Below are 54,266 nucleotides of genomic sequence, written 5' to 3' on the forward strand. Positions count from 1 at the left end.
GTTTATAAATTAGCTGTGTACCGAGGCAACTCTGTTGTTTTATGGAGGACTGTGTGTTTCCCCTTGTTTCCAGTCTTTATGCTAAGCTAAGCTAACCGTCTTATTGGTGGTATCGATCTTCATATTTAAGTCAAGAAAGCGATATCAATATAAATCTTGACTGCAACTTCAAATAAATCTTTCAAACAGTCCCGGTTATTCTCAAGAAGAAAATGTGCAATACATCCACGTCTAAAGGTTTTAGAGACTTTGAGAGGGACATAACTGAAAGGGTTAAGTCCTTCATACCCTCCAGTTCTTCAAGGATCCTTTTCTGTTTATTACTTTGTGGTTTTCGGCTTCAGATATTTTTGGATATTTCTATTTATTAATGTATTTATCAATTCCATGTGTAGTTTTAACCGTACGGCGGCCCACGTCCTCTCCTTCTTCTCCTGTTTATTAGTGTGTATTTGTTGACCTCTGTAGCGAGCGGCGGCATACAGTTCCTCCTGCAGTGATAAATAAAGTTTGTATATGAAAGTCTGATCTTAAGAGCTGAGGCTCCCCCTGCTGGTCAGATGGGTTCAGTGTCTCTGCATGGAAACATAATGTACGAGCTTCATGGGACACTGTGAGCTTGTTGTTCCCACACAGAGGAGATGGTGTGTGTGTGTGTGTGTGTGTGTGTGTGTGTGTGTGTGTGACTGAGACAAACTAAACTACAGTGTGTGTGTTCACTGATGTGTTTTAATAGTCTTTTATGGCTCAGACACACACACACACACACTACCTGTTAGTAGATACATTCACTGTGGTCTGTGTGGGATTTGTTGACAATAATCCTGTTTATCCACATTTTATTAATTCATTGAATATATATATTTTTAGAATATTACGTTTTATAATTAATATTAAGTTTTTTTTAGAATATTCTTTTAAGTATGTATGTGTGTGTTGTGTGAGCTACAAATGCAAAAATACTTTCAGTGGAGAGTCTTGTGTTTATTATGATCTAAAGTAGATTTCAAAAAGAAAATCATTTTAGGGGGTTTGAACTTATCTAATAAGTACTCAGATCTTTTACCACAGTGTAGAAATACTCTGTTACAAGTAAAAGTCCTGCATTCCAAGTCTTACTTAAGTAAAATACATAAATATTAGCAGCAAATTGTACATAAAGTATCAAAAGTAAAAGTACTCATTGTGCAAAATGGCTCCATTCAAAGTGTCCCATTTATTACGTCTTATTATCCTGATTTATTAAGTCTAAGAAGCATCTGAATGTGTTGTTTTGAATTGTTTATTTGTGTACAGAATGTATATGTGTGTATGTATATACTGTATACTGGTAAATGTCACATCAACAAGCAGACTAATCCAACAACTTCACACAGGTCTGTCTAACCTGAAGAGTTTTTATGTGAGAAAAGTTTCCAGCTGCCAACATTCCTCTGCTGGACTCCTCCCAGAATGCATCAGGGCCACCGATACAGAATGACCCGTCCAGCTAAAACAGATGCAAGTATTTTAGTAGGAGGCTGCGAGTCCTCTGCTGGCAGGCGCTTAATGCAATATGTGCCCGTAAGATGAAGTCACAAACATTGCAACTGTAGTCGACTCCCACTCGCCGGGCAGCACAGACGGGGCATTATGTGGACGAGTACCAGCTGGTACCACGGGCTCCTCATCCTCCTCGGGACTTCATTTGTTGCTGCCTCTGAAATCAGGACATGGAACTGAAATGGAAGAGCAAACCTGTGAACGTTCTCCTCGGATGCATCTTCGCCGTCTGCTTTTGTACAGTCTGTCCGGCCCAAAGACGTGAGTACAGCTCTGATTTCTGTCGCTGGCGAGGGCGGGAAGGGATGTGGACGTCGATGAAGCTGCAGAGTGACAGTGAGAGAGACAGCTGATGTTTCCTTTTCTGCCTTTAAAGTAGTGGTTCCCAAACCTTCGTGGCTAATCCTGGAGCTGTGTTTACTTATGAAAAGAGTGATTTCTCCAGTATTTCACAAGAAAAAAGCAGAAATTAGACAAGAATTAACATAACTTTGTTATCCCTTTTATCATCTGGTGACCCCCCCCTCAGATTTTGGGACACATTGGGGGTTCCTGACCCCCAGGTTGGGAACCACTGCTTTAAAGGACAGAAAATACAGAATATAGTTTCAAAGTTCATTTATGTCTTTGGGGTCAGTTTCAGAGTGCAGAGCGTCAGCAGCACAACATACGACATATCACACAACACATAACATCAGAGCTCGATATAAACCCTCAAGATTTGATTGGGAACCAGGTTTAAATCAGGTTTTGGTGCGGAAACAAGATATAACGAGTTAATCAGTGAGCTAGCTGTTTCCCCCTGTTTCCAGTCTTTATGCTAAGCTAGGTTAACAGGCTTCTTGTGGTAACTATTCCTTTAAGTATAAGACCAAGTAAGGCAGCTTGTGCATCGTTACACACAGTAATGTGGGGGTTTATATATCGGGCTCACATGGTGCAGATTCCTGAGTTGAGTTATATTTAATTAAACTTCCACAAACGAATTGACACACAGAAAAACAGGTCGTTTTATTCCACTATAGGAGAACAGGTTGGACTCTACACACTTGTAGCAGCGTGGGGGGGGGCGGTGCATCAGTACACCTTTTGGCATGACATAGTAAGAAAAGCACAGGCGACATTGATAATATCAGAAATGGCTGCATTCCATTTAGTTGAGGTAGTTCCAGGGTCCTGGTTTTTGTGTTGCTTATTGGAACGCTTCATGGAACTGAGCCATGATTAACGCAACCGTGGAAGTACGTGACTTAGTTTAGTTTCACAGTGTAATGTCTGAATTTTACGGCATAAGACATTACACACGTCTATTTTATATATATATTCAAAGTACTACTAATACCACACTGTGAAAATACTCTGTTACAAGTAAAAGTATGAAACGTGAAAGTACTCATGCAGTAAAAGGTCCCCTGTGACTGCTCTCCTATTATTAGATGATTATTCCTCATCATTAACGTAAAAGCAGGATTTTACTGTTGGAGTTGGTCGAGGTGGAGCTCATCTTGAACTATTTTGGATCATTCAGCTGATTATTTCCTCCATTAATCGATCGATTGTTTGGTTTGTAAACATTCTGCCGTCACGACCCAGAGCCCAAAGTGACGCCTTCACAACGCTCCACATTATTAACATTAGATCACAATTATTAATCTTAAAGGATCAAAATAGTACAATATAATCCGTTAACTGACTGCTCACTTCAGTTGTACATTTTTGTATATTTTGTGTGCAAAAATCTTAATTAGTAAAGTAACAAGTAACTAAAGCTGTCAGATAAATGCAGTGAAGTAAAAAGTACAATATTTCCCTCTGAGATGTAGAAGAGTAGAAGTATAATGAAAAGAAAATACTCAAGTACCTCAGATTTGTGCTTAAGTACAGTACTTGGTACTTGCTTATACTCCACTACTGGTTTCCAAATAAGCAGCAAAAGCTAAACTACAACTAATCACGTCTGCGTGTTCTGTACGTCTTGTATCTCTTGGGTTGCTTCAGTTTTTCTTCATCACATTCGATGAAGATCTCATCAGCTTCGTGTTGCAGGTCTGACCCTCACCTCTGTCCTCTCTCAGTTTGCACGGTTCCTCCGGGTCCCGTCACGGTCCCCGAAAACAACACGGCCGAAGTCCAGGTGGTAAAAATCAGCTCCGGCGGCGATGTGACGCTGACGGTCACCGTGAACCCTGAAGATCTGTTCTACCTGAAGGGGAACGCCCTGATGGCAAAGAAAGGGCTGGACTACGAGGTGATTAGAGCCACATGAGGACCCCTTAACTACGAGATGTGTTCTGAGTGGGACATTTTATTATTATTATGAATAATATAATAACCGGCCCATTTGATCTGTGATCCAGTTGAATCACATGTAACATAAACGTGTTTTGAACAAGATTAAAAGCTTTGTTACAGAATAATTATGTAGAAATTGGCCGATAGATGAGATGATCCTGCTGAGTGAAAGCTGTGTCCTGATTGGACAGATTTCAGTGATTTCTTTCAGCGAGGGGAGCCAATCAGGGCTCAGTCTAGTTGTTGTGCATTTCCTGAAGATAGTCTGACACTAATCCCCCCCCTCTGGGATCAATAAAGTATTTCTGATACTGATTCTGGTTCTGGAGACATCGATGGACGTTAAAAGGACAACGTCTCTGTACTTTTATAAAGTTATCTGAAGCTGTGTAACGTGGCACCTTTAAAACAGCATGAAGTAACTTTAAAATCACATTTCAGCACTGATTTTATTTGATCATATGTCGATCTTCAATCAGGGAAAATGTAACTTGACAGTGGCACAGTGGTGCATGTTTCAACTCTTTATAACTGCTGCGTGTGTTTGTCAGTCGCTGTCCAGTGCAGCTCTGGTGGTGTGGGTGCAGTGCAGCAGAGCAGGCTCCAGATCTGTGAGTAAAACGTCATAATGAGCCATTGAAGAGGAAGACAATGTAAACAAGGTCAAAAGGTCAAGAGTTTGTGTTTCTCTTCCAGGTGAACGAGTCCGTTGAGGTTTTGGTCGTAAATGTGAACGATAACCCCCCGAACTTTGCACAGAACCACTTCGTCCTGGAGGTGAAGGAGGTGAGTGTTGCCGGCGTCAGTCGGCTGCAGCGCTGCATGCTCGCGTGTTTCAGGTTTGACGTGACGTTTGACGCGTTTGTCTCCTGCAGCTCACTCCGGTCAACTCCAGCGTCGGACTGATAGAAGCAACCGATGTCGACTCAGAGCCGCTGTACTATCGCTTAGAGTCTGCAACAGTAAGAACGGATCCAGTGTTTCCCAACCCGGGGGTCGGGACCCCTCATAGGGTCCCAAGGGAAATCTTAGAGGGTCACAAGTTGAGCAAACAAAATATTTCTGTTACACAAAATTATGTTTGAGGAAGTAGAATTTTCAGTCTTTTAGTTCTTAAGTAGTATTATTTATGCTGCACGACATCTCAGAGGCCAATGTTGTACTTTTTACTTCACTACATTTATTTGAGTCGCTCGGTCAGATTAGGTTCGAATAGATCAGATCATTTATACAAAATATAAGTCAACTAATAAATATCTTGTAAGTATCTAAAGTCATTAAAATGAGCTCCAGCTGCAGCATTAGTGACATATTAACGTATCATTAATTATAATCCAGTGATATAAAATACATTATTCTACATAACGAATACTTTTACTTTTAGCACTTTTAAGTATATTTTGTATATTTTTAATACTTTTTCCAACCCTGGATTAAAAATCATCTGCTGAAGGAGGCCGTGAGATGAATTGTCAGCTTTGAATTTATGATATTTCATCTCAAAATTCTTTTTATTTCTGACTTTCATCTCATTTGTTTTGTGAACTAGTGGACGCTGTTCTAGGTTTGCTCTTCAGGCCTCTAAACAAACAGTCAGCAGGTGAGCTGCTCACAGCTCATCTCCACACTGTGTGATCTTATTTTGTTGTGTATTTTATTCCACTTCATTTTCTGTGTTTTTATTTGCCTGATTTTATTTCCTGGTGGTGGTGAAATGTTTCAACCTTTTTTCATGTAAAGCACTCTGTTGTTTTGAAAGATGCTGTATAAATATAGTTCATTAATATTATTTTGTCTTATGTTTGTGTCACCTTCCTTTTCTCTCTCTCCGGCTGATAAAGCAGGATAAATACTTCCGCCTGGAAAACATCAACACTCCAAAGCTGCTTGTTAAAAGCATCCTGGACTACGATGTTGTCCAGAAGATCTCTCTGGTTTTACACGTTCAGGTACGGTCATCGTTTCTGAAAAGCAACATCCAGGAAGCAGCTTCTCTTTCACCTCTGACCTGTGAGATGTGTCACATGTTCCAGGACACGTTCAACGGTTCGGCCTCCAACGAGCCCTTCTTCACGTCTGTGGCCACCATCACGGTGCACGTGAGGGACGTTGACAACCGGCCCCCGTGGTTTCAGCCTTGTTTGAGGACCAACTTAGGAATCGCCAAACTGTGCGTGAGCTCCGGCTACAGAGGCAAAGTCAATCTCACTGAGAAGGAGGTGAGCATCTGAACTGATAGTGTTTCACCTCACAGCGCCGAACACATGCAGCTCAGGTCAGTTTCCACACGAGGAACATGTGTCAGTCTCTAATGTGATTAAAGATAATGCATTATTCAGCCGGGGGGCAGGTGGGAGTTATTCCTGTAGCGAGACGACGGAGGTCCTGATGAAACAGTAAAAACATGTTGAGAGCTCAGCAGATGTTTGCTATTACAGGCCCGTCTGGGTATAAATGAATACTACTACACTACAGCTCAGAGGGAAATAATGTACTTTTTACTTCACTACATTTATCTGACAGCTTATAAAATATGATGTTTCGTTGTAAATTAAACATTTAAAATCCTGCTTTTATATTAATGATGAGGAATAATAATCTAATGATATAATATATAATAGTATAACAGTACATTTTCCTGATTATACTAGGAAGTAAAGTTTTCAAAGCAGGACTTTCACTTGTACCAGGGTATTTTTTTACAGTGTTGTATTAGTACTTTTACACGAGTAAAGGATCTGAATACTTCCTCCACCTCTGATGAACACACGTGTGGGCTGCAGAATCACTGCATGGTGATTTTAATCCACAGGAGGGGCCGTTAGTGCTGGAACCTGGTCCGGTGTTCGCCAAGGACGGAGACAAGAACAGGAGCGAGCAGATCAGCTACAGAATACTCCGAGGTTTGAGCTGAACTACATCTTTTATTTGTTTCCAGAGGTGGTGTATTATTCTTTTAACCCCAGATGTTTGATCACAGGGGACCAATAACATCAGAAACATCATTTAAAACAACGTCCCATACCATGTTTTTGTGGTGTGGTTTGTCTGTCTGCCATCTTCAGGAAATGAGGGAAATATTTTCCAGATCGATGAGGAAACAGGAAACATCACGATGGCTAAAGCTGCTGACATCGTCGGCCCGATCACTCTCACCGTTCTGGTAAAGAAACATGCTTCGGCCAGTTGTTCTGCGCTGGTGTTGAAAAAAACAAACTATTAGAAACATCCTGAATCTGAATTCAGAGGGACGTCAGCTGTCTGACCCTCCTCATGCTGTCCTGGTCTTCAGGCGTCACAGGTGACCAACAGGGATCAGTTCGCGGTGACGCAGGTGACCATCGAGGTGATGAAGAAGAGCAGGAACCCTCCTCGCTTTGAGAAGGAGCGGTACGAAGGCTTCATCTACAGCAACTCGGTCCCCGAGAGCATGATCCTCCGAGACCGAAGCACCAACCGGCCCTTCAGGGTCCGAGCTCGGGACGAGGACTTCGCCGCTGTGGGTGCTCTTTGTTAGTTAACTGTGTTAATATTACAAAGGACTAATTATTACTAATATTCAGTTTTCACCTTTAGTTAATAGATGAATTATAATAATTTGTCACACTACTGGGTCCTGATTGGCTGGACTGACTGATTGATTGATTTTATTCTTCAGCGAGGTGAGCCAATCAGAACCAAGTATAGTATAACACATTTTTAAAAATGCAATAAATTCAACGTGAGTCAAGCAACACTACTAACACCAAACTCTGCAGCTGCATGTTTGATTTAGTCACTCAGGAGTTCTTGTTGTGGACCTTCAGCAGCTGAGGAGCCAGACAATGTTTTCATGAGTCGTTGGAGATCAAACCAGAGCTAAAAGGACTGAAAAGCCATCAAATGAAAGATGCTAACCGTAATAATTAGCCGTAATGAATTGATAAGCCCATGTTTTGGTATCTGTCTGCCCCCTAGTGGTCACAAATCACTAAACGCAGCTTTAAATGGTGTATGACGATACCCGAAATCCTTAAATGATCTTCTTTTGTGCATTCTTATTTGTTCGCGTGCGTCAGGGTTTGAATCCAGACGTGAAGTACGAAGTTCAGTACAGCAGCTACGTCAATGTGACCTCCGACGGGTTTGTGATCCTGAAGAGAGTCGTGAAGACGGAGTCCTTCGCGCTTCAGGTGGCTGAAACTTTTCTTAAATCGAGCACATTAAAATATCTTTGCCTACGTTTACAGACACGTCCTGCAGTTTTTTTCAAGCTGTGACGTTGTTTGTTTTTGTGCAGCTCAGAGCCGTGGACGCGACAACGGGGGAGTTTGGAACAGCTGCCCTCTCTGTTCAGGTCATACCTGGTAAGACCATCACCGCTGTTCTCTGTGGCTCTGACTGATTAGTTAAAATGAAATAATAGTAATATTAGCAGTAAATAGCCACTGAAAAGCCGTGTATAGTTAGTGGTAGTGGCGGACACAAAATAATCTCCACCTGTCTCCACCTGCAGCGGTGGCCCTCCCGTCTCCCTCAAACGTCGGCTACCGTCCGGGCGACATGGCTCTCCTGGGTCTGGTCATGGCAGCTCTGCTGGTCCTCTGCGTCATTGTGATCGGCTTCTTGATTTCCCGCTTGTGGAAAGGAAACGCCAGCATGGATAAAATATGTGAGGTCAGTCAGCATTTTTCTGTGAGTTTCTCTTCTGTCTTTGAGCCGTAACATCCAAACTGAAATTTACAGACGTTTAAACACAACAAATGTTTCTTGAGGTCCCTTTTTTAAAGTGCTGTACGTGATTGTTGACTGTGTGTTCCCATATTAAAGGAATACTCAGACATTTTGGTTTCATTGCTGAGAGATCGATACCACTCCCATACGTGTAGGTTAAGTATGGAGCTGGAGATGGGAGGCAATTAGCTTAGCTTAGCATAAAGACTGGAAACAGGGGGAAACAGTTAGCCCGGCTCTGTCTAAAGGAATTAACCAACAAACAGAAATGTATGTTTGTGTTTAAGTGCTGTAACTTTCTTGATGAACAGTTTATTCTTCCACACGTTACGTCTGTGCAGCGTCTCCTCCCTAAAACACACATTTCTATTTCACATTTCTGGTTGTGTACAGGTAAACAAATGTAATCTGACATGTTAATTATTAAGCTAGAGGTGTTTGTAGAATGTGTCTCAAGACGTCGAGGGTAAATAAAGGTTATATAAGAATAATAAGAATAATAATAAGGTTGGTAAAAGCAAAGAAAGTCTTGAAAGTGAAAGAAACTGGTCTTCACATTCATTATTTTTTGATTGACCTTGTAAACAAACAGCCTGTAAAATAAAAATACTGTTTTCCTTTGAGACTATCAATGCTTTTTTTTTGCCGCTTTCTAACAGTTTTGAAGCCTTTATTCTCACTGAGCTACAAAGGCACCTCCGTACTGTACTGGATGTGACTCGGCTGTTTAATGCTGCATGTGCGGAGCTCCTCCTGTGTGGCTTTGATGAATATTTATCAGCCGAAGTCCACAGAAGGGCTCTGTGTTAAAGCAGAACAAATGAACCTAGCTCACTCTCTGTAACATTGAACAAAGCCTCAATATGCTCCATGCTTCATAAACTGCTGTATTAATGAGGGGCCTCTGTCCTGCCTGTAGTGCCTGGGCCCCTGCCTGAAGTCCGACCAGCCCCGGTCCGGCCACAGGGACTCCCTGCAGTACACCAACGACGGCTTCCAGAACGAGGGCGACACAAGCCGCGGGGGTGGCAGGCGCTGGAACAACGCTCTCCCCAGACGGAGCACCTTCCCCGGGTCACGAGGCCGGGTCATCCCCCTGGAGAGACGAAGCCGCCACTGCTCCTCCTGTGGCGTCTACACCAACCACGTCCCCAAGGGGAGCCCCTCAGTGAGACCGTCCAGGAGAGGGACAGGAGATGGGGACGAGTACAGCAAGAGGTCGATCCTGGCCAAGCAGAGGAGGAGGGAGGGCCAGAAGACGGTGTGGTTCAAGGAGAGCGAGGACTCCTCTGACATCGAGGTGGAGATTATCCCAGACACTGTGGGCCGGGTGGAGGAGGAGACTCAGGAGGAGCTGGAGGTGGAGATGGAGGGGGTTGTCAGAGACCCGGCAGCCCCTCTGAGAGAGTCTGACGGTGGTCAGGAGATCCAGAGCACAGAGCCCAGCGAGGAGCAGGACCATGATAATACCAGCTCAGAAAAAAAGAAGGGAAGCCAGGAGCAGGAGGGCTGACAGCAGAGGTCAGAGGTCAAACTCCAGTGGGAGGAAATGTTCGGGAAACTCCGCTGTTTGTTTTCTTTTTGGAGACGGCAGCCTACAGGAAGAGGTAGTCCAGGATGAGACCTCCAACATCTCTGGATGACCTCAAAAATAGATTCAAGGATCCAAAAAGTATTTATTTTCTACTGTGAGTGTCTATACGTGTGTACAGCGTGACATTTATATAGAGGTGGCTACTTCTTTTTGAAGTTTTAGCTTCACACAACTTGTGTTTGTAGTTTCGGTTATCGTTTCTATTGGTAATATCTTGCACTCACTAAATTAATTGCTGAAACTGCGACAACAAAGTGAGACGAGACAAAAGACACCAACAGTTACAGAAGGTGGGTTGCAAACAAACCCTGCAGGGGATCTAATTGAGTTACAGACACTAGTGGAGCAGAGGCTAGACAGGAAGTGACGTCGTGACTCGACTGGTTCCCCCACATGGCATCAGTCGACAGTGGGTGCCCCCCCCCCCGTCTGTTGGTCGCATGCATCCCTCAGTTTAACCTCCCAACACACAAACAGCCCAGAGGTGGATTTGTCTGACTTCTTTCTAGAAATGTCACCATGTTCCAGATCTCAGCAGTTATTTTGATGAGTATAATGTTTTAACGGACAAACGACGACCAAAACTACTACAATAAGTTCCCAGTGGTAATAAAGAGGCCGGTGGGCCGTGTTACTGCGCACCACTTTCCAATAAGGCGCCATTTATAAACAGATTATGAGGGCTGCAAGTAACTTTTCATTATCGATTAATCAAATAATAGTTTTTTTCTATCAAATATCATAAAAACAGTGAAAAGTTGTAAAATGTGACGTCTTCGAATGTCTTGTTTTGTCCAATAACAGTTCAAAGTGAAAATAGTACGTTTACCTTAATGTCAGGAAGGAAATGCAGCACAGATCACATCTGAGAAGCTGAAACCGTCGAAAGTTTGACATTTTTACTTTAAAATATGACAAACAATTAATAAATTCTACTGATTTATCGACTAATCATTGCAGCGGTAGTTGTAAATAATGGCTTTATTAGTTATTATGATCATTAAGTCAAATAAAGGGACGTCGTGTTTCTCCTTCTAAGACATTAGAAAAAGTTAGTGAGTCATCTGCAATTATCAATGTTAATAATTATTTTAATATGTTAAGTCTGAAGTTATAAATGCTAATATGTAATAATGTAATAAATGGATATTGATCCAGATGCTTAAGAGCTAAAAACACACAGCAGATGTTGTTCTTATTAACGATCTATAAAGCATTAGTAAATGATTTAGTAACCATTAATAAACTTGTTGTAAAGGATGCCTTATTAGAAAGTGGTAACGGTCGTAGTATCCTGGTTTGTCGGGTATTTAATCCACTTGATTAGTCAAGAGCAGATATTTCATCTGTTTATAAAAATTTTCAGGAAGTGTAAAATACAGTTTACAGTAATTAAAATAGAAAATTACCACGATGGAAGATTTTATTACGCGTCACCTGCAGTCAGATCAGGAAGTCGGCTGACGACGAGTCAACCAATGATGAACGATTTCCGTCTCACACTCTCTGCTCACTTTCTGTACCAGCTTTACTAAACTGAACCAGAAGTTTGTGGATTTTATAGTGAAAAATATGTGAAGACAAACTTTATCTACTAAACAGCTGAGAGGACGTTTTTCTGTGGACTATTTTATTGAGCATGTTAAATAAAATAACTACTTTTATGGATAAATCTACGGTTAATGCATAGTATGAAGTTTTGTACATTAAAGTGATTGATGTCGAGTGTTTGAGGGAATAATAAAGGTTTGAAGGATTTGAGTCTCAAAGTTTCACACTGATTTTGATATTTAAAAAGGGAACAATTCTACCTTTTTTTCCTGTTTCCAATGCTAAGCTGAGCTGAGCGCATGCTAGTTGTAGCTTTATATTTAGCGTACAGACATGAGAGTGGTATCAGTCTTCTCATCTCACAAGGGCATTTACCACAATATTGCCCTATTTATTTAAAGAGGAGCTCCGCTGATTTTACTCAGTTTGTTCACAGGTGTTAGCGAAAAGTTGTAAAAAGCCTTCAGTGTCTCCAGAAGGAGCTGTCTGAATGTCCTCCAGTGACGTCACTCGAGTCAGTGTCCTGAAGAGAAAAGTTAGAAAATGAAAAGCTCACCAGGCCTCTGCAGCCCGATCCTCTCTGCTGCAGGCTAGCAGCTCGAAGCTACATTAGCTACTAGCATGAGGTGCTTTTTAAGCTGTACTAACCAAGCATTTACTAATTATTAAAGTTACATAACACAGTAAATAAAGATTCTTTTAAAAAGTGTTTATTCAGTCCAATCACATTAAGATGCATGAAAGTCAGTAGTAGAGGAACAACTTCCTCCTAAAACGCAAATTAAAAGTTTTTTTAAAACTAATCCCTGATTTAAAAAAGGAGATCACTTACATGCTTAGAAAGGGCAGTACCGAAACAAATCAGCTGATCCCTGATCACGTCTAGCCGTCACACAAACTATCAAACCTCTTATCTGTTTCACAAAACTCTGCCGGGAATCGTACAAATTCTTCAAATCAGTGCATTTAGGCCCTACACAAAAATCTATTGCTAAATACTGTTTGATTGCAAAGCAACAGAAAAACGTGTGCAGCACGGATTTTTGTCTCCCCAAACTTGGATTTTTAGCTTTGCACTTGGACATGTCGCTCCACAGCAGGATGTGCTTATTTGGACTTGGCGAAGCCCACCCTGTTGTTCTCTCGATCAAAGACGGTGTAGTACTGGCCGATGAATACATCTCCCAGAATCCACAGGGGCCCGGCGGGGGCGGGGATGTCCAGGCCCATGAAGCCGCTCAGACAAATGGTCTTTCCGGCCTGAGCCACCTGAATTATTGGAAGGAGACAGACACGCAGTCAGAGACGGAGCTGCTGAAATGTTAGAAAACAAACATGGATCTGAGTGTAATCACTCCTCAGACAACAAACCTCCTCCTGCCTTTGCCAAGAGAAACAAAGCTGCACTTGTTTAGACTTATGACGCAACACACAGTCACAGTCGTTGTATTGTTACCACAGGAGCCGCCTCTTCGACGCCCCCTGCTGGACAACAAACAACACGCACACAGTCTCACCTTGAGGATGTACTGCTCTCCGGTCAGACTGTAGGACTGACCGCCCACGTTGAAGGTGATGACGGGCAGCGATGGGACCTTGTCACAGCTCACCATGTACTGAAACACAACCAGAATCCACTTCAATACACACTTCATTTGTTAAATGTATTATTTTAACTACAAACTGACCTGAGTGGAAAATAACAACATAAAACTGCTTTTATTTTGTAGCCGACATTTGATTTGATTGGTATATGGACACAGTAACACAAGAAACAGTAAATGTACAGTGAAACCTGTTGAGAGGTCAAATTAAAACACCAGATAAATATAATACAATAAAAAAGGAAATAAACTCATAATCAATCTCAATCAAGTATGCTGAAGTAATAATATAATATTCAAGATGTATTACATCTACAGGGCTGCAGCTAACGATTATTTTCTCATTGTTGGAGGAGCGTTTGTTTATCTCACCTCCCCCTGGATGAGTGGAAGGGCTCCGATGGCCTTCTGCAGGGCTTTGACCTCCGCAGACGGGCCGGTGATCAGAGACGTCCCGGTGTCCACGATGGCCTCACAGCCGCTGTTACAAAGACTTAGCTTGCCGCCCACTGCCATCCTGACACACACACACACGTTTCAGTAATCAAAGTACAAACACTGTCATGGTGTCAAGATGGTTTGGAAATTATTCCCTAAAGCAAGCATGTAATCAAGGCTACAACTAACAATTATTATCCAACTAAGAGCTCAGGGTGACGTCTCCAAATTGCTTGTTTTGTCCGACCAACATACAAAAATTTAAATACATTCAATCTATGATCATATAAAAACAAAGATCCTCACATTTGAGAAGATGAAGACGGCAAACGTTTGACTTAAACGACGGTGAGAATTAATGTCAGCTCTACAAATCGTTACTCAATATTTAATCTCGTCAAAGAATGATTTGAGATTTTAAGAAACCATCTCAATAGTTGAACAGTCTCGTAAAATCAACCAGAGAATTCTGGGAAAGTGTTTGTGACTATAATTTACCACAGAAACACTAATGTGCCTGATTTATTAGAAGGACGAGATCAATATCCCGATCAACGTGTTTTATTTAGTGTAATATTGGAGCACTCACCCGTCCATGTGGATCTGCCAGTAGGCCTGGCGGGTGACGTTGACGTAGTTGAATTTCCCGCTGTAGTATTTGGGGTCGGTTCCTCCCAGCAGCAGCTCGCCGCCGGGCTCAGTGTCCGGGTTCCTGACGGGAGCGAAGACGTGAACTCAAAACTCAGGATCAACTTTTGAGGGTGATGTTAAAGTGTTGTTTGATAGTTTTATATGGGAGACGTTTTAAAACACAGTTTCTGAAACATGTGCTTCAATAAAGTAAACAAGAATATTCAAACATGAAGACCTTTTCTGAATTTAGAGCATACAGTATCTCTACTTTCACCAAATGTTTGTTATGACCACGTTTGTGAGAACGATGCATCTGCACATTATCTGTATCTACTGCTGTTATCAGAGGCTGTGCAGTTGTGAACCGCTTCCCGTTTCTGGCTTTTACAGCAGCATGTGGAGAGTAATAATATTTGCCCCTTTTCCACTGTAGAAACCGAACATAAAACTGTAGCCACTGTCACATATACATATATATACGTTTCAGTTAAGGGAAGTCGAGGTTAAAACAGGCTTTAATACAGCCTGGACTGACTGAACAGCAGCAGAGGTTAAAGATACTTCAGATTCTGGGTTTACACGCTGCAACCTGGCTGTTTCCTCACCTGTTCAGGTAGAAGGAGAAGACGTTCTGCTCCACCTTCTTCTGGCTCATGATGTTGTCAAAGACCGGAGCCACCCCGTCCACAGAGATCCGTGGGTAGGCCATGCCGAGGATCCCATCGAACTTGGCTGCGATGAAGGCCACGCCGGGCTGCTTGATGGCTTCTCCGAAAAGCTGTTTTTCCACTGATAGGTCTCCAATCTAAAAAAAAACAACAACAACAAAAACTCACAAGTTAGAGAATTTGACATAAAACTGTCCAGTTTACCGCGACGCTGATGTGCGAGATGAGCTTACTGTGCACGTGTCCTCGCTGAGGTAGCCCGACAAACTGCCACTTCCATACTGGATGGCAAAGGCAGTGCCGTTCTTCACGTATGTGCTGGACTTGGCAGAATTATATTTGTGGTGAAGCACTGTGAAGAGGGGGAGAGGAAGAGAGATCGACGTCACATTTAAAGCTTCAACATTTTACCTACACTACAGGAATGGTATCTCACAGCTGACTTACAGCATGCAATGTCTAACAGGGAGCAGTGAACGGAGGGCACCCACAGGTTGGAGGACCCTGTGTCAAACACCACAGTGAAGGGCTGAGGAGGGGTACCCAGGCCAATCTCACCGTAATACTGGGCCTGGTCAAAAAAAGAAAACAACATGTTTATGATATCAACCACCATCAGTACCTTGAAAGCTTATGGAGATTTACTGGTCTTTAAAAACCCACAGTAAATAAATCTAACGGAGAGAGCAGATCATTCTAGAGCTGCTCAGGAAGAGAGATTACAATAATCCCTCAAGGCAGAAAACTGAGCAGGTCTAATGATTAAAACAACAACAAGGTCTGACAAAGCAAGTTAATACAAGACAATCTCTCCGTCTGTTATATTCTCGCTGCTGATGAGGCCTCACAGCTGTTGGTGTCAGCGAATGTCAGCAGGACGCAGGTCAAATAGTTACCGAGTCAAGTCAATAACTCACCTGTTATCTTTCACAATTACGATGTGACACAACAAAGTATTACTCCACAAATGTCGGCGCTGAAGCAAACTTCCGCTTCATGTGACTGACAGTCACGCAAGTCAAAACCGTCAAACTGAAAGGCTTTTGTCCAGTCATCGACTTCCTTTTTCTGAGTGAGATCTAAAAGCTTCTTGTTTGATTCATTCTGTGATTGGGGTTTTACTTTCTGCAATTTGGGCGAAGCAGTCACCACTTACTTCTAGCTGTTTAGATAGTTTTGGTTTTGAGATTTCTGCCTCCAAACCACTGAAATCACCGAAATACAAATCCTTAAAAACAGCAGGTTCACGTGTTCCATTAAAACTGCCTGCGTTTTCACTCAACATGTGAGCTGATTCGACTTTTTAATGAAATAAATACGTTTTAACCAACTAATCAGCAGTTTAAGTTCAGAAATAGAGCTTAAAATGACTTAGGATAGGGCTATATTACTTCACTTAATAATAATAATTTATTACCAACATAATCAGTGTAGTACTAGTCACTTGAGTAATTACTCATTTCATACCAAACACCAAAGGGACAACCTACAGAAGCAAAACAGCCTGAAAGAAGGTTAATCAGATGAGTCTGAACAGTCTGGAAGCCACAATATATTTTGACACTCTTCTGCTTCCTGACGAGCTGACTGGTGTCATTACTGTAGATAAAGGGTGACTGCGCCTAATAAGTGAAGTAAAACTGAGAGCAAACAAACTTTCTATCAGCTGACGAGGATCAAGAGGCTTACAGGTCAGGAGGGACTGACTCAGCTGTCATATGGTTCTCCAATATGAGCTGATATTAGTCTACATCACAGTGAATCAGCCTTTCTAAAAAGCTGTGTTTGCAGAGGATTTACTGGTCTTGACAGGCAAGTCTAATTTTCCTCTCAGCCAGGAGGATTTACAGAAAAAGGGCCGAGGCGGTCTCAACACAAGAGGACCTTTGTTGTGCCCCCCCCCCTCACTTGGCTTTTTAGCCTCTGAACAGTGCATTAGGGAAAGAGAAGACTTGAGGGTCCACAGGTCAGTGGTTTGCAGACTGATGCTTACGTCAAGGTAGTTCTTCAGGGTTTCTGGAGTGGGTTCATTACTGGAGGGGAAGCCAAAGTTGTACTTAAGGGAGTGCTTGTTGGCCAGAAGCTCCTCAGCTCTTCTCCCTGAGTCCGTCAACTCGCGTCTGATGGAACGGAATTTCTTTAAGGGAATTCTGAACGGGAAGAAACAAACAAACAAACAAAAAAAAGAGGTTTAGGAGCTTTAATTTGTAGCCTGAATTTCTTTAGTGATTTGAATATTATAATGAAGTATATAAGCAATGAAAACTCAGCCTGTTATCAGGCTACATCCTTTATAAAACACCAACACAACTGGTGGCCAAGCAGATAAGATTTGACCCTCATACTTCATGCTTATCTGCATAGCGGTATCCTTAAAAGTATTGCAAAATACTGTAAGTACTACACATAATGCAGCAATGTCAACAACACACCCATTTATAATCAATGAGGGTTGACTAAATAACCAACACCCCTCTGTATAATGGAATACAGTTCAACAGCACCACAAACTACCTCCTCCAAAATCATAAAGCTGAATCTCTAAAACATTATAACCTTAATGAAGGAGGATATTTGCAGTGCTGTTGTATTAGACTGCATTGGTTTAAGCTAGGTGTACCTAAACTGGCAAACAGAGTGTATATCTAACATGTACAATTGCTAATTGCATTCGGCTCCATCACCATTTCCTCCTGAAGAAATGAAATATGAAACAGAGAGCAAACTTTTCATCAAAGTACTTCCATTAACACTTGAGTTATTCTGCTGAAACTATTAACTTCAGTGTCTGCAAAAGTCCACAAGCTTTTACAGGAATAGAAACAGATTAGATTCAACTGTAGTGTCATTGCACAGAGCACCGAGACGACGAAACACGTGACCGGAACAGTTCACTGAATATTAAGACCACCCTGCTTCATGTATATTTTTAACACATGCCATGATATGAAGAGGGCTGCAACTCACATATGAATATAGTTGGTGGATTCATTGATATTGGACTGATAGTTAATCATTCAGTCTATAATATGTCAAAAATGTAGGGAAGTTACATTATTTAAATTCAGAAATGTACTGTGTGACTTCATGTGGTGGCTGATGGGTTATTATTTTACATGTAGAGTTTCCACAAACATTTTTATTCCTGTGTATTAGTCTTACTAATCCACCAAATTGCTTCACATATAGTCAAACAGTTATAGCAGTATCTCCAAGTGTCTACATCAGAATATAAAGAAAGGACTAAAATATCTTCCGCCTTATAGAAGAGATTCTTTAGGATCTAAATATACACTGTGGACATCAGGCCAGGAGCCAGCATCGATGCTGCAGGATTGTGACACGGACAAAGGCTGGAAGGCATTTTCTTATTGGTAATTCTTAACTCCACTGACTGACCTAATGAAAACAGGGCAACACTGGAGAAACGTGCTCCACAAGCCTCGTCTTCAGAAAACTAAGGCTAAAACTTGGGTCTCCTGAATGACAGCAGTCTACTGTAGGTGCAATGACGCAGAAGCATGCATTATAACCCAACACTTTCAAATGAGGCTGCATTTTTTTTTTAGCATGCTGTACCAACAACATTACAGTCTGTTTGAGGTTGACTGGCTCTGAGCAGCAGGAGCAGCAGCTGACTTGGCAGCCACCGTTTGAAGGTGTGAACACGCCTCGCCCTTTGTTTTACTTAGTATTTCAACAGTGTGGTATCTCTACTTTTACTTAAAGTCAATGACTTGAGTACTTCTTCCACCACTGCTTGGTTCTTCTCCCATCATAACTCCAGTCTCTCTGCGTCATGCAAACCCTGCAGTTTGCAAACCCTGCAGATTGCATGACCAGAATGGTAACTGGTTGCTGGAAACACCTCCATTACCAGCCCACGGGGGAGCGGCGGGACCACAGCACCCATAACTAAACAGGTTCATGTGTCACAAGATCAACGCAGCTGTCCTCGCTAGTCCAGATAATCACAAAGAAGAGATCACATGAACGAAACACACGATGTTGACTAGCTAAGTTAGCTAACGTTAGCTCCCCGAATAAGTAGCTGTTAGCTAACACCTTAACCCGACATCGATAGATATTCTGGGCTTTGAGTGTGTAACCAGGCGGTTTTCTGACGTAAGGTCTTGGGTAACAGATGGTGTAAGTTGCATTGTTAGCATTAGTTCACACAAGTCGCGTTCACGTTGCTCAGAAACACTCAACTCTCCCACATTAACGTGTCTTCTTACCGAACAAGTGCGTCGGTCGTCAGGGCTAACGCCGCGAAAACACACAGGATAAAAGTCCTCATTGTAACAGTCGGAGAATCAGGAAAACATGGACACGGCGATGACTGAGCAGTTCGGCTTGTTGTCGTTAAACCACCGACTTTTATCAGCTGACTGCGGGAGCGGAGTCACCGTCACGTGAGTCTGAGTCCGTCGGGGAGTGACGTCACGTCCGGAGGTTGCCGAGCTGCCCGTCCGGGATGACAGCTGTAACCATGGATACCCGGACGGAGAAGCGGGAAACAGCAGGGCGTGAATGCTATGCTAAGTGGACTTTTATCCATGGAGACCAATTTCCAGCGGTGGAAGAAGTACTCAGATACTTTACTTAAGTAAAAGTACTAATACTACACAGCGAAAATACTCCACTACAAGTAAAAGTCCTGCGTTCAAAACCTTACTTGGCAGTTACAGAAAAATAACGAGTAACTAAAGCTGCCAGACAAATGCAGCAGAGTAGAAGAGTACAGTTGCATAAAACGGAAAGTACAAGTCAGTTTACTTAATAAGTAAATGTACTTAGTTGCATTCCACCGCTGGTTTTAGGGATTTAACACTCGTCCATTCGTCACAACGAGTAGTTTTACTTTTGATACTTGTGTACATTTGAATGCTAATACTTCCTGATTTAATTCCACAAAGCCAAACATCACTCTGTCGGCCAGTAGACAGAAAAAGATTTCATTCGTCATTATAACAACATCAAACTCTTTACTGCCTGGTTTTCAGCTTTAGAATAAACTACAACACCGTTTTAACAGTCAGAAGTTATTTTCCATTTAATGTGACTAAATGTGTGTGAATCACTTTCCAACAAATCATGCGTTTTGGGAACTTATTTGTATTCAGTCTTGTCCATTAGTGTTTATTTATATATATTTTGTGAATTGTTCAGTTGAGATGTTAATAATTAAACCCACCACTACTAAAGGTCGGCGTGTTGTTGTAGGAGTCACACCGGGATATTCGCAGTCTTGTAATGACGAGGGCCGAACAGCTAGTGGCTGCCTCATCCCACAAATCAGAGACCAGCATCCAGGATTAGAGATCCAGAGTAAAACCAAACCTGTCTCTCGTGAAACCTCATGCGGAAACTCCGAGCTATTAAAAGATCACAATTACAGACAGGCTCTGTCTTCCTTTCTACCATATTTACGATATGTACTGACGGTGAACATCTAATATGATATTTAACTGCACGTTTGACGTCTGAGATTTTCTATTTATTTTGTTAAATGAAATGAAGTAAAATGGAAATGCAACAAATATGATTCAAAATACAAAACCTTAAAGCCCATGGTGAACGTTTATCCTTTAATAAAAACTGTGTCACTGTCTCCTGACCTGCTTTATGAAATCATACTTCTTCAAACTTCCAGTAGTATTAAAAACCCAATCTGTAATTTGTTGTCCACGTACAGTAAACGCCAGGTATGTTCACACATACAGTGGTGGAAAGTACTGCACTCTCAAGTACTGTACTTCCAGGTACTTGCACTTTACTTGAGTATTTCCTTTTTCTGCTACTTTATACTTCTACTCCACTACAATTTAGAGGGAAATATTGCACTTTTCACTCCAGTACACTTATTTAATAACTTTAGTCATTAGTTACTGTGCAGATACGAAATATAATCGGCAAAGACTGTGATGTATTATTACAGGTTAAGATAATATATGACTTTAATGATCTCCGGGGGAGAATGTAATCAAAATTAGCTCCACCTTCACCTGCTGCCACATTAAAGTGATGCTTATCCATTAAGGCATCAGTAAGTTTAATCTAATAATACATATTGTTCTAAAATGGGCCATTCTGAATAATGAGTATTTTTACTTTTGGTACTTATGTATATTTATATTAAGTTTCATGAACAGTGAATTTCATTCAGCCCTGTTGTAGCTGGAAGACTAAAGCAAACATACAGAAACCAAGCATTGCCTTTATCTACTTATGAATTATTTAAAGCTCTTCCGTTTGTCTTCTCAAAGCAGGAAACGTTTGCACACCGCCCTCCTCCTTATCAGTCGTCTTGACGAGCTTCATATTAACTTCATGTTGTCTGTGAAGCCTCACAAACCTTAAAAAAAAACAGAAGGCATACACAAACAATCTGCTAATTAAAGTTCACTGACCATGTTTGCCATTTAACTACTGCACATCCTGTTAATACTGTTCGTACTATTAATATCTTAGCGTAGCCGCAAGCACCCCTTACTGTTTATTCTATTTAGTACCTCTATACTTGTGTACATTCCTCTACACTTTTGGTTAAATGCTCATCGTCTCCGTTTCTTACTGCGATGACAGAAAAGTTGAATCTGTTGACATTTTGGGAAATATTTGCGTTCTTGCAGGGAGTTAGATGACACCACTTGATACCACTTTTATGTCTCTGTGTGTTAGGTATGGAACTAGAGCTGGGAGCAGATTAGCTTAGCTTAGCATAAACACTGGACGCATAGCTAGCCTGCACAGACATGAGAGTGGGATCGGTTTCCTCATCTAATTCTCCACAAAAAAGCAAATCAACGCATTACAACACAAAATGAAAATGATGAATGCAATAAAATGAGAAAATCAGATTGTATCGTCAGTTATAACAAAATAGAGAGTTTCCATTTCCAACTAGATTTAAATGCCTCATGTGGGAGCTCAACAGAACTACAGTATATTCCTGCTATCACCATCACGATTAGTCTTACTACTGTGTATGACTAAGGCGTATTAAAAATATGTCCATTTAACTTATGACTCAGTCAGGATTTACAGTATGTATCACATGCTAGTGCAGTGGTGCTTCTGATTTCACGCCAGCGCTGTCACATGTTTCATTAGCCTGCTGTTGTAGAAATGACTGAGTCACGTTTAAGAGCGAGAGACGACGCTAAACACAGCTGGATTAGAACCACATCTGCGGTATCGTGCCCTCAGAAACAGAACATGTGTCGGCAGCAGCCAGTGATGACGACAGACATTTTGCAGGATTGATAACAGCTGTGAATGTAAAAGTATGATTGAAAAAATAATTGCGAATAATAATTGTGTTGCTCCGCAGTAACAAACGCACTCTGCTGCTTCATTTGTAGTTGATGTGTATTATTTGATACTAATCATAAAGGTAGTCTTTTCAGACAATGATATGCAGTACAAAGTTGTCATGTATGCAATGTTCCAGGTAAACAACTAACAGACGTTGGGGCACCTTAAAGATAAGATGCATTGTTGTTTAGACGAGGTCTTCCTTGGTATGTGAAAGGTTATCTCTGAGAGGTTAAGGTACGTGAAACATCATTCTGAGAGGTCTCTTTTCCTGACCCCTAGATAGGGAACAGAAGATTACAGACTCGTGTGTTGTAGTAGGACCCCATGCATGTCTAAAGGTATAAAAGACGAGCTTGATCAGCTGCGTCATACAGTACGAGGCTGACAACAGGGCAAATCACATGAGCCCAAACTGCAAGAGAAGCAGCAGCCTGAAAGAACCTGCGAGGTACTTTAAGTGCTGATGGGAAATGTCTTGAAAACCACGAGAACGTTTGGCAAACAAAGACAAACTGCAACAACAAAGAGGAACATGGGTCACAAGTGGAAACTGACTCATATTTACAGAAACGGCAGGCTGACAAATACAGATCGCAGCAGTGAATTATTTTGACTAATCATCATCTCTCCTGATGTGATAAAGAAATATTCATCCAACAGTTTTTGACAAAACTTTCGCCAGAATCGATAGTTTGGTTAGTAACACTTAGTAAAAAAATGTATGTGATTACGACTTCTTAAGAACATTGTCATCAATGTCGCCGGCAACAGCTCATCACTTATCACCTTTGATCTGGGGCCTGTTTGTCACCATAAAAGTATATTTTAGGCAATGTGTGTGTTCTCCAGCGTCAGTGGCTGACATCTTCAGAGGGCTCAGTATGAGTCGAACACACCTGCAGGTAAGAGTTTAATAAATAAATAAATTGCCGGTTTTGTAAAGTTACAACAATCTGAAGAGGTGTGGAGGGAGGGGGCTTCAGATGCTGCTCGACGGTCCAACAAGCGCTTCGTTTGAAGCACACTGACGCCTGAATGCCCTTCTGGCTCTCGCGGCCAGGTCCCCAAATCTGGTGGAAAGCCTGAAGCCAGAAGAGTGGAGGAAGAGTTGTAGCAGCAGATTAATGGCCGTTGTTTTAGAATCACACATGGGAGCTTTGTAAAATATCAAAAGAGCACATTTCCCAACATGTCACACTGTGCCTTTAAATTAAAACACTGTTAAAAATGTCTGCATTGTGATTCTATAGTTGGTGGGTTTCCTTTAACAAAGCATACATTCTGCAATAATTGCATCAATCTGTGTGAATGCTGAATAACTTTAGATAAAGAAGCACATTCATAAATGATTCATGATGAGCTGGAACACTGGAAGGCGAACTTAAAACTCCCGCAGAGCTTTGTAGCTTGACGGCTGCTGAACGCACACGTTGTAATCAGCATCACAGTGGCCCCTCCGTGCTGTTGTGATTTGCCTGGAAGCAGGTGCTGAAGCAGGGAAACGACAACAGATGGTTCCAACGTGTGGAACCATTGATCGGGCCTCAAAGCACAAACACGAGATCATTCATGTTCCAAAATTGGATTTTGGCCTTTCCTGGTATTGATCTTTTTACAGAAAATGGACCTCAGATTGAGCTTCTGCCTGTTTAGACGGCTATAAAAAAGACCACCTGCACCAGAAATAGCTCAGAGTTTGGATCTTTTTTTGTGCTGTCACGCTGCCACTCAGGCTTAAAATTGCCAAATGCTTTGTCGTTAAATTCTGTTATCTTGTCAAATCTGATGAATCATAAATCGAGTGCTCTCAACTTCCCCTATTATGCACAAACTCTCACCACATCACATGACGGTTAAGGACAGACGCTCTCCTTTCTCTAACACATTTCCTCTCTCGGGTCGCTCTCTTCAGACTGTTAAACGTTAACGCTGACACTTTTAATCAGCACAACATTTTCCTTCCAATGTGCTAATGATAATGACGCTGTAATTTGCAGTTTCTCGGCTTCTCGCAGTGTTTCTCAGGAAATCAAATTGCCTAAAGACCCCTCCAAGTCCTTGTTAGCTCTTTAGCAGAGACCGGCATTAGGAAAGCGAGTCGTACATATAAACTGCCGGCTAACACACCGAGTTCTATTAAAGGAAACAGAGCCGAGGCTGCGGGATAATTAGCCTCTCAAACTGTATTTAATTAAAAATCCATTACATGAGGTCAGACGTCTTCTTCTCTGTACTTAAGTCCTCTCTCTGAACACCTTGTTGACGAGTACCGTTCTGTTCCAAAGCACCGGCCAAACACAGCTGCAGTTGTCTTGCCGTTTGGTGAATTACACTCTCGCTTCACGAGGAGGCGACTGAGCGGCAGATCGAGTGACACCCATTTTGGATTCTGACCCGAAACATTTGGTGGTCTGTATTAGACGGACTGACTGAGTCCATGTTCATTTTAAATTCATTGGTTTGTGAAGGAGGTGGATGTGTCATTACATGAAAGTGCCCTTTCTTTCTCGCTCTTCTGTTTTCTCCCATTTAGTCTATAAGTACTTCAGTTGTGACTCATTGTCGGTTACTTTCACAAAAAGACACAACAAGCAACCTAAACTAAATATCAACAGAAAGGATGAGGCCTCTCTTTTAAATCTCCAAGTAAAACTATGTGATTTTTAAGTCTTTGTGGCTGAGATTTGATGAAAAGATGCGATCTGTTCATTGAGATGTCAACGTTTTCTTTTTAATTTCCTGTCTGAATGTAGCCCAACAGTGACTCAAACATGAGGTGACACCACACGGTTCTTTTCCTTTCATCAAATATTCCACAACCACCTCGCTGCATGGAAGAGGGCTCCTTCAAAAATCAGCGTCTTTGAAGGGACGTGCGCCAGCGCTTCTGTTCGGGGCTCATTCACTGGAGAAAAGTTCATTTGCTTACTTGTCACATGTAATGAAACCAGCCTGCGGGTGCTTGCTGTGTGTTCCCTGTTTCTAATCAAGAAACCTGCATGTAAAGACTCAGAAAAGTCACGCTTGACAAAAATGTTTGAAGAGATTTGTTCACGATTTGGATTCTATATGTGATCGGCATGATTTCCTGATTTACTCTGTAACACTGAGAGAGCTGCATTTCAAACAAAGCCAAGAGTTGTTTTATATCATCGAAAGAGGCAGAAGTTTGGCTCTGAACTAGTAGCCTCTCATTCATTACTAATTACTTAATAATTAGTTAAGCAAAGTGGTAAATCATACTGAGTAGTTACAGTGGAAGTCCTGCCTTACTTCACGGTTATCTGACCATTACTTTATGTACGTTTTGACCGGACTGTAATACTTTAATAGTAATACTAAACATGTTCTCTAGTTAAAACGTCTCTTATTTTTCTTCCATTCATCAGTCGTCTGGTTCCTCGGCTACACGTTCTCAGTTCCCTCCCGGAGTCAAAGCACTGCAATGCATTGTTCATAACGGTGAAACAGACAGCAGCCAGGTTTCCACCCAAATGTAGCCTGAATTTTAACCGAATTGTCAGAAAATCTGCAAAAGAAAAAGCGAATTTATAATCTAAGTTTCCATCCACCATCATTCCACCATTTGTTTCCTTTGCACTTTGTCTCTTTTAATTTTTATCGATACACCAACTTCTCCACCTCAGCCAAGCGTAGAAACTTTTTTTTGCAACTTTTCGAATTGTTTTTTTAATGCACAAATTGAAAATGCCCACCTTGTGAATGTGTCTGTGTTTTAGTATTATGTGTTATAGCTTCCTGGACCCTGAATTCAAAATGTATGAAGGTCCATTAAAAATCCAATTAGTGGTGTTGTGATTGTGGTACGTGGCAGACGGGCAGGAGGACACACTGTGTCGTCCTTTCCCTCCATGTCGTCATGGAGAAAGAGATAACTCGACCAAGTCAGTTTCCTCTTTCATCCAGGATTTACGAGTCTCAGCCTGTTAGTCGACGGCATCGTGTTTCTCTCAGATTATTCTTTAAGATAAAGATGTTTTTTTCTACACTAACATTAATTCAATATGACAGCCGAGAACCACAGGCACAATGTGAGTTTCATAAATTAAGTGGTGTTTTTCTGCGACGGCAAAGATATGACAGCTGAGTGTGAAAAATTAGAGCTAATTGGTCTCCATGCCAACACCCCGAGTCCTGGGCCATGATAATTGACTTCATAAAGTTGGCAGATTGAGACACACACACACACACACAGAATTACTTATGTAAATATCAAATGATTTCCATATGTTTAATCTTGGGTAATACTGTCTGTAAGTGAGACTTCCTTCCGCACATTACAGCTTGTCCATGAAGAGGACTGACTGAGTGTCAGCTGAGCCAGAGAACAAATCAAACTAATTCTAGGTATTCAACATGAAACCAGGTTTTTGTTTTGTTTTACTAAACTTCCACCTGCTTCTCCTCGTAAGCGTCAGGTCTCATCTCCCACAAGAGGCGTCGAACAAAGTGTGAAAACTCTTCAGCTCTGCAGCACGAGGAGAAGCAGACAGGCTGACAGACAGACAGACAGACAGACAGACGAGTGGAGCGACAGACACATTCAAAAGTGATTGGCAGGCAGAAAGAAAGACACACACACACACACACACACATGCAGATACACACAGCTGCAGACGGATAGGTAGACACTCCAAAATCCACATCTTGTTTCCATGGCGACCAAGTGAACAGGAATCCTTGTTCAGATCAAATTCTTTTCCAGTCCAAACCAGTCAGCTCCTCTGACATGCACTGGAGTGTGTGTGTGTGTGTGTGTGTGTGTGTGTGTGTGTGTGTGTGTGTGGTGCTTTGAAATACTACTTTCAAAACTACAGAAAACAAAACTGTTCAAGTCTAAGGAGACACTCACGCACCAGATTCCCGTCCAGGTGAAGTTAAGGATGATGGTGGACACAGACGGCTGTGAACTTTGGTTTAAATATTCAGGAATGACGTTTGAAGTTTGTGTTTCTTTAACTTTAGGAAGAAAAGAACGAACCAGCCACTCGGTGAACTTTAGGTTGCACCTGCAAACATGATTACATGAATTATGTGTGGTGATACAACGTCTACATGAAACATTACACTAATGTTTTATTATGATTAGCTTACACGTGCACTAATCAATATCCTTTATTGAGGGTGAATTGAAGTAACTTTGGTGATCTGAGACTTTTATCCAGAACATCATCGGGTTACTTTTTAAGTTGACCAAAACTTTGGTTTGCAAAACTAATGACATTCCCATCAGCCTCAGCTGTGCTGTGTGTTCAGCGCTCATTAGCCTGTCAGCGTTAGCATGCTAAACCAGGACTATGTGGTGGTGCTGGATGGTAAACAACAACATGTTAGCGGTGAATGTTTCTGGTGAATCACTCTCTGGTCCGAACTTGATGAAGACATGTGAATATGAAGATATTTATAACTTTACTGAAATGTTTTGTCTTATAGAAAAGTTTTCAGTGAAGTTAAGAGAAAAAAATCTAAGGTGGTAAACAGGTGAGCATACGTCGTTTCACACCAGGAATGTGATGATGAACGTTGTTGTTGTCGTGCCTCCTCCACATGCTCCTTTCATGATGTTGAAAAGCATTTTTCTCACTTTTTGCACACTGAGCTGATTGTTCTCTATTAACACAAGCTCGAAAAACAAGTCTGGCTCTTGCTTTTCTTTTGTTTTCCTGAGGAGACACATCAGGACTGTGTGTGTCCTTCTCCTGGTTAATGTGCAGGTGGAGTTAAATAAAGGTGCACGGCACGACGCAGCCAGTACGCGGTAAATAACAGCTGAGGCTCGCGTTGATGGATTTCAGGTGGACATGAGTGTCATTTTAGTCCCAGTGCTTGCTGGTAACGCAGCGCTCAGCAGCCTGGAAGCCTCTTTAGCTCACCTTGGCGGCGGCTCTCAGCTGTGTAATGTGTCGGACTAATGAGGCTGTGATTTCATCCGTTACTGCCCTGAAAAATAGCCTTAAATTGGAAATTCCATTAAATGTGGGCCAGCTGGCTCGACGCATGTTGAAATATGAAGCCGTGACACTGCAGCATTGTGATGCCGGTCTTATTAAAAAATATATTAAAATGAATTGGTTCGTGTGTGAGTGATATGAAGCTGGAGCGCGTCAGCGTCGCAATGAGACAGTTTTACTGAACAGATGTTTGTTTGTTTGTGTTCTTTTCTTTGCAGACAGAGAACAACATTACTGATGATTCAAAATTAAATCTCCATCCGTCCGCTTTCTCTACCTGCTTCTATTTTCACGGTCAGGGTTGCCACAGCCTTTCCCAGCATGCACTGGGCGGGAGGTTACAAGTCTTATAATTTGTAATATGGAGCCAAGAATAAAACATATTATCACAATTGAGTGTGTTACAGTGTGTTGACAGACTGTCAGATGCTTTATTTTGGTCTGTTCTGCCTTCAGTATGCTGAGCTGACGATGACAGACTGAGTGGTCAGACTGGACCGGATTAACTAACTAACTGGAGGGCCAATGTTTGCTATTGTTTCCTGAGTGGCAACATTTACATTTGTACACATATGTCCCTGTAACAAGCGGCACAAAATAAATAAATAAAACCACCTGGCCTCTGGTCAGTTAGTTGATTAAATGCAACTTTATATTGACATATAAACCACAATAAAGGTCTTAAAACTAGATTTTTAACCTTCTATAAGATATAGACTCAATATTCTTATACTTATTTTTCTATTACTGTATTTTTTTTTACTGGTGCAACTTCCCAAACAAATGTACAAATGTACTGTGGCTTTGCACAAGTATGAATATGTCTGTTTTTGAGTTGTTGTGGTTACAGTGCAGTTTTTCATGAACTGGGTTAATGGGATACTGTGGTTAAGCGTCTTGACAGGCTAATAGTTTCCTTGTTTTTACTGGTCATGTTGGCTCAGCTGACTCTGATATCAGAAGAACAACTCAGTCCCCAAATCACCAGGTTGTGCCTGAGCGTTTGTGACGGGAGCAGTGCTATATTTTCATTGTTGGTGCTTACTTCAAACATTACACAGGAAGAATAAAACAAGATGTGCTGCAGGTCAGGTGTGACGAACCTGTCTGGAACAAATGTAGCTTCACAGCTGAGTAGCTCATTAGCATCGTCTCTCCACACACCTTCGCCACATACTTGTGTAATAGCCGATCAATGCTGCAGGGAATTGGCTTTAAAAGATAAAGACTTAATGCTTTGACTTCAACGCTGCATTGCTTCATTAAATTAGAGTCAATGATAATTATTCTGGTCGTTACTTTATTGGGATTGATATATGTGTGTGTGGAGCCAGAGATAAAAGAGGTCTGGGTGCCAGGGCTGGGGCAGTTGAGCAGCTGGTGATCTGCTTTGCCCTCAAAATGATTTCACTTTTAGATGTGCTGAGAATACTTTAGGACCGTCCTGCTCATCAAAGAGGTCAAGAGCTGTCGAAGCAGAAAACAAGTCGATTTATCTTCGATCCATGCAGGTCAGTGGACTTCACAGCTTATTTTGTGATCAAGTGTTGTTATTTACATTCTGTAAATCTGCCTTGTTTATGTCCACTTCAGTCAGTGATTTCCTTCTTGTCCCAGAATGTCTTTGGTTTTTCAACTTCACATTTAACTTTATGAATCCGAAGGAAAATCTGTGTTGCAGTGAGGAAGCACACACAGGCGAGGCACATTTATCTGTGTAGCAGCTTTCAACAACAAGGCAATTCAAAGTGCTCTACGTGAGACAGAAAGGCATTAAGACAGGATATAAAGGAAACACGAGGCGCTATGAAAAGACATGAGCTAAGACACAATAAGACAAATCAAACAGTAGAACGAACGTTACAGTGAACGGCACACTGAGTGCAGAGCGAGATGCATACAACCTGAATGCTGCTTCTTAGTGCTCTACAAGCCAACGGCAGAACCCGGTTCAGGTGTGCTTCTTTGCCAAACAGGAAGCCAGTGTAAAGATCTGAGAACTGGACTGAACTGGTCTCTCCTGGTCTTAGTGAGGACTCTGAATCTGAAGCTGCAGCTGTCTGATTGACTTTTTAGAGAGACCCGTGAAGACAGTTTTATAGGAATCGAGTCAACTTAAGATAAACACATGGACAGGTTTTTCTAAATCCTGCTGAGACATAAATCCTTTAATTCTTGACACATTATTTTTGTCTTAATGTTAATGTTAAAATTTTGGTCTGAGTCCAGGACAGATTTCTGGCCTGGTTTGTGGTCTTCAAAGTTAAAGATTGAAGCTGAGCACTAACTTTTATTCGTTCTTCTTTGGGTCCAAAGACAATTATTTGCGCTTTATTTTGTTTAACTGGAGGAAACTTTGGCACATCCAGTCATTGATTTGTTGTCTGCAGTTACTGTTGATTGTACGGGACCACAGTCACCTGGTGGTATCCTTCTATAAATCAGAGCATGTAGATGTTGAACAGAAGAGGCCCGAGAGCGGAGCCTTGGGGAACTCCACGTCATTCTCGTACGATCAGATGTATAATTACTGCTCAAAGATACATAAAACATATAATAAAACTATGAAAAAACATACAAGCTCACGTAAAACAATGTACATCAAGTGACAGCATAACATAAATCCTGGATCCATCAACCAACCCAGTCATCAGTGGTTAAAACAACATCACTGTCATCACTCAGCAGCTCTACATGGAAGACTCATCAGCTGCCCCTCGCTGTTGGATGTGGCCTTTGGCACTCAAACTCTCCACAGATAGGATGGAGAGGACACTCTGAATTGAACAGAGCCTTCGAAATTGCTCTCTCGATGAAAATATGAGCCAGATAAACCATTTTAACCCTTTCATGATCCCTTACTGGTCACTTTAACTGTGTGATGCAACCTGTTCTTTCCACCGGTAGAGAAATGACCAAACCAAGAAATAATAGAAAAGGTTATTCTGATCTCAAATGAGTACTAATGCTTCAAAATAAGAGCGACACACATGGTATCATGCTAAAAAGACTGAGGCTAAAGCTTCATGTCATTCATTTGCTTTATTTATTAGTTATCTCTATTACAGTACAATATTATGAGTAAAAATGTAAGATCAGACTGAGTTTCAGAGCTATATGATGGTATAAGAAGCATCCACAACACCATGTAGGTTACGATGTCATCCAACAACATGTTTTAAGAGATTTTTTTAAATGCATGTTTTGGCTGTCAAGGCAGCACCATCGCTTCCTGATTTATCTTTCTGAGTGAAATGTTGATCTGTGGGGTGCTTTTCCAATCACTCTAAATGACTCTGCCGACACCGAGTAGGAGTCAACACACCTCATGTCTGTTTGACACTGATGGTGATAATCATGTCTGCAACATTTTCTTTTACCTGATGCAACTTTTCAGCTGCCAACCTCTCATATCTCCCTGTATGAATAATGTATCTGCATTAACACGGGTGAAATCGTTCTGTCAGATTATTCTGGAACTACAGTAAAGCTGGGGAGAGACCAGGCTGGTGTTAATTGCTCATTAACGTAGGGCTTTATCCTTATTTACCCTTCAGAAGAAGATGGATGTGTTTGACAGAGTGAGAGGGAGGAAGCGAACAACAAGCTGACCTTCGGCCTTGGACTTGGAATTACTTGGTTGGTCAAATCAAAGTGCTGCAGGTGGTGTGCTACAGATATACAGTATATACACAATGCAAATTGAGATGAGGATGAGGATGTGTCTGTGCAATTTGAGGATGATTTAAAAAAAAAAGGGAAATCAATTCATTTAGGTAAGCTGAGCTAAATCATCCAGTGTCATTCAACCTTCCTCTGCTGAGTACACACTGTTGTTTCCTGAAGCCAGAGGACTCCAGTTCAAGAATGCACAGAGAGGGAAAAAGAGCGAAATGGTGCAAAATAGCAAAGTTTTGAAATCAGTCACTGTCATACAAACTGTGTTGGGACTGTACAGTTGTGACAAATGGGCACAAACAGTCCAGCAGTGAAATCTGTGCAGCTGAGGCAACACGGTTTATTCTGCCTGTCACAGGAGTTTTGGTTCATAATTACCCCCATGTTTATTTTCTTGCAGCACTTTTCTGTTGTTTGAGGTGCATTAATCATACTGTGTGTATCAGATGTGCATTATTTCTGTGCATGAAGCACTCTTTCCTGATGTTTTGACTCATTTACACTTAATTCAGGTAAGAATGATTGTTATTCACAACAGTGACCCGACAGCAGGAAATAGATGAAGTTCGATGGACATGCTGAGAGCAAGAACAAACAAGGACAAGCATCAACGGGTAAAAGCAGAACGTTTAAGGTGCTATATCAAAGTGAAATATTGCTCTTCTGCATCAATACATCATAACAAGGTCCGCTGTGAAATGTCTCCACTGCTCAGCGCTGAAACAACAGAGGAGAAGCTGATCTCCAGTCTCCGAGCTGTAAAATGACACCTTGTTCTCTTCTTTCAATTGTTTAAGACAGATGACAGGTGTCTTTTCTAGCTTTCCTATCTAACTTTATTCATACAGATCAGTTGGCTGGCTGTCTAGATCCATCTATCTATCCATCTATGTATTTCTCCATAGCGATTCACTAAAAGTGCATTCATAACCTCATAGGAACAAGAGCGAGATGGAAGTGGATCCCTCCCAAACTTAAACCGTGCTCCCTGCGACAGCACAAGAATACAAAATAAGCATAAAAACCCCAGAAAAACCAAACAGTCGGTCTGAAAGGAGTTTAATTTCAGACTAATCCCCCCCCCCCCCCTCCCATCAGACAGAAGGTTGGAAGAAAAAGGTAACAACTGTGAACATCTGCCTCTTCACCTCCTCAACATGTATTTGCTGTAAGAAAAGGAGCCTCCTGCTTTCTGCCCTCAGAAATAATGACTCAGCACCGTCAGGATTTCTCTCGTTATTAGTTCTAATGACGGGTGCAAATGGAGCTTTATTGAAAAGTGCTAAAGTTGTGAATTAATTAGAAATAACTCGAGGACAGAATACATTTGTGAATGTTAAATTTTACTCGATGTGGATGAATAAATAGGAAGCAGTGAGATCTCTCAGCGACACACACACACACACACACACACACATGCAAAGAATATATAATTAATAAATATCAATCTTAATAATGGTGTACTGTCCAAATATTTAGACCAGATATTTAGCTTTTATTTTGGTGCTTTGATGAAGTTTTCACGTCAATGATTGATAGATATCGATTTATATTAATTCAGTACATCCTATGAATGCATTCGTGTGTGTGTGTGTGTGTGTGTGTGTGTGTGTGTGTGTGTGTACGTGCTGATGAATGCCTTACCTTATTAACAATACTAATACCGGCTCGTGTTTTCATGTCCACTCTCGACCGGTTGCTACTCAACATCTGCGCTAACTCATGCATAGTATGAATGCAACATGTGTGAAGATGTTTTGAGGATGTGTTTCCATGGTAACAGAGTCAATAGCTGACAGCGAGGCTCTGCTGCCTCGTTGTGCATTTAGCATCGAGTGCTTCAGCTTTTCCAAACTATTTACGTACACGAGAGCGAGGACCCTCTGCAGCTCCTTCCTCCTCGCTGTCGCCTCTTTAATCCTATTGAGCTGCTTTTCCATCGTCTCACTTTCTCTTTGCGTCTCACCTCCGGCCATTTTCCCGAGCAGGCTGAGAGTTAGTTAAAAAATAGCAGTAAAATGCAAAAAAATAAAACGTCAAACAAATTAGATCTTGCTCTTGTTGCAGGAGTTTCTGTCTGAGTGCTGAGTGAGTCGATCCTGGCAACATGTCAGGATTGCTTTTGCTCCTTTACTATTCATCCAAACAACTCTCTGCTGGACGAGAAATATATTAAAACCTTTGCCGGGTTCAGAAGTTGAAGGACTGTTGATGTCAAATGGCACAAAGCTCGCTCGCAGTGAGACGGTGTCGAGGTAAAAGCTGCATCTCGTATTTTCACATGAAGACCTCAGAGGTCACGAAGCTTCGTCCGGACTGAAATGACCTGAAAATTATGTTTATATGAAACTGCAGTTTTTATCAACTTAATGAGGAAACGTTTTGCGAACATGTCTGCAAAGTCACAAAATGTTTATTATCTACAATATCTGCTTGTGCAGTGCTGCTCTATTTGCAGGCGATACAACTTAGACATTTTGCATCAACTAATAAAACTGAATCAAGGAACACTCTTCAGTCTGAACTGCAGCTATTACAAAAAGCAGGAGCGTGATGATGAGGGCCACCGTGCCACTAATAATGATCAGCTGTGCCTCGGTCAAAGGATATCGAACGGGCTCAAGAGGAAAATTCACTTTGCGTCAGACACATTGAAAATATTGGTATGAAAAACATTACCAGGCAGGCTACGAGGAGTTAAACCCTGGACAGATGCAGTGTGCAGATCTGTAAAGTTTACCTGCTATGATCAGTGAAGCTTTAAGAGACTACTAATAAACACATTAATAATAACCCCAGCGTTAATGAACCGGACCGAACAACTACGACGGAATTCAATTTGTCCCTTTGTCTCGAACATGTGTTTATCCAGACTTCTTACGCGTGTTATAAGTCTTGTTTCATATGTTATGTTTTGTTGTGCGGACGCCAGGAAGAGTAGCTGCTTCCTCAGTAGATATTAAGAAGAAAGTCCTGCACATTGCACGACTTAATCACCGCTCTGTGACGTCTGAGCACCTCCAGATTTAAAGAGCCGCTGCCAGTGAACATAATCCAGGCTGCAGGTGTGTCTCCTCTCAACACATATTTAACAAAACGATTTATTTGTGTATGAATACAAGTTTTAAAGCAGGAGACAGGGTTGGAAGTATTTTGAATGCTGTTGCCATCATTTATGATTTATCTTGTCAGTAAATCGACATCAAGCTCGTCAGTTCAAGCTCCAGAGATCCGTCCACCACAGACAGACTTCTGGTATTTGTTTCAACTTTCAAATCAAATATGAACTTTTGTCATTTTCTGCTATTAATGTAAATATTTAAGTCAAGTCAGTTTTATTTTTATAGCTGAATATCACAAATCACAAATTAGCCTCAGGGGGCTTTTTTAAAGTTATTTTTCCACATTTCCACACCAGAATTTAGTTGAGAACCCTTTGGGAGGCATTTTGTGTTGCTTTCACTTTATTCCACATCAGACTGCGTTCACTGGTCTCTCTGACCTACTTTCTCTTTGACAGATCTGCTTTCCTTTCCATTTTGCTGCTTTTGAAGCTGCTGTCTGAAGTTACTGTTCAAGAAATGGTCTATAACAGCTGGGCCATGACTGTAGACTGCATTTTGTTTTATTATTTAGATCTTAGTGTTAACGTAGGTGGTGCAGTTGCAGATACTAGAAAAAGAAAAGATAATGAAAGTGGGTGTTTGCTGTCACTTATTCCCCAAAATTGCCCCAAATAGACACAAAAGGCAGGACACCGAGGGCACCGACTGTACCATCAAAAGTTTGAAACTGGCGTCATTTGAGTGAAGTTTCTCTACTTATTTGCCGGTGATATCCGAGAAACTGGATCCTGAAAACTCTGATGCTTCAGAGCACGAAAGGCGTGACAGATAAGAGACGGCAAAGAATTGAAAGCCTGCTATCCTCCACGCTTGAAAACTGAAAGGCACTTTGTGTACCTCTGCTGCTGTCCGCCTGCTGATGGGTCCATTCATCAATCAGTTATCTGCCTTGACAAGGACTTCAGTGAAAAGTTTATTGCTTGACATCAAAACAGTAGCTGTCCCGCCTCAACATGCAAGCACAACACTGTGCGGTTCAGTTTGTTTGGCAGTGAAGTTGCTGGTGGAAAGGTTAGCTGGGTTAGGGTCGGGGTGGTGGATTGGTGTGTTGCTCATCTGACTTACATGCAGGATACTGGAGTCCGCATCCCATCACAGATCTGCAGTTAACCATCACCTTTTTTTTTCATCACCAAGAGTTGTTAGAGTCCAAAAATCAGCTAAAAGAGAGAGAATACCGGACTTACATTCACCAGGTGGTCAGAAATACGACTGATAACAGCTGGAAGCGTAAATAATGGTTTGCTATTAACTTGATGGTGATGTATCTCCCTCCAGTAATAGATTTGATGGTTAAGACACAGCGTTTAATCCGAGGTCAGACCGACCCGTCTTGGATTTACAATTCAGTTCCTCGTAGGCTGCTTACTACTTAAGAGAGGCTAAATCTTGGTTGGATATCTATAATATATATAAATTGATAAGTATATATATTATAGATAGGAACTAAAAACAGCATGGTGGACGACTAGAAACGTATTGACATTGTGAGGCAGTAACAGGTGGATCTGTGTTTCCACTGCAGGTTAAACTGAACCGTAGTTGCCACGTCGCTAACCAGCGCAGGGCTGAAGGGAGAGAGTCTGTTAGTTCATATTTATCCCAGTTGTTTCAAATACTCAGCCCACATAGGCCTGACAGGTACGTCGAGTCTAAGACTGACATCAACATGTCTACAGAAACTTCTCAGTCTGCTGTGTGAATCTCTTCTCCACGCTCTGCCATGTGCTCAGTATGTTCAAACCGTCATCTTTTTACCTAAATATGGATAAATAAACAACTTCTCTTTGAACAAACAAAGTTATGTGGGAGAATGTGATTAATGTCCCTAAAATTGACAGCACTGACAGACTTCACCCGTCTGACTGTCAGACAGTCACATTTAGCAACTTTTCATTTGGGAGCATTTATATTCTGCAATATTTACATCATATTCATATGTGGTTTATAAAAATCTAATTCAGATTCAAATTCTAATTTCTTGAAGGCGTCCCGGCCTCGAATCATATTTCACACTGTCCTTTAGAGAGAGACACACAATACATCTCATCCAGCCAACAGCTCTGAGAGAAAACAAAAACTGTTAAAGCTGTGACCGCTTCAGGAAGGTAAACAACACTTGAATGCACAAATCCAACCTGATGAATGCAAACAGCCAGATTAGATTTCAGAAACTAATTTGTCTGCATAACTGAGCCAAGGACAGAAAACAAAGAGGGAGGCAGCCGCGAGTTGAGCTGGCAGGGAAACGAGGTGCAGATGAGAAGGTAGAAGGTAGATATGAGAGCATGTGGCAGCTTTCATGCATCTCATCAAAATATTGTTATCTAGTATTAAGTTCTATAATGTTTATTTCTTATTAAAAATTGATAAAAAAAATGGAGAGATTTTGTTTTCAGTTTCCAGAACAAATTGAACCCCAACAAGTTAAATGACACCGAACATTATCAGCTCGTTATTACTGCTGCTGTGTGTGAGAGAGACAGACACTTAATGACCGTTATTATGAGACAAAACTATTTAACTCCCACAGAAATATTACCACATTATTTCTTTTTTTTTAATTACAGAAAATGCCATCATTTAACATCTCATTACAAAAATCGATGAAGATGATGTGGCATCAATGCAAACCGAACGTCATCAACACTATTTGAAATGATGTATTTCACTGCAGATAAAACTCGTTCGGAGACAACGTGCATGTATAACACATGACCCAAGTCACATGTTCCTCGCGTACGTTTTTTGTGCTGTGTACCACTTAAGTTGAGTCCGAGACTAGTCTAAGCCTGAACCGGTTCCAGTCCAACAACAGGACCGGAGACCGTGACAGGACTGCCGATGAACTGATCCTAAGCACCGCCCCTTTCCCTTAATGCACCAATCACTGCTCAGCACAAACTCTTCCCACCCCGACGCCTCAGCCGCCGAGTGCCTACATTTACAGCAAAGTCTGTTCAGAGCTGATATTATGAAAAGACATTCTTCTGTTTGGGAATGAGCCTCGAAACTAAACGGTGAAATGCTCACAGTGCTGAATTTTACATTTGGTGCCGTTAACTGAGGAAAGATTTACTTTGCTGATTATCTGCCAAATCTTTGCAAGTGGGCTTTTTTTCTGTTGACACTAAACAACATCAGTGTCGTACAAATGTATTCATAACCACGCGGTGATGATGAGGTGAAATGCTTCAAAGTCTCCCACCTCATCCACAAACTGCATTTACGAGCGTTTCCTCTTTCAGCTCTCAAAGTCTCAGCGTCGCTTCAGATCACATAAAAAGCTCCGGCAGGAAAACTGGGACGATGATTTATTTGATAATCTGGGTTATATGAATTTCAAATTGGCTGGCGTCGTACTTGTCTCCTCAATTTAGGCCGGAGCCCCCACCTGTCAGCATCTCACAATATCAGGAAACGCTCCGTGTCCTTGGGACAAAGTCAAATTATTGAATGTTTTGTGGTAAATCTGAATTGGGGAAACTGGGAAATAAATATATTCATTCTCCGAACGAATAATACGTGAATGTCGAGGGAGAATGTGTGTAATTTCTCTTTGGTTTTACTTCCTTGGTTTTTCAGTTTCTCTTTTTCTGTTCAATAAGAAATAAATATGGAAGGAAAGAAGGAAATAACTGAAACTACAAAAGAAAGGCGTGAAGGCGACAGAGAGCACAAGGGGCTCAAAGGATCAAAGGAGGAAAGAAAGTAAAAGAAGAAATAAGAGACTGAAAGCTAACAGTCCCTGACATGGTATATATCCTCTGTGTGTGTGTCTGTGGTCTTTCTTTTATCTTTTCTTTTACCGACGGTCGGACTCAAGACTCTTCACACATCTGACACAAACACCAGCCGCTGAATTTCTAACCTTTGTCAACTCAAGGCTGTCTAACAAGCCGGAAACCACCAGGGATCTGATTTCTGTCTGCTGTTCAGACATCAGTGGCAGAGAAAATTACAAGAGGACTGAAATTACAACGTGTTTCACAAATCAGGTTTTCTGTAAAATACATCAAGCTAAATCTGTACAGGACTCTCTTCCAGCAGGTTTGCACTGTTATGATGAAGCTTTAAGTTTAGGGACAAATGATGAATGTAAATATTACAACGCTGGCTTTTAAAGGACTACCAGCACACAGCCATCCTCTAAAGGATACCATACGTTTTACTGTAGGTTCACTTTCTACCTTCCAGGAGAGGAAGGAGAAATGTCCACATGACACATTGATTGACTGCATTGTTTATACTTTTAGGTAATAACATGATAAACTGAAAACAAGTATAATATCGTGATTATTATTTTGATTGTGGTGAAAACCGGGACATTGTAGTAGTGAATCTTGCACCCAGCTCGAAGCCGAGACGTCCGGTCACCGCTCACTAACAGGACAATAAATTCACAGTCTAATGAATTGAAATGAAACTTGTTCCTGTCTTATAACTGACTGCAAACCGTCCCCGTTTACAGGAGCCGCAATTCTAAGTTGTTTTCATGGTAAAAAAAAGATTTTTTTCCTCCACGATCTCAGATACTGGAGGAAGAGCAACAAGAGTTTTCAGAATAGTCCCTGCTTTCACCTTCATGCTTACATCTAAAGCACACCAAGTGTGATCAGTTTCCTGTTGTAAGTGAATTGAAATGATATTCTTCCTCCCTGGAAGGTAGAAAATCAATAATAATAAAAAAACCTTGGGTATGCTTTATAAAAAGGGTCAGTAGTCATGTAGTTAACAGATAAAATGCACTTGCGTAACTATGTTACGTAAATGCATTTCATATTTAGCTGCCTGATCAAACTGAAGGCTGAAGCACCATCAAAGTGGAACAAAAGGTAGCGTCCATCTCTGTAATAACCACAGAACTGTTTCCACAGAGCAGAGAGTTACTGCAGCAGACAGCACGGCCAAGAGCCACATATTGTGTCTTTAGGCCTGTAATATTTCCACAGGGCACGCACATGTCGTCAGTTTGATTCTACTGGAACGCTGAATATTAGACTCGCACACATTCACAGCAGGAGGAAGGATCGACAGGATGTCTGTCAAATCGTCAAACCATAACTTCTCTCTCGCTGGGTCAGCATTACCGAGGTGAGACTGGAAAACACACAGAACGAAGAAAAAGTCATGTTCAAATTAATGACTTGTCACTGGACGGCCGGAGAGCCACATGACACGACATGACTAGTCCCCAAGTTTTAATCCAAAACCGAACAGCTGAAAACTGAGCTGGAACTAGCTTCGTCACTGTCACATTGCTTTCACACGAGCAGACTGGCACCACTTTCATACCTGCTTGTTAAATATGAAGAAGCAGCCGGTTAGCTTAGCTAGTAGGGGGGGGGGGGGGGGGGACAGCGAGCCTGACTCTGTCCAAAGGTAAAAAATATCTGCCTACCAGCTCAGTGGTGACATGTTACACCCTGTTTGCTTAATCCATGCAAGACTTACAGGTTTTACAAATGTTATGTATTTTTGACCGGGCTTCAAATGTACACGTTTTTGAAAACATGCCCCCACCCCCACCCCTTCTTTGAGTGTGCACCCAAATCTGGCAACCTACATTGAAAATGTTCCAGCCCCGCCTCGGATAAACAGCCAAATTGAGCTTCCTTTGGAGGGATTCTGTGCCCGTCGTCGGGGAGAGAGTGAGGAGCTCAGAGTATAACTGTCATATTGAAAGGAGCACGTTAACGTGATTTGGGTGGTGAGGACGCCTCCTGGACACCTCCCTGTTGAGGTATTCCAGGCATGTCTAATTGGGAAGAGAACCAGAAAATACTGGAGGGATTACGTATCTAATCTGGCCTGGGAACACCTCGGATCCCCAGAGCTGGAGGATGCAGCTGAGGAGGGGGACTGGGCTACTTTGATTAGCCTGCTGGTTAATGATTAGAAACTGACTGGATAGATGGATGAAACAGATACAGGTGGTGCCCAAAGGTACTGGTACTTCCACTTTGTTGTGCCTTCCAATGAACACAATTAACCGTCTGTTTAACAAAAACCTGAGCTATCTGCCTGATAACTTAGCAAACCCCTGCAGCTGAAGATGCAGGATGCGGTTGAAAGCTCCAGAAAAAGCAAATAATTGGACCGTGAGTTAATATTTTATTGTCAAACTACTGTTATTAAGGTCAAGAATTAAATTTAACACATCCACAGTTACAGGTGGGAAGCCAGTGAGGGATCACATCCTTATTGCTGCTCGAGTGACTCCTATTGGTTGATCAGGGCCACTTTACTTTCCATGGACTTCCTGCAAATAAGTGTCCTGTAACAGCTGAAATTAGGTTAGCTGACAAGACGAATAAACTAAATTATTAATAAATTAAATTAACTAAATTAATTCCACGGACATACAACTCAGCATTTCAATATTTTCAGCCTTAGTTAATTAAGTATTTTGTTCTCATTAATGTAGCTCAGTAAAATGAACCAGCTCAGTCTCTTGAGGCAGGAGAGTAAACATAAGTCTGTATTTAAGTGAAGTACAAGTACCTTAGAAACTGATTTAATTCTCAGCCACGTCTGCAGCACTCCATCTAAAGAGACAGAAATACTGTATGTTTCTCTCCACGTCACTTACTGTATATGACAGCTGTGACGAGCGTATATCAGTAAAATATAATAATACTACTCCGACAGAGACGATTTTGTCTGCACAGTGAGTACGTTTACTTTAAGTTCATGCTGATAATACCTCAATACTTTTACCTGTAATGGAGTATGTGTACTGTGTACTGCTCAGTCATGCACACTGTTGAATATGTTTATCAGGTATTCCAAATGGACACATAGAAATTATGATATACAAATATACTGTATGTACCCACAGAGCACATTTGTCTTAAAATCACCATCTGACTGCTCGGTAACGTACAGCAAACACAACATTATCGACTTAGATATTTTAAGTATATTTGATGCTAATACTTAAATATGAATGCAGGGACTTGTACTTGTACTACACAGTGGTGTGGCTGCTTTTAGTGAAGTAAAAGATCTGAATACTTTGAGGTTTATTTTTTATGAGGATATTATAACTGAGATACAAGGTCGCTGTAGCTGATGTGGGTGGTGCTGCATGTGCAGCCGTTGTTTTTTGGGAGCTTTTCACTGAACGCTCGGGTCTAAAGGTGCAGAGCCCGTAGTCACAAGTTTTTCCAACAAGATTTGAATGAACATGTCAAGTCTTTCGTGACTGAGCCTCGAGCCCACAAACAGAGACACGGAGTCTTTTCTTTCCCGGCGTCCCGCAGGTGATCCTAACTCTCAACGCCGGTTGCTCTGAGCTGTCGAGCTCAGCGGGCTGTAATGACTTCTGTGACTGCTGTGTTCAACTGTCAGAGGAAATCATACAAATGTCAGCAGCAGCAGGGTATTCATCTGAAATATGAAATGAAATTGAGGTTCCTGCCTCAAACAGACGTCTTGTGCACTTAATACCTGAAAGGTCAAACAACAGCTGAGTCGTGGCACCTTCAAACGTGTCACTTTTCAAAATGTTCCAACTTTTATTTGACTTGATTTCTTCACAAACTAAAAGTACTAAATGTTCAAAGGTACACGGTGCGCATCATACTCGCCAGGACCAGCCAGCCACACTTATTTTTATTTATAAATATACACATTTATTAAAAAATGTGTATATTTTTCGTTGTCAAACCCTCTACCGGGAAAATTCTCGGAGCTCCCGATGGCCAGTCCAACTATGACTTCATGTGTGCATCCCCCCAAAGCATTATGGGAAGTGGAATTTCAAAACTGATATTACCCCAAATTGAAGTAAGACAAATAATAATAATAATAATGATAATAGTAAGAGTCATTAATGAGGCTCAGAATTGAATAGAACTGCAATGGTTGCAAAAAGAAGTCCGATTGTATAGAAGTCTATGAGAAAATGACCCGACTTCTCACTTGATTTATTACGTCCACTTCTTTTACACAGTCATCGATATATTTCACCTTGTTGTACAAACAGGAAAAACATGTCACCAATGGACGTCATCAAACTTTAACCTTTGAGTTTAACTTCTCAAAGAGTTCAGCGGTTCCCCAAAGAGTCAGAACTTGTTGCCTGGTGTCTTCGTGGAGCCGTTTTATCACCTTCCACAATTAGTTTTACTGCTCTGCAGGTGTGAGTAGCTCCTTAATTTCCTTTGTGGTTTGCATTATTGGACAATATAGTATAATCAATGGCACGCTCATTACCGGTGGTATGTCGTATGGAATCGGTACACAACTTTAATCTTGGGCACAGAAGTGTTGTCAAAGCCTCGTGGGAGCTGTAGTTGCTGAATGCTAAAAAAAAGAAACCCAAAGAAGATGTTTCAGCTTTTCACAAGGACTGATGAAACATCAGTGCAACAGAAGCTAACAGTCTCTGTTTGGGGGGTTAACGAGAGCTGCTGGGCTCTGACCATATGGTCGTACACACCAAACAATGTGCTGACAGCTGCAACGAGCCATAAAGTTCGGTTTTTATTTTTAACAGAATGAAGATTTCTAGCGACGAGGGACAGTGGCTTTGCCTCCTTTAGCTGAAGTGACAAACAAACAAACAAACAAACACATAAATAAATCCAAATTGTTCGTACTGCCATTAGTTGATGATATATTGGGATTTTAAGGCAATGATATATTGGTTATATATAGTATCATTTGTATGATCTGCAGTAAAGCACATAAAGCTTCCTGGTGTCGCAGCAGTCATAAAAAAAGTCATTAGAAGTACTTTAAAACTGCGACGGACAAACACATATCTCATCCAGCAGAGCACTATCACCTCCACAGTAATTACTCTCAAACATTAGATTAGAAAGTTTCACTCTGCGTCTGGATCTGTGACAAAAGCCTCCCACATTGTTATGAGAATAGTTGCTGTGCACGCTGAGATGTCAGTCTGCTGGTGCAGCCGAGCGAGGAATCACCCGCCGGCGAACACGGACGTGCAAACGTGGATCAGATGCCACAAGAGTCCCACACAGAAACGTGGGGACAATCAGCTCAGGACTGCAGGAAATGTGTAAACATGGTCGTCCTTTTTCCAGCAGGAATCACAAAGGCTTTCTATTCACATACAAAACAGCTATTAATATTCTCTGTGCCCCCTGCTCCCCCCTGGTCGATGCATTTATCTGGCGTTTTTAAGTTCACCACTTCAGCCCATTCTCTCTCTCTCTCTGGCAAACATTGTCCATCGTCTCTTATGTTTTTTCACCAGAGACGCACAGAGACAGACAGAGCTGGTCTTTGTGAAGCAGACAGGCGACTGGGAGTTGATGTTTTCTTTGCCTTCGCTCTGCGGAGCCACGGCTCTGTTCTTCCTCACTTTGGCGGCTTGTTTGTATGCACTGGAAGCTGCGTACTTTGTCCTTCTGCAGGCTCTGACGACTTCTTCATCTCCCTTTTGACAAAACACGTTTTGTTTTGTACAATAGACGACTAACTCAATGTCCAGATGTTAGTAGCAGCTAAAACACGGAGCATGCTGAAGTTAGCATTTAGCTGCAGCGAGGTACACCGGAGGTCGTACCACGAAGACGTGGTCCTGAAGTTTAGACTGACGTGGGCGTCACATGAACCTAACATGTCTGAGTCTGCAGAGGAGAAACCCTTGACATGGATCCAGGAGGGCAGAGCTCTCTTTATTTTCCATTTTATTATCCATTTTGTTTCCCGGTGTGTAACTACAGAACTACAGCCTCAGAGGGCCACTGAGGTGGTTAAGTCTTGTTTTTATAGATTCTTCTTCAATTCTATTTTTATTTTACTGAATTCGAGGGACAAAGGGACTTTAACTAGTAGCTAAATCTGGTTAAATACTCTTCTCTTCTCCATATGTGAGATACATGTGTTTTGTACATGGTCCCTGACAAATATTCGTATTCACTGCACGTGAAGTTTACGGATTAGAAAGTGAGATTTTATAACCACTGGATGTGAAATGTGCTTATTTAAACAAATCTACGCAACATATACGACCATTACGCATGTTAATCTGCTGCTTTTATTTCAGTCTTACTCCTCAATCTTTCATATGAACAGTAAATGAACATATTCTCATTGTGGTTTGTAGCTGCTCACAGACACCCACACAGTCAGCTGAGGATGTGTTGAGTCCAGGACCTCGTCTCATCGTTCCACCTGGCAGGAGGAGAACCATTGAACCAGCAACTGCCAGATTTTAAACCAACCAGCACCTCCTGTATGCATTCAAACCGAGCTCAACAGTTTCAAGGTTAGGAAACATCACATGGAAGCTTTTTAACACTCTGTCAGCTCCTCTGGGTGCTCAAAGCTGGAAATGTGTTTATTTTGAGCTCCCAGGTGAACGCAGGTGCTCCAACTAGACCGAACTGTTGAACATGATGATACGGCTGTCTACGCTCTCCCTGCCAGAACTATTTCATGTTGAATCAGCTTTTAAAAGATCATCAAATTAGTCGCAGACAGCCCGGCTGAAATCAGTGCTAGCTATCTTATTCTTGTACAGTTTGTTTCTATCAGTGATTGTACTCAGCAAGTTAATTGCTGAGCTCTCAGCAGGCAGCGAGATGGGGTCGGGAACATGAGTGGATTCCATTATGATGTGAACGTGAGTATCCTCTAGTGAGCTGCTAGATAGCATGCATGAGCTAATAGAAAACCGGCAAAACAACTTGAAACCATGAGGGGAAAATACGGCCCGTTCAGCCCGTACAGGATCATTCAGGTGATCAGCAACGACAGCAACAAGGCAAGCGCTCGCCATCAATTAGCTCAACAGCGACATGAACTTCGTTTTTGAATAATACCAATGAAAATTAATACATATACATTGCAAATTAATACACATGAGATTCAGCGGCATAATAACAAACTGAGCAGCCGGCAGAACAACATCAGCTGCAAACATGAATACCAATAATTCATGCTGAAGTAACAAAGTGCATTTACTCGAGTACGTAACTATAAATTAAAGTTAAATGATCTCCAGCTACAACATAAAATTCTGCGTATGCATTATTGCTCACAAGATAACATGATATCACACTGACGGGGGTTATCCTGCTGCCTAACGAGTACTTTTATACATTTTGCTGCAAATACTTCTGCACTTTTACTTGAGTAACATTGCTGCTCATCTGAAATTGAAGCCTCATAGCAAACACAACCTTCTCCTGAGCCAAAACATGTTGTTCTGCAGGCAATGAAGAAAAGCAGAAGCAGCACAGAAGCAGACACAAGTCAAGCTCAAGGGAAGCGAGGAGGAGGAGGACGGGATGAAAACGAGGGGAAGGTTTCTGCACAATTAGATAATTAAGTACATCACCTTAATGCTGCAGCTGCAGAAGGTGGAGCTGATTTTAATGATGTCATATACTGCTGGATATCTTGTGAATTCCCCCTCGTCTGATCATAAGTCTGCCTTAAAACAACGCTCACATGCTCACATGTACACCGAAATCATTCCTCTTGGCCAGTAAAAGACCTCTTCCTAACATGCCTCCAGGTGAAATCCACAGTCCTCGTTCTGTGTAAAAATACATCTAAAGTTTATCTGAAGTTAATATGAGGCCTCAGCAGTCGCACGAGCACGTGAGCATTGTTTTAAGAGAGAACAAACGTGAACGCATCCTTTAATATTATGATATTTACATCGTGGTGTCTGTATTCCTGTTTGGCCTTTATAGTTTTCAGTAACATTATCAACTTCTTTATTATATCGGTAAATTAGTTAATTATGCAACTTTCGAGTTTCTGTCAAACTCTGTGTTGCATAGCAACCAGAGTGATGTAACGTTGCTGGCGGCCTTGGACTTGTTGCTCCCTCTGTGGTTTGTGTTTGAGGAGATAAAAGCATCTCAGTCTCTTCCTAAAATTAAAAGCAACAGACGACCTTTCCCACAATCTGCATGAAGTGACTGATCAAATCAACGATGATTTACGCTTCCAGGTCAGGTCAGGGTTCGGCACCCGGTCCAGTCACGTTCGATTGTTTCCTCGAGACGACGGAGACGTCAGCCCACAGTTATTTCATCCTGAGCTTCAGAGGATAATCATCTATCGTTGTGTGAGCCTGAGGTTGATTGTATTTGTTCAGAGGCTTCTCTTTTCTTTCTCTTTTGTCCTCTCTCTCTGTGTACAGCGGCTCAGCCCATCTGCTAGCTGCACATGAATTTTTAATGTTTTTGCCCCCGAGCTGTGCAGTGTCAACACAATATTGCTGCTTCGTGAAAAACTGCTAACTTTCATTGGGGTTCCTGTTCTTTATGTCCACTAGAAGTTAAAGTTTAAACTTTAAGTGCTGCTGGTGTTTAATTACTCTGAGGCACAGAAATCCATTAAAAACTCATTGTATATTTTTCAAAGCGCAGTCGGTTTTTCTCTCTCCTCTCCAATTCATCTTTTTTTTTTTGTTGTCAATATAAGCACCAGTCAGCCTGCTCGCCACAGTGCACCGACATCTCGGAGCGCCACAAGGACCTCGTTAACTGCCCTGCGGCCATTTTCCTCCAATTAACATTCAAGTTCAGGCAAAACCCAAGTCGTAATGTTGATCTGCGGTTGCATCAAGGAGTTTGAAACACCTGCATCGCTGCATTAGTGTGTGTGTGTGTGTGTGTGTGTCGTCATCTTCCTCTGGCTCGTTTACACTACAATAGAAAGTAATGACTGAATAAATCAGTGAGTAGTTGAATAATAAATCAATACTCAGGCTGTATGACAAGCCCTTTAATGTCGATATGACAGCACAGTGGAAAACAGGATTAAAACTGTGTGCACACACGATTGTGTGTCTGTTTCTGTGTGTGTGTGTGTGTGTGTGTGTGTGTGAGCAAGCAGAGGGCACACACACACACACACACACATACATTCACATCTTATGTTCGTTTATGAGTCTCGAATAAAATCTTCTTGAAGGCCCTCCTGAAGTCTCGGTTGAAGATAGTGTATATGATGGGGTTCAGGCAGCTGTTGCAGTATCCGATCCAAAAGAACAGGTTGAAAAGTGTGTCAGGGATCGTGCAGTTGTCTCTGCAGACAGCGTGGAGACTGTAAGTGAAGAAAAATGGGAACCAGCAGAGGACAAAAACCCCCATCACCACAGCTAAAACAAATGTGAAGCGCTTCTCCCTCATTTGTGCCACTTTGTGTTTGGACATAGACATCTGCTTGCTGCGGTGAGGCACCGGAGAGGGGAGGAGGAAGTGGTCGGATGATGCCCATGATATGGAGGCGCAGGAAGGAGGGGGAGGCTTCAACCTGTTTGTTGTTCCCTCTGCGTCCTTCCCTTCCTCTATTTTCACACTTCCGCCGGCCCTCCTGGGGAAGCGAAGAGCCGAGGAAAAGGAGGAGACCGTTTTTATGTCAGCTTCGCAGCTCCTCTCCTCCAAGTCGATATCATCCAGCTCTCCTCTCCTGTGGCTGCTGCTGTTGCTGTCTATGTTGGAAGAGCTGTGTCTGTTCGCAGGCCGCGGGCTGTTCAGCTCATACTGGGATTCGCCGCAGCCGGCTCCCTTTCTTTGACAGGTCCTGGCGGTGCCCACAAAGCAGGTCTCAGACTGCGACGGCTGCCGCTCCACCACGTTCTTTGCCACGAACACAGTGGAGGCTCGCTGCTTGGCGACGCGGTAGATCTTACAATAAACGAGTATCATGATGACCCCCGGGGCGAAGAAGGACACGAGGCAGGAGGAGAGGATGTACCACGTCTGGTTGTTGATAAGACACTCCTGCCTCCGTGTGTCTGTCTCCTCCTCCGTCTCCAGATTCCCCTCTTTCTGTGTCATGAGGAGCGGCGGGGAGGAGATGACGATAGATATGAGCCACACGATGCTGATCATCGTTTTAATCCGCTTGGGCGTCCGTTTGCGGTTGTAGCTGACGGCTTTAGTGACGGACCAGTAGCGGTCGAGGCTGATGGCGCAGAGGTGGACGATGGAGGAAGTGCAAAAGAGGACGTCCAGAGCCAGGTAGAAGGAGCACCAGGTGGAACCAAAGTACCAGTATCCCATGACCTGGAAAGAGGAGAAACCAATTAAGATATGTTAATGATTCATTTGAGCGGCAGTGGAAAAGTAAAAATGTTTGTCTGCAGTCAGCGTCAGTCGGTCCGGGAGGCCTTGAGAGAGGCGCTTAAAGGATTATTTCACCTTGAAATAAAAAATTCAGTCAATATCTCATTACTGCATTGTTGGCTGCAACTACATTTAGTTTGTAAAACGACCTCTCACTGAGTTTGCCCCCGTGGTTTCATACCAGCCCTCTCAGAAAATGATTTAAGCAGACAGTCTTTTCACAGCTGCAAGAAACTGTAAAATATCCATCAAATCCCTCCACAGTATGTGCTCTGCAGCCAGAATGAAGTCTGGCTAATGAGAAAAGTCCAACACTTACCCCTTCATCACCTGTATGTTCCTCGCTGGCAGGTGACGAAGAAGGAAATATTGGACCTTCTCGGTTTGGCTACAAAAAAACATTTGGATCATGCTGCATTAGCTTTTCTGGGAAACTTCAGTTTAAGGTTTCGGAGCTGTGAGTACCAGACAGAAGGACCAGGATGACCCAAAGTACCAGTGTATCAGTAAAATGTTGTCCTACAGAGAGGTTGATGTGTATTATTTGATACTAATCATAGGTAAACAACTAACAGACGTTGGGGCACCTTAAAGATAAGATGCATTGTTGTTTAGACGAGGTCTTCCTTGGTATGTGAAAGGTTATCTCTGAGAGGTTAAGGTACGTGAAACATCATTCTGAGAGGTCTCTTTTCCTGACCCCTAGATAGGGAACGGAAGTTTACAGACTCGTGTGTTGTAGTAGGACCCCATGCATGTCTAAAGGTATAAAAGACGAGCTTGAACAGTGTTCGGGGCAGCAGTACTGATTCGGCTACGGGTGCTGTCCAGGTTAAGATGCGCAGGCCTGTTGATCCTGATCTTTGATGCAAATAAAGAATATTATGTGAAAAGTCAGTATCAGCGGAGGTTCCTTCCATCATCGAATCATCGCCTACATCTGGGGAATGAAGAAGAAATTAACAACAAGGTCTAAAGGAGGAAACAAGAAACAGTTACAGACATGAAACGTGTCTGATGTTTAATGCAACACGGAAGAAGCTCCAGGTAGATTTCAAGTATTAATGACGATGATGAAAAGCTGGGACAGATGCTGGGGGTCAGAGAGGAAACACCAGCTGTACATCAAGTAGACGACCACCAACATGAAACAATATCATGAGTTTGTCTAAAGTTGTTCAGAAATTGTTAACAAGTCAAGATGTTCTCAGCCTAAATCTCATACAATCTGGGCTTTTTACTTGAACAGAGTAAGTACTCAGAGGTTTTAACTAATGTTCAACATTCAGTATCATTAGATTCACAGTGGAAACTCAGCAAACATCATGGATCAATCACAAGAAACCAAAGTAAGTGCTGTGTTCCCTGCAGATGTTGCTGAGGAACACAGTAGATGCATGAGGTGTGTGAGTTTAGTTCAACCATCATCACCACGAGTACAAAGGTTTTCTGTTACAAGCGGTTTCATGCTCAAGTCACATGACGTCGCGTGGTGTCGTGCGTGGTTCTTCAGACTTTCAGAAGTGGACAAAGTCCATCAACAAACTGCCATCAGATATGTAACTCAAACCAACACCAGAATGCATCATAATGGATTGCAGTGAAATTTAGTCCAGATATTAATGGTCCCCAGAGGATGTATCCTACTAATTTTGGTGATTGTCTGACTTTTCCTGCCGTGACATTTATGGTTTTGATGAAAAGTCTCAACAACTGAAATTTGGTTCAGACATTCGTGGTCTTTGTGCCATTGTCAGGAAAAAAATTCTGTTGGTCCGATACTTTTGCGAGGATGGCTGTAGAGTCTTCATCTATTTTCTAATGTGGCATCTGACCGAGATCTGATGAAGGAGGAAACTTTTCATAGTTTTCATAAGAACAGTTGGAGGACGCTGGCCCTTTTTATTACATTCGCACTGCAAGAACTGGGAACGTAGTTCTTCGTAGATCTGTGTTTTGAGGGACTTTTTTTTAGCTCTTACTTCAGAGCTGGTACTCTCCCAGCACGAGAGGAACCTTGAGTGACGCAAACGTACGTCGATTGGTCGAACACGAGTCAATGCAGCACCGGCAGCCACCATCTTTAAAAGCCGGTGTGACAGCTCGTAACGGCAGCCTGAATAAAAATGTACCAAAACACGGACAAATTGACCGAAAGTGAAGACGAGGCTTTATTGGGCGAATATGCAACGGGGGAATCCCAACATGATTTTGACTCGTCAAAGAGAAATATAAAAATGTGTGACGTTGCTTTCAGCGTTTCTATTGGCGGTGCGAATGCAAACAGAAAAAAAGCCCTTGAAGGTATGAAGTTCTCAGGGGAGCCCCCCAGTGGGCAGTTCTTCTCAGGGAGCCCCCAGAACAGTTTGGTCCAGCCCCCATCTCCAGATCAGGTTTTGGCCGAACTAAGATAAGCCATCAAGATACAGATTGCATGTAAATACCAGACGCACACGGAGTCTGAACAAAGGGTTTCCTCACCTCATTAGCCAAGGAGAAAGGGATGACCAGCGTCGCCACCAGTATGTCCGCTGAAGCCAGAGACACCAGGAAGAGGTTTTGGGGCGCCCTCAGGGCTCGGCTGGTGAACACTGCCACCACGACCAGCACGTTCCCCACCACCGTCCCCAGGATGATGACCGTGACCACCAGCACGATGAACACTGACGCGACCTGTGAGTGAGGAGGTAGAGGAGGAGATCTCGGCGAGGAAGAGGACGTCTGGTTGACATTCTCCAAAGAAGAGTTTGACGGTAAAGTGGCCGGCGTGGTGGCCATTACAGGAGCGAATACATCCGATAAGTCCATCCTGGTCAAATGACTGACATCATGATCCGTATTTTTATTTAGTGTTTTACCTCCAGTGCAGTCACCGCAGACAGGCTATTTTTTTTTTTGCCAGCCAGTGAGAAAATAACAGAAAGTACAGGATGACAAAAGGAATGAGAAAGAACCAGTGAAAGAATCTGCCAAAAAAAAATAAATCCAAAAGCTGTTTCTTTGGTTACAGAACAAAAACCATCCAATAATATCCTCACCAGCTTTAAAATATCAGATTTTTAAAAACAAATTTGCTACATGCATGTCTCAAATCCTCACAGCACTACAGCTATGGTCAATATTTGGTAATATTATAGCCAAAAACATACTGCTTCATCTCAGTGTTCATGCTGCAACACGTCTGCCACTGCAACAAGGATTTGCATGATCTAAGTTAGGATTTAAAAAAGTCATACCTGTTAAAATATCCATTCATAAGCACGTCTGAGCCCAGAGGTTGACATACTGTATTAAAGCTGCAGGACTGGCCTACTTATTTCCAATGAGATGCAAAATAAAGACAAATAGAAAAGCATATGGCTACACGCTCTAGTTGGAGCAAGGACAGAAACCCTATTTGGAATGCATGGTACCCTCATACTGCTGCACTCCGAAAAAGATCAATGTGGTGGAAAAAAGGACTGAAAAGTAGAGAAGAAATGAGGGGGGGGGGGGTGGCTGGAAAGAAAAGAATGAATGGGAAGAAGAGAAGGAAAATGAGGAGGAAGAGGAGATGAAAAAAAATAAAACAAAAAGAAAGAGGCAAGAAAAATAAAAACAGAGGTCCTCACTTTCATGCGAGTCGTTGCCGTGCTGAGTGACACTGCTGCTGCCGCCGCTGCTGTTCAGTGATTCTCTACTGCTGGAATAGAGAGGAGGAGGAGGAGGAGGAAGGAGGAGAGAGAGGGAGAGAGACTAATAGAGAGGAGAGATGAAAGGACGGAGTAGGAAATGTGTGGAGAGGAGATGGAGAGAGAGAGGAAGAGAGTATAGAAAAGGTCAGGAAAATTAGAAAGGAAAGAGAGAGAGAGGGAGGAGGAGGAAGAGAGAGATGAGAGGAAGGTATCAGACAGGAGAGGAGGGCACAGAGAAGGAGTGGGAGGAAGAGAAGGGGAAAGAGGGGAGAGACATGGATGAGGAGAGGAAAGGAAAGAGAACAAAAAGACGGGGAGGAGAGGACAGGAAAGACAAGAGGATAAGACAGAGAGGAGGTACGAAATGAGAGGACGGTATTAGACAAGAGAGGAGGACATGATGAGAGATAGTGGGAGGAAAGGGGAGGGAAGGAGGAGAGATGGACAACAAGAAGAAAGAGAAAGGAAAAGAAGAGAAGAGAATAGAGGAGAGGAAAAGAATAAGAAGACAAGTGAGCAGATGATAAGAAAGAGAGGAGGTCTACAGGAGGGAGGAGGAAGAGGAGAAGGAAACATAGGAGAGGAGAGAAGAAGATAGGGGGGAGGACGGGGGACAAAGAGGAAAGGAATGGACGGTCAAAAGAGGAAAAGAAAGAGGAAAGAAAAGAGAAAAGGAAAGAGAGGAGACTAAAGGAAGCTGTTAAAGAGACAGAATAGTTCGCTCTACGGACGCATCAACTTCTGAGTGGCTATCAATCAATTCCCATTTATCCAGAGAGAGAGAGAGAGAGAGAGAGAGAGAGAGACTCCCTTTATTTAATCAGCCCTGATGCTCTTAATTTAGCCGCCTGGCATGTAGGCAGATCCACCAGAATCCGCCTGCAGTGTGATTACATCTATACTGAATCTGAACGGAGCCCACGACAGAGCACACTGTGACACTCGCACGCCTTTTGTATGAGCTTCAGAGGTAGCCGACCTCTCAAATCAGACATCACAAAACCCAGCGTGACATGAATCCAGGCGGGGAGATGATCCCATGATGCCACCGCCTGCGGGCATACTTAACAACAGATCAGGGTTAGTGGATATATCTTCCCACGATAGTGACACTCCAGTTGGATAAACATCAATGAGCCTCCTCGGGGAACGTTCACAACAGGCATGTTCGGAGCTGTTTATTCAACCTTAAGAGCGTTCGGGGCTTTAGGTTGTTGGGAATAAGGCTGCTCAGTGCCAGAAAATTCACACGTCACCACCAATTGCATTCGGGTTTGAGAGGTGATAATGAGGAGCTCACTAACAGAATAAAAAGACCCAGACAGAAACTTAATGAAATCAGCGTCCCTCGAACTCAAACAAACAAACAAACAAGCCTGAGAGCCGT

At 42.1% G+C, this 54,266-nt stretch overlaps 3 protein-coding genes across 3 annotated transcripts; 1 reads left to right on the forward strand and 2 right to left on the reverse strand.

Moving 5' to 3' along the window:
- Positions 1-1,712: 1,712 nt before the first annotated feature.
- Positions 1,713-10,060, forward strand: cdhr5a (cadherin-related family member 5a). Its single transcript, XM_070914868.1, has 14 exons — positions 1,713-1,803; positions 3,618-3,790; positions 4,386-4,445; positions 4,531-4,620; positions 4,710-4,796; positions 5,676-5,783; positions 5,868-6,053; positions 6,647-6,737; positions 6,900-6,997; positions 7,127-7,333; positions 7,893-8,006; positions 8,114-8,180; positions 8,330-8,490; positions 9,467-10,060. Exons 1-14 carry the CDS (start codon positions 1,713-1,715, stop codon positions 10,058-10,060), a joined length of 2,127 nt encoding a protein of 708 aa, XP_070770969.1.
- Positions 10,061-12,386: 2,326 nt separating this feature from the next.
- Positions 12,387-19,415, reverse strand: ctsd (cathepsin D). The gene is made up of 9 exons (XM_070915176.1): positions 19,274-19,415; positions 17,029-17,185; positions 15,483-15,606; positions 15,269-15,387; positions 14,973-15,172; positions 14,324-14,446; positions 13,669-13,813; positions 13,210-13,308; positions 12,387-12,961 (listed from the first exon to the last, which is right to left on the reverse strand). Exons 1-9 carry the CDS (start codon positions 19,333-19,335, stop codon positions 12,800-12,802), a joined length of 1,191 nt encoding a protein of 396 aa, XP_070771277.1. The 5' UTR covers positions 19,336-19,415; the 3' UTR covers positions 12,387-12,799.
- A 28,448-nt stretch (positions 19,416-47,863) lies between these two features.
- On the reverse strand, positions 47,864-52,013 carry LOC139292663 (alpha-2Db adrenergic receptor-like). Its single transcript, XM_070915061.1, has 2 exons — positions 51,687-52,013; positions 47,864-49,145 (listed from the first exon to the last, which is right to left on the reverse strand). Exons 1-2 carry the CDS (start codon positions 52,011-52,013, stop codon positions 48,009-48,011), a joined length of 1,464 nt encoding a protein of 487 aa, XP_070771162.1. The 3' UTR covers positions 47,864-48,008.
- Positions 52,014-54,266: the final 2,253 nt, after the last annotated feature.

Source organism: Enoplosus armatus, chromosome 1 (genome assembly GCF_043641665.1).
Source record: "Enoplosus armatus isolate fEnoArm2 chromosome 1, fEnoArm2.hap1, whole genome shotgun sequence".
Taxonomy (NCBI): domain Eukaryota; kingdom Metazoa; phylum Chordata; class Actinopteri; order Centrarchiformes; family Enoplosidae; genus Enoplosus; species Enoplosus armatus.

What these genes read in the sequence shown, in the direction of transcription:
- LOC139292663 (XM_070915061.1), bottom strand. Translation starts at nt 52,013, where the DNA reads ATGGACTTATCGGATGTATTCGCTCCTGTAATGGCCACCACGCCGGCC. An exon ending in CTTTCTCCTTGGCTAATGAG is followed by an intron (nt 49,146 to 51,686) that starts GTGAGGAAACCC and finishes TCCTCTTTCCAG; the next exon opens with GTCATGGGATACTGGTACTT.
- cdhr5a (XM_070914868.1), top strand. Translation starts at nt 1,713, where the DNA reads ATGGAACTGAAATGGAAGAGCAAACCTGTGAACGTTCTCCTCGGATGC. An exon ending in TCGTCCTGGAGGTGAAGGAG is followed by an intron (nt 4,621 to 4,709) that starts GTGAGTGTTGCC and finishes TGTCTCCTGCAG; the next exon opens with CTCACTCCGGTCAACTCCAG. An exon ending in CAGCTACAGAATACTCCGAG is followed by an intron (nt 6,738 to 6,899) that starts GTTTGAGCTGAA and finishes TGCCATCTTCAG; the next exon opens with GAAATGAGGGAAATATTTTC.
- ctsd (XM_070915176.1), bottom strand. Translation starts at nt 19,335, where the DNA reads ATGAGGACTTTTATCCTGTGTGTTTTCGCGGCGTTAGCCCTGACGACC. An exon ending in ACGACCGACGCACTTGTTCG is followed by an intron (nt 17,186 to 19,273) that starts GTAAGAAGACAC and finishes CTTCCCGTTCAG; the next exon opens with AATTCCCTTAAAGAAATTCC. An exon ending in CCTGTTAGACATTGCATGCT is followed by an intron (nt 15,388 to 15,482) that starts GTAAGTCAGCTG and finishes CCCTCTTCACAG; the next exon opens with TGCTTCACCACAAATATAAT.